At 34.6% G+C, this 71,210-nt stretch overlaps 6 protein-coding genes across 11 annotated transcripts; 3 read left to right on the top strand and 3 right to left on the bottom strand.

Moving 5' to 3' along the window:
- The first annotated feature begins 11,519 nt into the window (after window positions 1-11,519).
- On the top strand, window positions 11,520-17,528 carry LOC145632235 (uncharacterized). Of its 5 annotated transcripts, XM_081684557.1 has the most exons (8): window positions 11,530-11,738; window positions 12,251-12,308; window positions 13,547-13,680; window positions 13,798-13,994; window positions 14,130-14,228; window positions 14,345-15,852; window positions 16,755-16,827; window positions 17,077-17,528. In XM_081684557.1, the coding sequence occupies exons 3-8, from the start codon at window positions 13,587-13,589 to the stop codon at window positions 17,233-17,235; spliced, it is 2,130 nt and encodes a 709-aa protein (XP_081540683.1). In that variant the 5' UTR covers window positions 11,530-11,738; window positions 12,251-12,308; window positions 13,547-13,586; the 3' UTR covers window positions 17,236-17,528. The 5 variants fall into 5 exon arrangements, 4 of the variants coding, with proteins under 4 accessions (XP_081540683.1, XP_081540682.1, XP_081540684.1 ...); XR_014112534.1 differs by lacking the exon at window positions 12,251-12,308 and having other exon boundaries at window positions 11,520-11,738; window positions 16,403-16,827; window positions 17,077-17,152; XM_081684556.1 differs by lacking the exon at window positions 12,251-12,308 and having other exon boundaries at window positions 11,532-11,738.
- A 3,536-nt stretch (window positions 17,529-21,064) lies between these two features.
- Window positions 21,065-22,046, top strand: LOC145632234 (dehydration-responsive element-binding protein 2F-like). Its single transcript, XM_081684555.1, has one exon. The coding sequence runs from the start codon at window positions 21,099-21,101 to the stop codon at window positions 21,900-21,902; it is 804 nt and encodes a 267-aa protein (XP_081540681.1). The 5' UTR covers window positions 21,065-21,098; the 3' UTR covers window positions 21,903-22,046.
- Window positions 22,047-22,132: 86 nt separating this feature from the next.
- Window positions 22,133-30,583, bottom strand: LOC145632233 (uncharacterized). The gene is made up of 15 exons (XM_081684554.1): window positions 30,356-30,583; window positions 29,688-29,792; window positions 28,831-28,899; window positions 28,308-28,397; window positions 28,142-28,225; window positions 27,201-27,365; window positions 26,106-26,293; window positions 25,743-25,815; window positions 25,182-25,235; window positions 24,788-25,045; window positions 23,761-23,967; window positions 23,550-23,653; window positions 23,093-23,237; window positions 22,877-23,011; window positions 22,133-22,722 (listed from the first exon to the last, which is right to left on the bottom strand). The coding sequence occupies exons 1-15, from the start codon at window positions 30,440-30,442 to the stop codon at window positions 22,546-22,548; spliced, it is 1,941 nt and encodes a 646-aa protein (XP_081540680.1). The 5' UTR covers window positions 30,443-30,583; the 3' UTR covers window positions 22,133-22,545.
- A 2,830-nt stretch (window positions 30,584-33,413) lies between these two features.
- On the bottom strand, window positions 33,414-38,760 carry LOC145632232 (adenylosuccinate synthetase 2, chloroplastic-like). The gene is made up of 4 exons (XM_081684553.1): window positions 38,366-38,760; window positions 35,885-36,577; window positions 34,201-34,512; window positions 33,414-33,860 (listed from the first exon to the last, which is right to left on the bottom strand). The coding sequence occupies exons 1-4, from the start codon at window positions 38,693-38,695 to the stop codon at window positions 33,690-33,692; spliced, it is 1,506 nt and encodes a 501-aa protein (XP_081540679.1). The 5' UTR covers window positions 38,696-38,760; the 3' UTR covers window positions 33,414-33,689.
- Window positions 38,761-42,566: 3,806 nt separating this feature from the next.
- On the bottom strand, window positions 42,567-54,737 carry LOC145630983 (uncharacterized). Of its 2 annotated transcripts, XM_081683095.1 has the most exons (15): window positions 53,715-54,737; window positions 53,385-53,478; window positions 52,998-53,184; window positions 52,657-52,903; window positions 51,845-52,060; window positions 51,688-51,774; window positions 51,463-51,597; window positions 50,594-50,671; window positions 47,146-47,259; window positions 46,769-47,016; window positions 46,526-46,606; window positions 46,140-46,371; window positions 44,969-45,067; window positions 44,684-44,869; window positions 42,567-43,328 (listed from the first exon to the last, which is right to left on the bottom strand). In XM_081683095.1, exons 1-15 carry the CDS (start codon window positions 54,057-54,059, stop codon window positions 43,230-43,232), a joined length of 2,448 nt encoding a protein of 815 aa, XP_081539221.1. In that variant the 5' UTR covers window positions 54,060-54,737; the 3' UTR covers window positions 42,567-43,229. The 2 variants fall into 2 exon arrangements, with proteins under 2 accessions (XP_081539221.1, XP_081539222.1); XM_081683096.1 differs by lacking the exon at window positions 50,594-50,671 and having other exon boundaries at window positions 53,715-54,726.
- A 2,999-nt stretch (window positions 54,738-57,736) lies between these two features.
- LOC145632231 (1-acyl-sn-glycerol-3-phosphate acyltransferase 2-like) lies at window positions 57,737-70,037 on the top strand. The gene is made up of 11 exons (XM_081684552.1): window positions 57,737-58,036; window positions 58,697-58,819; window positions 62,165-62,204; window positions 64,225-64,298; window positions 64,477-64,536; window positions 67,380-67,457; window positions 67,556-67,714; window positions 68,253-68,378; window positions 69,183-69,275; window positions 69,398-69,484; window positions 69,575-70,037. The coding sequence occupies exons 1-11, from the start codon at window positions 57,956-57,958 to the stop codon at window positions 69,761-69,763; spliced, it is 1,110 nt and encodes a 369-aa protein (XP_081540678.1). The 5' UTR covers window positions 57,737-57,955; the 3' UTR covers window positions 69,764-70,037.
- Window positions 70,038-71,210: the final 1,173 nt, after the last annotated feature.

Raw genomic sequence — 71,210 nt, 5'->3', positions numbered from 1 at the left:
TTGTTGTTCATGTTGTTGCTCTTCTTGTGGTTGTTGCTGCTGTTGTGGTTTTTGTTGTTGTTTGTTCCTGATGCTGCTGTTGTTGTTGCTGCTTCTGCTGTTGTTGTAGCTGCTGTTGTTGCTGTTGCTGTTGTTGTTGTTGATGTCCTTCAACATCTTCAATGGCTAAGACTTGGCTAATTTCTGGGGCTTTGATTCTATCCAAAACTGTGCCAATCCCAAAGCCATTTGTTACCTCAAGATTAACCCTTTCCTTGATCATATCACCATTCCACTCTTTGACAAGAGGAATTTCTCTTGGAAAGCTTGATGTACCCCGTTTAAGGCGGTCAAAGTAGGAAATCTACATAATTAAAGAATGAAACAAATGATAATCTACAAATACATTCATAATAATTAAAAAGAACATCAAATTAAAAAGAACATCCACAATTTATAAAAAGAACATCCAAATATATAAAAAGAACATCCATAATGAAAGTTAAAAAGAACATCAATCTAAAAAAGAACATCCATAATGAGAGTTAAAAAGAACATCAAACTAAAAACGATCATCCAAAATATATATAAAGAACATCCATAATGAAAGTTAAAAAGAACATCAAACTAAAAAAGAACATCTAGAATGTGAGTTAAAAAGAACATCCATAATGAGAACATCTATAATGAGAGTTAAAAAGAACATCCATAACGAGAGTTAAAAAGAACATTAAACTAAAAAAGAACATCCAGAATTTATAAAAAGAACATTCAGAATATATAAAAAGAACATCCAGAATGAGAGTTAAAAAGAACATCTAAAATATATAAAAAGAACATTTAAAATATAACTTAAAAAGATCATCAAACTAAAAAGAACATCAAGAAAATATAAAAAGGAACATCCAACATTTATTAAAAGAACATCTAGTACATAAATAATGAAATAAATGATAAACTACAAACTTATTATAAATAATAAAAAGTACATATGAAAGTACAAAAAAGTACATATGTACATTAAGAATATTTACCGTAACAAATGGCAATGGTCCAGGAAAGAATCTTTTTCTATCTCCCTTCCAATAAATAGTCATCTCCTTCAAGCTCTCTACTGTATAGGAAGACCAGTCAAATTTTGATATTTTGTTGGTGTCAGCTGCTGTGTACATGAACCTATCATAAAAAAGCAACAACTAATAAGATAAAGAACATGATTGTATAAAAAGAACACAAACTTTATAGAAAAAGAACATAAACATTAGAGAAAAAGAACACTAACATTAGAGAAAAGAACACTATATTTTTACCTATAAAAAGGCTGTGTGTTAGACACAGACTTGATGCAGGAATTCACTACAATAAGTAAGAAACTCCTCTTCCAATTATCATCAACGGGAGTGTCTGGATTACCTAACTTTCCAGCTAAATCTGTTAAGTTTGGAATACTCCCATCACTATATGCTTTCACTTCTTTCATCACCTCAAGTAAAACTTCATCCTCAAGGGCAGCATCTTGTATCTCTTCACCTCCAATTGGTAAACCATATACCAGGTGGGCATCAATGGGTTGTATATCAATTTTCTTATTTTTATCACATAAGAAATAGAGACCATCAACTTCCAAGTTCTCCACAAGTGTGGCTGAATACTTAGGGGTGCCCTTTGGCATATCAAGATGCAAGAAACCGCCAAACCCCATATTTTCAATGGCTTGCAACTTGTCCTCCTGTTTTGTGCTCTGCAAAGTTTTTACCAAATTTTGTAAAGGCTTAACAGTGTGCCTTTGCTTCAACTCTAAATCCTTTATTTGTACTATAGCCACTTTTTGTTCATCTTCTTTATCATCCTTTGTTTTCATTCTCTTGTTTTTTGGTTTTGGCACATTTACTATTGTAGATTCAGCCTTTGATTGTGAAATTGGTTGTGAAACACCAACTTCATGTTTCTCCATAACTAGGAACATAGGCTCTCCCAATGGTGCCCTCCTTTTCCTTAATACAATTTTTCTTCCACCACCTTCCTCCACTATACCTTCTTCTACAACTTTATCAGTAGCTGGTTTCCTAGCTGGTTTAGCTGGTGCAGTCTTCCTGATATTTTTTATACAAAAAAACAAAACATTTAATATAAATTATTAAGAACATTTACCACAATCAAAATGAACATGCTTACTGAAAAGTTTAATAATACTATTAAAAAGATCATCCCACTTAAAAGTTTATTTATAACATGGACACTGAAAAAACATTCATGATACATATCTAAAGAACATTTATAACATTGAAAAGAACAACAACTAAAAAGAACATCCATAATACATAAAAAGAACATTTCACTAAAAAGAACATCCATAATATATAAAAGAACATGCACACTGAAAAAGAACATTCTTGATACATAAAAAGAACATTTCACTAAAAAAATCATCTATGATATGTAAAAGAACATGCAAACTAAAAAAGAACATTCATGAAACATAAAAAGAACATGCACACTGAAAAAGAACATTTCATAATACATAAAAAGAACATTTCACTAAAAAGATCATCCATAATATATAAAAGAACATGCAAACTACAAAAGAACATTCATGAAACATAAAAAGAACATGCACACTGAAAAAGAACACCAATACTTTTTCTTGGTAGCAATTTGTTTGAAACGATAATCTTTCTTCTTTTTTCCTTTGCCTTTCAATTCTTGGGGTTGTGAAGGATCTTCAGTCTTGACTTCTTTTGGTTCTTCTTCTTCATCCCTTCATTTATTTTTTCAAATTATGTATTAATTTAAATAATAAAAGAACAAGAACATACCCAAATCTTAAAAAGAACATTATTGACATTATGTTAACCAAAAAGAACATCAAAATATATATAATTTTAGTGACCCTACCAACCAGATCTACAATTTATAATAAAGTTTAAATGCCATTGAATTCTTCAATAACCAAAAAAGGACCAGAACAACATGAATATTCTAGATAATGATACTTTAACTTACTTGGGAATATCCTGTACCATAGTTTCTATGGATCTTAGGATTTGGGGGTCCACAATTGGTTCCATATCATCATGTTTCTTTTTACTCACATTTCCTTTTACATTAAAAAATTCACAAAGAGGTAGAGATTCCTCATCCTGTTCTTGTAATTTACTGTAAAATAATTACAAAACAACAACATGAAACCAACTAAAAATTCAATAATTTCAAAACCAATATAAAAATCGAAAAATTGACAAGTTAAAAAATAACCTTTCTTGGTTTTCCTCCATTTGTTGTTCTTCTTTCTCCTCCAATTGTTGTTCTTCTTTCTCCTCCAATTGTTCTTTTGGAACATCTTGTACTTCTTTGCTTTAATAATTTTAAAAAAAAAAAACCCCAAAATGAACAAAATTAAACCTTTTAAACACCAAATTATTGACGAAAAACTGATTGCATGTACAAAATTATTACTTACACTTCACTAGAATCCACCATTTGTTCAAATTTGAAAGTTTAATTGTTGAAATTAGAACAATTAATCCTAGATTTTCACTTTGAATATGACGGTTTTACGGTTTTAATTTGAAAAATTTTGAAAAATAGAAAAAAGATAGAGAGAAAAGATCTAGAGAGAAAGAGAGAGAGAAAATATCTAGAGAGAGAAAATATTACTTGTGAAATGATTTTTACTCACAATAATTACCAAAAAAGGTGGGCCATGTGTCAGTTATTTTCCGAAAAAAAAGTAACCCACCTTTCCATTTCTCGCGTTCTTTTTAACCAACTCTTTATGTTCTTTTATTAACCCATGTTCTTTACAATCCTTCTTAATGTTCTTTCCGCCTTTTTAACTTCGCTAGGGGTCTGCGTTTTATGTTTTAGCGTATGTCGTTTTGATCGGGTGCACCATGCGCATGGTGCACCCGGGTGCACCAACCAATAATTATTAAACAATAGATAAGTTGAATTCTAATTTGATTTGTTGATTAAATATGTATTTTTAAGAGTGCTATTGTGTATGGGTAAATATGGAACGCATGATAAAGCGTTTTCTTTCTCATGATATATATAACTACTTAATGGCTTTTAAGTGTACTAATTAATACTCTCTCTCTCTCTCTCTCTCTCTCTCTCTCTCTCTCTCTCTCTCTCTCTCTCTCTCTCTCTCTCTTTTAATTTATCTCCTTTGACTTTATCTCCTCGTTCCTTTTTTTAATAGCTTGAAATCATGCGTTCACTTGCTCACATTTCACTCATCCTTTTGTTTATTAGCTCAAATTATCTCTTATCTCTCTCTCTTTCTTCTGCCCTAATCCTTCTTGTCCTTGTTCCATTCCTTAAAAAATGCTTTTAAAACTATAGGTTGTACTTTATCGCTCTCCTCCCCCCAACATCTATCTTTCTTTTGCTCTCCCTTGAGCCTCCCCCCCCCCCTCTCTCTCTCTCTCTCTCTCTCTCTCTCTCTCTCTCTCTTTCACATCCCCCTATCTCTATTTAGTGCTCTAGCTTTATTCGATATTTCGACCTCCTCTATCTCTCTCGGCCCTCGTTCTCTCTCTATCTAACTTTAATTTTCCTAACCCCTCTTTCTTATTCTCTCTCTTCACCAAGATCCTTTTTCCCGTCTCCTGGCTCCTCTCTCCCAGCCCTTCTTTATCTATCCCTCGGCATGCCCTTTACTCTTAGCTTATGGCCTGCCTTTTCTCTTTCTTTTTTGAAGTACCTTTTCTCTATTTCATAGCACCTTTCTCTTTCACCCCCTCTTTCCTCGCGACCTTGTCTTCTTTCTCTTTCCTAGCACCTTCATCTCTCAACCCCCCTCCCTCCCTCCCCCCCTCTCTCTCTCTCTCTCTCTCTCGGCATTGACTTCTCTTTTTATCTATCTATCCATTCTTTCTCTTTAACCTGGCCTCTTTTTCTCTCCCGACCCTTCTCTCTCTCTCTTCTACCCCTTTTCATTCTTGGCTCACTCTGTCTTTTTCTCTCGACCCTTCTCTTTCTTTCCCATCCCCCCTCTTTTTTTTTCTCTCCCTCTCTTCCTATTTCTTCCTCTCTATCTCTCTTTCTCTCCTCTCTCGAGTCTCTCCCACTGAATTTTGTAGTCATAAATTTGTGACTTTATTCTTGTCAATTGTCCCGGTAAGATTTTTCAAATTGTATGGTTGTTTAGTATATGTGAAACTCTGTAAAAAAAAAAAGAAAAAAAAAAGAAATTAAAGTATATGTGAATCGAATTCATTAAAATTGTGGGGAATGGGGATTAATCGGTGCAATTATACATGTATTAAGTAATAAAAACGTTTTTGATACATGTTTATTACATTTTAATTAATAAATTTATGATAATTATAAGTTATGTTCACTTAATATTTATGCTCAAGATTTTTTCCTAAGTAACATTAATAAGTTGTTTTTGTATAGTTTTACAAAAGAGCTTCTATAGGTTTGAATAGTAGAGTATTGACTTTGAATATAGTTAGTTAATTAAACATGTAACTAACTCTAAAAGTACTAAAATTAAACAAAGCATGTTTGAGTTTTTTTCACAAGCATTAAGTAGATTATAGATTCCTTAAAATTAACTATTGAGGGTACATATGTGTAATGTGGAGTTATAGACAGAAAAATTAGTTGAGAATTATTATAGAGAGGGAGGGAGAAACTATTGGGATTGATGTCAAAAAGCATCATTAGTACAAAAAAAGAAAAAAAAAAAGATGACTACTCATAAAAAGGGGTAATATTGTCAAAAGTATTTAAATAAGCTTTTAATTTTTACTTACCTATAAATGAATGCAAACTTTGTAATATGAGACATTGAGGCTATCGGAGCAATACCTAAACTTGTGCTTAAGTAAATAAGTATAGCTGAGCCAATATTGAGTGATTCCAAAATTCATCCGATTGTAATGACGACATTAGTAATTAGTTGATGATTACAAAATTAACACTCCTATTTATAATAACTTTGAATATGGGGTATATTTCAACCCCGTTGGACATTTTATTTTGTTCAATTACTCTAAGAAACTGATCTTTCCTGTTTGCTTTTCTTTTATGTATCTCTTCCTTCATTAAATTTTCGGCCTTTTGCAAAATCTGAATTATAGTATGAAATTGACATAAATAAATGTTAATTGAAATTGATCAAAGAAATGAATCTGAATACATCATAGTTACATTAAAAATCTACAAAGATTCACAATGGAAACCATGGATCATTAAGATTTGTTTTAACAACAATATGTAGGTGACAGCTGACATGTAATGGAAGTTCTCCAATTGCAGAATAGATGGTTGCAAATTCTGCCTCTGAATCATCAATAGCCAGTTGTAGCTGAGCTCTAGAGTGGTTAGCCACATCAACTTTTCTCATGTATATACTTCTATGCATTCTTGTTCAAGCTCTAGCTCAAGTAAAATCTTGGCTCAAGTAACATCCTGTTCAGCCTTTCCCACCTTATCCCAAATTATCTGAATAAAACAGTAGAATAAATAAAAAAAATAGAGCTAATCACGGATGAAAACACAATAAACTATTAGCTTGTATTATACCTAAAGTTCATACAAAAGAGACCTACAAGTAGTTGAGCATTCTGAAAGTCACCCATATTTAGAGATATTTGTAACCACGAAATTATTAACCTGCAGATATATTAGTTACAAAGATGAGCAAACAAAAAGAACAAATGTATTAACTTGCGGACATAAATTTAAGAAATCTAAATGATGATGAAGGCATATGCAAAAACTGATACTTTACATTCAAGATACTTAATTAATTCTACTATTCTAGCTTCCTTAACAACTTATACACTTAATCTGCTATAGAGCGCTGCGGAAAAGCATGGCCTAGACTTATATACACAAGGCACAATATAATGAAAAAAAAAAAAACACTAACCTACATACACATAAGAAAACAAAGCAAAGAAATAAACCAAAACTGATATAACATAGACTCGGCCTTTCTGATGTTTATGTGTGTAGCTTAAGCTAATTCACAAAGTCTATCCCATAACTTCCTGGCTTGCGCTTGTGAGTAGCTTGGTGTATCATGTCAGAAAAATGAACCCCTTTAATTACCCTCCCCTTTTTTATAATCAAAAGAGAGAATGCAATACATATCTATTGCCTTTATTATCTCCCTAGGCTCTTCCCTCTAACTCATCAACCCAAACACAAAGCAAAAGGGATCTGAAGCCTTATGTATCAAGTTAGTAGGATGTATGCAAATATTTAAACTAAGCATATAAAATTTCATCGCCTATAAAATTTATGGAGGTTGGTTTGCTTAGTTTAAAGTATTCTATAGCAAATTTGATAGCTCATACATTAAGTTATTCAAAGCTCATTCAAGCAGATTATCTAGCTGCTCATCTACTCTAGGCACATTATTTGTTTCCTGCTTCTTTAAGAAGTGCAGACAGAACATACAATCAATACAAGTATTTGACAACAAAAGTAAGAATATAATCCCACAACTAACCTAACTCTTTCTTTGCTTGCTCAGCTTTCCCTTGTTCTTGCAGCTTCATGTATCTCTCATGACCCCTCTCCGTTTTTCTAACTCCTCCCTAAAAATTGTTTTAGCAGAGTCCTGCAAGATATTTAATGCTTAAATCTCAGACAATAATCCTGGTTCTGAGAAACATCCATTGCAATATGATGGTTGAAAGGATAGACATTAGAGAAGGAGTCAAGGCTAAGCTACTGGTGTTTTTAATGAGAATTAAATGCTAGGTTTATGTAAAAGTAATGGAGAAAAGCTACCCTCTTTGACACGCTCCTGGAATCCACATAAAAGTTGTAAAAGGGGCACACACAGCAACCAAGAAGCCATCATATTAAAAAAAAAAAAAAAAAAAAAAAAAACCAAAAATAATCAAATCATAATCTAAAAAATTGGATTTTAAATGAGAATTAAATGCAACCCTCTTAATCCATATTTTTTTTTTCTGAAAATGAATACATTACTTAACAATCCCCAATTTCCACAATTGACAAAGCATACTTACAAAATATATAAACCCCAAAAAAAAATGCAAAAAAATGCCAATCTTTTGAGCTACCTTAACAGATTTAATAACATTCACAACACTAAAAATTCACTTATTAAAGTTCATAAAATACAATTACGGAGTATCAACCATGTTATCGATCAGCATGTACATAAATTCTCAATTCAAGGTAAAGCTAATTTTAGTAACCGATTGTTAATGTATGAGTAACAGTTTCCCCAAATCTCACTAATACTCGCATCAAAATAGAGAAACTCAAATCAAAATAAACATGGATAATTGAGAAATCAAAGGGGAACCAGATTTAACTATGAGTATAATGACCACTTTAGGATCAAATTGCACAAATAAATTCAATTTTTTCCCTCTAAACAGAAATCCAACAATACCCATAAAATAAATAAAACCCAAATCCTAGAATTCAAATCCATCAAAATAAACACCCAAAAAAACCTAAGAAATGGACTAAACATAAATGGACAAAGAAAGATATCTGCCAAAGAATTAAAGGATACTGAAAAGTGAAAACTGAAGGCATTGGAGGATTGATCAAAAACTAACCATGCATACAAGCCAATATCTTTCCAAGATCAATGGTGGGAGTGACAAAAACATGAACGCCTTTTCCAGCTTTAGTCAGAATTCCGACAGTATTCTCCGGATTAGACTGCAAGAAATCATATCAATTAAATCAAACCCATCAAATACTATCAACAACAAACTAACAAATTAATGAAACCAACACCATAAGTAAGAGAAGTTTATTTCAAAGTCAATTCTCAACTACATTACAACAGTAGTTGCAGGTCACCAACCTTTTTTGAGTGGATTTCATCTTGACTGAATTCAAAAGGAGAGGAGCAGATCAGATGTGTTGTATAAGATCTTTGTTCTAGCAGACACTAAGGATTAAGCAATAACATCAGGATTAAGAAATAACTATTTAAGATTGCAGCATTAATCAATTTTGGACAGACATATCATTACTAAATTTTATAAATCAGCTGAATAAATCTTGGAAACAAGCACAGTAATTGATTTAAACAAATAGACTCCCATCACAAAATTTGAACCAATCCAAAACCTACAAGAGCAACCAATCAATAGTAATCTGAAATTGAACAATACAAAAACAAATTCCACAAATTGATTATTATTGATTGTGATAAACAAACACACAAAACCCACCTCCAAAAATCACTCATAATTTCATAACTCAACACCAAAAAACAAAAAAAACTCAAAAAAGTACTCATAATCTCCCTTCATCATCAAGAAGACTCTAGATTCACTAACAGATGCAGTAGGAGTGAGATGAAAGAGTACGAGGTTGGTGTTGGTAAAAGAGATTTTCTTATGGTATTGATTGAAGTATTCACTAACCTGCGAATATCTTAAGCAACAACTTCAAGCTCGGGGTGTTGATGAAAGAGTACGAGGTTGGTGAGCAAGGGACATCATCGGCAATTCCGAGTAATTGGAATTGGTGTGGTTGTTGTTCCACTGTCATGTACACAGACTTCCAGAATTTGTTATTTTTTGCAATTGCTTGAAATTGGAGGGCGGTATAAAGTCGAGTAAAAAAATAAAAATACACCCTAATTTGTTCAAAATTTCAAACAAACTTGATAATTATTTTCAAATCCAAGTACAATAACAACCTAATTCGATTAACAATGAAATGCTAGATTGAGAAAAGATTTTGATGATTAAAAAACAAACATCTAAATTAAAGAATCTGGGCAAAAGCCCAAGAAAAAAATTACAGCCTAATTTTCCAGAAATGAGCAATTTTTACATATTTCTATATAACCACATCAAATTGAAGGAGAGAAAAGACCTTACAAGTTTCTGAGTTTCATCAAATTGATGGCAGAAACTTCCCCAACACCATTACCTCCGGCGCCGTTCATCGCAGTTTCTCTCCTCTTTTTCCCTTTCTTAGGTTAAGATCAAAAAGGCGAAAATCCTTGAGAGTTTCATCACCACTCCTTCATTTAAAAATAGTTCAAGTTATTAATCGAAATTGAGAAAATTAATTAAGAAGCTTAACGAAGAAACGTAGCACAAAAAAGGATTACTGTTAAAAGATTATCAAAATTGATATTAGATGATTATAAAAAGGATAGAGATCCTACCTCAAGAAGCTGCTTTAATTGAGGAAATTAAAACACAATCTCAGACCGAAACTGGAGGAATCGAATTCACAAGAGAGGAGCGGTAATTGATCAGCTAATCTATACTTAGTATTTAAAAAAGAAAACCAAAAAAGACATATGTCATCATTCTAATTACACTTCCCTATCTTCCTTTTCAACTCAATGTGCCACATGTCGTTTTACATTTTTTATTTTTAATTATACAATTTTTCTTAACTCTTTCATTAAACACTTCATCTTCATCTCCCCTCTTTAATTCAACCTTTTTATTTTCTCTCTTTGATTTTAGTCCTTCCAACTTCTTTCTATTAAGTTTCATTTCAAATTAAAGTCCCAAAATTTTTATTTCTTTAATTATGTTTTCATTTACATATTACACTCACAATTATTTATTGGTATTTCCTCACTCATCTCTCAATGCAATTTTCTATTAACAAGCCGTGCATTGCACGGGTCAGAAGGCTAGTTCAAAGAAAAAAACTAACCTCAGAAACTGCTCCAATGGAAATTATGAGCTCATCGCCATCGTTGTTGAAGGAAAACATATTTTCTCTCTCTAGCTTTCTCTCTCCTAGCTTGTTTCCATTAAAACTCTGAGCTTTTTTCTGATATGAGAAGAAAGAGAGCTAAGGAAGTAGGTAAGGGAAGTCGGTGAGAAAGCACTCAAGCTGTCAAGCATGAAGCATCAACCAATTAGAATAAAGGGCAATTTCGGAATTTCATTAATTTCGGGGGTGTTAATGTAATAACTCCACAAGTTACTGTTACTAAGTTTACATATTTATATGGGTTATAGATAAAATTATCAGTATCCATACCTATATACGAAGTATTTGTGTTTGTATACTATATTTAATCAGCTGTTGGTTATATATGTGACTATTATATAGTATATAGTTTTTGGCACAATGGTTAACTTAGGAAAATATATGTTCTGGTAGGTCAAATATAAGGTTATTATTGTGTTTATAGATTTAATGAGTGCAACGGGTAAATAAAACATGTATATATTAGATTGATTGTAGCTACTGATGCGGATGGTATGATAAGAAAATTATAGTTTTTTCTCAACAGGAGATATAAATAAATTAGTCCACTTCTTATATAGCTATGTGGAGTATTATTCAATTATTTTTCAATTAATAGAATAACATTATAAAAAATTAAAAGAAATTCAAATAACATAAAATACTATTCAAATAACGTTCCTTTAATTTTTTTTTTATTGACCATTAGTAACCAAGTCCTTTAATAGTAAATGAATTACCTCTGTTTTTATTTTTATTTTTCCTACGGGTTTAATAATTTGATTTATAAACCGTGCATCGCACGGGCACTATGCTAGTTATTTATGAAAATCGCTCATAATAATAGAATAAAAAGAGTGAAATACCATTTTCCAAAATAAAAAGACCGAAAAAATGACTCTTGCTATTTCACGTTCAACAGCCCTCTTTTTTCAGTTTATTTCAATTCAATTCGATTCATTTCGTTCTCAATTTCTACCTCTTGAATCCCTAATCCCTCAAAATACTTCAATCTGAGCCCTAGAGACGAAGAAATTGTTTACCATTCATAAATCATCCGGTCTAAGGTTTGGTTTTTTGTTTAATTTATTGATAAATTGTTGTATAAATGGTTATAAGTTGATTTTGAAAAAATTTCGATCGTGCAATTGTGCCCAAATTGACGAAGCTTGTGACTATTCTTTGTGAGTTGTAATTTTTCATATGAAGTGGCTTGATTTTTTATTTTCATTTGGGTATTAGTAAAATCATTAATATTGGAAGAACCCAATTGAAATTAGTTTAATAGATTGAAATTTATTGAAAGAATTGGGGAATTTTGGATTGTAAAGTATAAGAATTTTGCCCAGATTATTATAAGATGAATATGCATTGTAGCTTGGACCCTTTGTGTTGATAATTCAATAATGATTAGAATTTTAGATGTTGAACTTGAGTGGGGTGAGGTTTACTCTGATTGCAGCAAGCTTTACCCCTACTTACAGCAGAGGAAATGTGAAATTTCAGCGTTAGGTGTTATTGTTACTTTGTTAGTGATATTCTTCTCTTGGCTAGTTATTGTTCTACTCTCTTTACACAGGTTGGCAGAGAGGGCAATTGTGCCGCTCGTTTATTAGCTAGAGGTAGCAGAGATTATGGTGAGATGAGAGTGTGGTTAGAAGAAGTGTCACATTGTGCTTGTAATGCTGCTAGATTTAACTAGCTTGGAGTAATAAGTAGGGTTTATAGCATTATGTGAAATTGGTTTTAGGTTGTGTGATTTTTTCAAATTTTTTTAATCCTGTTTTTATTTTTCTTCTTTAACAATTTTCTGCTCAACACTTTCCAATTCATTCGTTTTTAATTCATGTTTGATGCTTAATAGTACAGATTTAATTTAGTAATTGATGTTAAAGAATTTTTTTTTTGGTTAAATATTATACATAGTATCATATGGCTCAAATTGGTACTTAGTGAGAAGTAGAAGAGATGAAACATTATTTGTGTCATAATTATTATGATTAGAGGTTTGTTCATTTTTTTTTCACTTATTTTCAGATAAGTTCAATTAAAAAAAAATAAGTTTTTGATAAGGGTTAATGGGTTATCAAGTTCAAATTACAACTTTTTTTTTTATAGATATGTTCAGATAAAATAAGATAAGTTCACATAAGTGAAAATTAAGTGAATAGAACATAACCCAAGTGTTGTTTTGCTACATTTGTTTTTATAGGACAAATACTTGTGTTAGTTGTATTTGTATATAGGACAAATACAAAGAGGTGATACTTTGGACTTGAAGTAAATGAAGTTGGTATTTGAATGGGTTAAGTAAGATGTTGAATTTCCTTTATTTTCTTATTTCTTAGAAAAGATATACAAGTATATTTTTTGAAAATAAAATTAAATTACATGTTTCGTATTCGTAGGACTTATATTGTTTGTACAACATCATATTATGAACCAAATCTTTACCTTCAATGGTTATTGACTTAAGTCTTGTACCTCCATTCCAATACTTCAAAAGCTAATGCTTATGTAAAACCTATCCCTTTGTATTATTCTTGACTTGTTCTGTTGAAGTCATCTTAGGCTTTTCTTTTGCTGCTTCTAAAACCACCCAATATCCTAACTCTTTAGTCTTTACCTTCCTTGCTGGCGTGTCTTTTGGTTGCTGTCTCACGTGCTCAAACCAACATAGCTGGTTCTCCCTTACCTTATCATCAACATCTGCAACTTATATTCCTCCGAGCATCTTCTTTCCTTGATCCTTATGATTTGACAGCTGTAAATTGTTTGTGATGGTTGCAGATTTAGCATTATAGGCGAAAAACACTGCATTATGTTATGCACTATATTGTAACTAATTCTAATTAGTGATTGTTTTCATTTTCAGCAAATAATCTTTTTTACGGGAAACTACAACCCTTGATTGCATGGAAGAAGAGGACTCTGCTTCTACGCTTGCGTGGAGTTGGGTTATTGAAGCCTTAGCAAAGTCTCAGCTTGTGGATGCCACTCTTTTATATGGTAACATGCTAACTCCATAATCCCCCCTATCCCCCCCCCCCCCCCCCAATCTCCCCTCCAATTCAGCTTTCAAAGTCTGTTGAGATGTATGTAAGATTCATTTTTTGGTCTTTTCAGAGTTGGTTTCAAAGACACCACCATTATTGGGTGAGTCAGGGAGAAAAGCAAGGGAAGCTACTGCCTTGAGATGTTTAGAGGGACTCTTCAGCCCTTCTAATGTGTCAAGTAAAAATCATGTTGCGTCTGACTGGTCAAAATTTGGATTTGATCCAGCAGAAAGCTGCGAAGCTGCAATTCAGTGCCTTTTACGTGAGGTGACTAGCTTTGTCTTGTATTTGAATAGTTCTTTGTTGATTAGGTATTAAGAAGTTGAAAGTTTACTAGAGAAAAGATTACAAACTTGGGGTGATCATTCTCTTGGTTGGCTGCTAACTTTTGTCTTCATACAGACTTCAGGTTTTAAGGGCGTATCGGACGAGTTGAATTGCAATACTGATTCTTTCTTAAAGCACAAGAAAGCAAGTTTGCCGAAATCTACTTTGGAACTGGTACATGGTGCTTTTCATTGTTTTTTTTCCTTGTGGGAAGTGGTTCTATCTTGCTTAGGATTTTTGGTCTTAATTTTTAGTTTTTTGTTTTTTGTTTTTTTTTTTGTGACGAGCAGTTAAAGGACATGATTGTAGAAGATACACATCCACTGGCAGCATCTTTGAAGGAGGTTAGTGGACTCGCTGTTGGAGATCAATGTGTGTTAGATATTCCCTTTGACGGTGGTGATCCTACATCTCCTCCATTAAGGAGCGATGAAGATGATCATGTTGAAAAAACCATGCTAGCAGAAGAAAATGGGTGTTCTCCAATATCTGGTATTGACAATCAGCTTAGACAAGCCTACCTTGCAAATGGAAAAACATCTTCTAGGGGTGGCGTAAGTAGTAACCACACTTATAATCATATGCAAGAGCTGGAGGCTGCCTCACATGACATGGACAATCTATGCCCCCCTGGAAAGAAGCTTAAATTGGACAAGGAGTATGGCATGCAGTCTAAGCATCAGCATTCAGCTCCTGTTGACAGCAATCAAATGTGTAACAATGCAGAAGATGGACAATATCATGAAGTCATAAGAGTTAATGCAATTTACGATAGTAAAACGTATGCGGAAAATCATGATCAGCAACAAATTTCACCTAATAATGGTAATGCAGAAGCTGTACAATATCATGAAGTCATAAAGGTCAATGCACAACATGATGGGAAATCTTATGGGATAGATGATGAGCAGCCTAAAACGTCTGTGGAAAATCATGATCAGCAACAAATTTCACATAATAATGATGACCATTTCCGCAAAGAGATCAATCTTGCCATGAAAAACCATAACTTCCCGAGTTCACAATGTGTATTAACTGGAGACTCCCTTGAAATGACAGAGACACAGACAAATCTTTGTATGAAGTGCAATAAAGATGGCCAATTGTTATCTTGCAGTGCTAGCAGCTGCCCCTTATTGTTTCATGAGAGCTGCTTGGGTTGCTCAGCTAGCTTTGATGATCTGGGAAACTTTTACTGTCCGTTTTGTGCATATTCTCGTGCAATGTCAGAGTATGTTAGAGCCAAAGAAAAAGTTTCTTTAGCAAGGAAAGAGCTCTCCCTATTTATTGGAGGGAGGACTAGGGATTTTCCAGAACGTGATGGTGATTCATCATCAGGGGATGATGTTAACCTGGGCAAACATAAGAATGTTGATAAGACAGCTGAAGTGAAGAAAGCTGCTACTTTTGTAAATCAAGCTGCTAAGTCTCATCAGACAAGTTTGAAAGGTAAACAATTAGAGCTAACACACTCTTCTGCCTACATGAATGTTAATCGATTTGTAATGGCTACACAACAGCATATTTCTTTTCAAGACAGACAAGGTGCTGAAATAATTATCCAACTTTCAAGAAACCCATCTCAAATATGGAATAAGGAACAGGATGATCATCGTTGTGATGGTGTCAAGTTGTCTGGTGATAATAATGAGCTAAAACTTCAAGGAAAACTCACTAGGTGTAAAATTACTGAGTTTCGTGAAGATGCTTCCTCTGAATCAATTAGTGATTCAGATGGACCACAACAAGATAAGGGGAATGATGGTACCTGTTCCTTGGCATGCCCTAGACCGTTAAGGTGAGAAGCAACGACAGAATACTTTCTGTTGCAGTTGCTAATAATTCCCTAGCCTTTAATATGTGTTAGTGTTGGCTGTTGTGTTAATATTAATCTGTTTTTTGTTTGTTCCATGCTATTATTTGGTGGATTTATACTCAATTATCTGCCATACTTATTTGATTAGCAATCAACTTGATGACTGCTTCAATTATTCCTACCTTGTTATGAGTGGTTATGCTGTATCAATTGTGAGTTCTGTCTATTTATGCTTTTTTGATTCGGAGCTAAGGAGTTCATCTGGAACGTGTCTTTTCATCATAGCTCTGATTGGGTCGTCTGTCTTCTTTTTGTTAGTAATCTTCTTTAAGAAATCTAATGTTGGTATACTAATTTGTACAGCAAATTATTGGGTGTTCCTTGCACTTTAGCATATGATTAGGTCTTGTATATTGTACTTCGTATCTTTTGTCCTCGATGAGTGATGGATTCTAAAATGCTCTTTACTGTGTTGTTGGCTGCTTGTTTCATTCTTTACTGTAGCCTTGATGGATTTTTGCCTTATTGCTAGGGTTGCATATATTCTGGCCTCCCTGGATCCTACTGACGATGAAATCCTCCTTTCACATTGGGTAGTGGGCTGTTAGTAGTGTTGCTGAGGAACTTGTAGCCGTTAAGTCTGGGATGTGGCGAGAATGACCTATTTAGTTTCTTGCATTCTTTTGCCGCTATGTTGATTTTGTAGCTTATGGTTTTGTTTTATTTGTTATTGGTTTTGTTTTGTTTTGTTTGTAACTTGCAGCAGTATTGTTTTTAAAGCAGCTTCCAGCTATTGCTGTGTCCCTAGATGTTGTAGGTGTGCTATGAATTTGGAGTTCTCTCTGGTTGGCTTAGAATTGACTGAACTTATGTTTAATTTGCAGGGCAATTCCAGGATCTCCAGTAGGTAGACGTAAAAAGGTTCGTTGGACAGCAGAGGAGGAAGAAACGTTAAAGGTACCTACTCCCTTATGATTTTCAACAAAAAAAATTAAATAGCTATCTTCTGGAAGAAGAAGTAATTTAAGAAATATGAAGTATTAACTAAGCTTAGCAACTGTTTTTATTGTTATTAACTTATAATATAAGATCAGTTGAGCTTCCAAATTTTGTTGGAAGCTTTAAGTCACTTGTTAGTTGAATTATTGTTGAAAAAACTTCATATTTTCACACCTTAATTATCATTTATCATTGCTCTCTTTGCAGAAAGGGGTAGAAATATATGATCAAGGGAATGGTCGAACCATTCCGTGGAAAAGTATTTTGGAATATGGAGATTCTGTGTTCCGAAAGGGTCGAACTGCTGTAGACCTGAAGGATAAATGGAGAAATATTACTCGTGGGACAAGTCCTAAAGTAAATTGAGGTTTATCTTCTTTGATCCGGTTTTGTAGGTAGCTCCTTTTGTAGCAATGCTTTAGGGCCTTTCTTGGTATATAGTTTCTTTTGTAGCAGGACATAGAACATTTTGTGGATGTAGATAACCAAGGTTTTCCCGTGCAGACGCGCAGACGGGTCTCTTTTGTATATTAACCAAGACCTTTAGTAGGATTAGTGCAGTTATTCTCCGCATTATGAAGTTGTGACTTGTGAGTAATGAAGCTGTCTTTTTTGTATTCTTAAGTGTGTGTCATTTATCAGAAGCTGCGATTGGCTTTTGTGATTATCTTCAACATGTTATGGATGCACAGATAAACTGTTGCTATTGTACTACTCCATAAGTTCATACTTCATAGTACTTGGAGAGTTGGATGTGAATAGTTTTGTGCCCTATGCTCTTAACCATATTTGTAGAGTTTATATAATCTTATAAAATAAAATTTATTCTTATTGATTCTTTATTATATTTAATCTTTCTAGTTACTTAGTTTACTACTATTCAAAACAAAAATTTTACTAAATTAAAATTAATTTTGCTGAATTTGACTTATTTTTTGAATATCATTTTGAATAAGATGAGGGCCTTGGTCTTCAAAATATAAAGTATATAGAAATGAATTTAATAAAGTCGCATGTGTTATTTTTTCTTTACATTCATATTAGTGCTTGTATTAGTTGTATATACAATATAAAGTTTGATCACCACACGAATAATGAACACAAGTAGATTAAAAAAAACAGAGAAAGTATAAAACTCGTTAGTTGTAAAACTACGTGGGTAAATTCTCAGTTAAATCTAGGATCCAACTCTTCCAAGATTGTTTATGTATAGCCAAAGAAATCAAAATGAAATGGTTTGAGAATATTAAGAGACTAATAGAGTGAAGAAAGGACAAAGGGAGGCTCCCATAAACTTGGGTAATAAATGGGTGTAGAAGGCGGTGGGTTTGCAGCAGGAGCCCTGTGATTCCAGTCCTTGGCAAATTCTATGCGCCACTTGTGCATTTATTTATTTAACTCAGTAAAATTTCGATATTTTAACCTCTTTTAACCATCATATATAATATTCTTTCAAAAAAAAAAAACATCATATATGCTTCCTCTATTCTTTTTTACTTGACCTGTTTCTTTTATCACGCTTGCCAATGCAAAACTTTAACGATCAATAACTTAAATTCTCCATAAGTAAAAATTATAAAAGTTATATATTATGATAGTATTTATTGAGACGAATCCAAAAAGATCATACATGAATATATTTTTCCTTACATATTATTCACAAAATACGGTCAAAGAAGGGTGGTGAATAGTGTAAAAGTCAAAGCGGGTCAAGTAATAAAGAACAGAGGAAGTAATATAATTATGGTTTCAAAAATAAAAAATAAAATAAAAAAAACCATTTTGTATTAATTCTACAGTATATAATAGAGATTGTGGAGTTTGTTATATACACCCGGATGCATCGTACGTCCGTACACCCATAAGTATTTTGTTCTCATTTTAATGATTATTTTTCATTTAATCATCAAATAAAGAGTAAAAACTAAATTAGATCAGTTGTGTACGGTATACTCGGAAGTATATAACAGAGAGTATGGAATGATGGAATAAAGGTGAGTAGCTAAGAAATGGGAGGGACCCGAGAATCAGGAGGCAAAATGGTAGGAAAACATGTGAATTTCAACTCGTGATAGTTTACGATGTTGGTTATATACTCGGTATTTGACTAGTAAACTTGAACTGTAGCACTATATGAGAATCCTAGGAATGTTTTTAACTTTTGTAATTTTTGTCATTTTCTTTTTTTTTGATTGGTTGATCGATAGGATAATATGATTTGAGAGTTGTGATTTTGTGAAATTTAGTGTGTATTCTTGTCACCTTCTAAGATTTAAATTTATTAGACCTGATTAAAACAACATTTTAAAATAGTACGGAGTAGGTAACTTATGAAAAAGAATTGTGTACTAGGATTTCAATCATAGCCTTTGGTACTTGTCTAAATATGACTACTCAATTCGAGTCTAAGTGGAAATATAGTTGGACTTGAGTTAATTTATTGATGCTATTTATTTACTGATCATATAATAAGCCAAATGATGATAATCCTAATTGTGAATCAATCCAAACACACGATTTGATTTAAGCCACCTTAATTACTTTTCACTTAAATCAATTTATTTTAAGGGCCTATTCTCATTTACTAAACTGAACTAAACTAAACGGAATTGAATGGAACTGAACTGAACTGAAATTAAGCTGAAGAGAACATACCCTAAATCTAAAGTTTATCAAAATATAAATTGATTAAGGCCCCTTTCACATCACCTTATTTTGGCTAAATTGAAATTATTTTAACTGAATTGAAATTATTTTAATTGAACTAAAATTAATTTTGCTGAACTGGAATTATTTATGCTGAACTGAAATTATTTTTACTGAATTCCTATTATATTCCTTCTTTAAAGTTACTGGTTTTTACTGAATTAAAATTATTTTTACTAAACTGAAATTAATTTTAATGAATTGAAATTATTTTTATCGAACTGAAATTATTTTTATCGAACTGAAATTATTTTTATTGAACAGAACTTATTTTAACTGAATTGAAATTATTTTTACTGAATATTTTTTTTTTAAGGTGAGGGGAGGAGGGCCTAAGACAAAAATGAATGTACTGGTGGTAGGGAAACCAAATACAGAAAAACTAGAGTATATACTTCAGTCTTACTTTTCTTTCTATTTTTAAGAATTTTTTTATCAGTTGCAAATCTATAATTTTTGTATATAATTTATATATAAGCTTTGAGTATATATTTAACAACACCAATATGTATATAAAAAAAGGCTATTATCTAAATTGTAATTATGATATTCTGTAACATATACAATATTTATTAGTTTCTCTCACCTAGTGGACCCAACATACATTCTCTCTCCTCCGATTCTCTCCATTACTTTTGCTTTTTATTCCCTTTGTTTTTAAATACTTGTTCCATTTCTCCATGCGCGGAGTTTTAGGAGAAATTGGAGAAAGTAATAAAATATGGAGGTAGTGGGGTTGGTGGAAGAATAAAAAATTATAAAAAGCAAAAGTAGTGGAGAGAATTGGAAGAGAGAGAATATATTTGGGTCCACTAGGTGTGAAAAATAAATTAAATATTATAAAAACTTTTTCAAATAAGGAAATGGAGCAAGTATTTAAAAATGGCTGCAAATGAAAAGTGGAGCAAGTATTTAAAAACGGAGGGAATACAATTTTTTATTTTCCACCAACCCCACTACCTCCATATCTTATTATTTTCTCCAATTTCTCCTAAAACTCCGCATATGGAGAAATAGAGCAGGTATTTAAAAACGGATGGTGTACACAGTAGGAATCGTAGGTTGAAATTATAATATAAAGTATAGTTATTACAGAGTAGTTTAAGAGAGAAATACTCCGTAATAAAAGAGTAGTATAAGTAGAGTTAGTATAAGAGGAAAATAATAAATATTTGTGCAATTGGAGTTAGTAGCTAGGAAAGAAAAATAATAAAATAGTATAGGAAGCATTGTAATTATTATGAAACGGATAAAAAAGAAAAATATTGCAATTATTACAATACGGACTGAGTACTATTTAGCGAAATCTTTTATCCCGTGGAAAAAGTAGAAAATGGATCATCTACAACAAGACCAAAGATATGTAACGGTCACATGGGCTTTGAACTCGAATTCTTCTCTAAACGTGAATGCATTTAAATTTCCAACCTTTTTCAATCTCTACTTATACCCGCGCCTTTTTACGCTCAACATTCACACCAAACACTCCACTCCACTTCACTTCACTTACTAAGAATCCAAGAATGGATAACTTGAAGAAATCATCACTATCGAAACCATGGAAGAAAGGCCCTGCTCGCGGCAAAGGAGGGCCTCAAAACGCGACATGCACGTACCGAGGAGTAAGGCAGAGAACATGGGGGAAATGGGTAGCTGAGATCAGAGAGCCTAAGAAGAGAACTCGGCTTTGGTTGGGTTCTTTTGCTACTGCTGAAGAAGCTGCCTTGGCTTATGATGAAGCTGCAAGGCGGCTTTATGGGCCGGATGCTTATCTTAATCTTCCGCATCTGCGTTGTAGCTTTAACCCTTTGAACAAATCGCAAAGGTTTCGTTGGTTTCCCTCCAAGAATTTCATCTCCATGTTCCCTGCTTCCAGTGGGACAACACCGTCTTTACTCAATGTAAATGTGCAGCCGAGTGTTCATGTTATTCATCAGAGACTCCAGGAGTTCAAGAATTTCAGGCCGTCTTTAAGTGATCATAATAATAAGTCTGAACCCAAGAATGTGAAGAGGGATAATAAAGAAGTTGAAATTGATAATGACAAACAGAAGTGGGAGAAGCCTCAGATTGATTTGCACGAGTTTTTGGAGCAGATGGGAGTTTTAAAGGAAGGAGAAGCAGCTTACGATAACAAAGCTGATGCAAACAATGGCGAGAATGATGAGTTGCACGAGAATAACATGGAGGAGATGAATTCCGAGTGGGATGAATTAGTTGAAATCTTGAGAGGGGAAGATTATCAACAACCTGAATCAAGCAGTTATGGAGACTATAATATGCAGCAAGAGCTAATAACTTTCCCACCTGGTATCTGGGACTTTTGAAGAGCTTCATTTGATTTCCCAAATTTAGTTAATGTCAGTCGTTAGAGAGTATTTAGATACATGTAACCTGATTTAATGTCCTATAAGATTTGTATGAGATGTAGTTATGACTAATTGGTCTCTTTTGGGAATAAAATACGCTAGTTAGATGGGTTTTGGTATAAAAAGAAGCTAAGAAAGTAACGCCTTTGTGCGTTCCAAGTTTAAATCATTGACTAAGACCTGCAAAATCTAAGAATGAACAAATTTGTGATACCTTCCAAGATTCAAATGACAGAACACAGAAACTGATGCAAATTTCCAGATATGAAGTCTGTTTCAAATTTAAATTTCAACATGAAAAGCTCAACAAAAGTCAGCCTAAGATTCAAAGGTTACTGAAACCGAGCTGTTAACTTTTGTTGATGAAGGGTATAGAACTGTTTTAAAGGCAACTTTCTGCTTCCCTAAACTCTAAAGTCTAGAACACTCTATTTGTGTTTTCCCTTTTTACAGCAGTAGAAAGGCTATCAGATCTGACAATGCATCTGTTATTCTCTTCGATCTTCACTGTTGTATCAATGCTATTCCTGTCCCCAATTATCCTTTCAAGGAGCAAATAATATCGCCCAAGCAGTAAAAAATTTCACGTTTTATATCAGATTTACTCATTTCCATACTCTGAAGCACTCAGATACTCACCATGCTCCTCAAAATATTCAATCAAACGCTTCAAAAATTGGTCGCTACTCACAGTTTCAGTGTCACAAATCACGCAACATTGCCTCCTCGCACGAGTCACTGCCACATTCATTCTTCTACGGTCACAAAGAAAGCCAACCTGTACAATTAACATGAAATTTTCAAGTAACTGTAAAGTCAATTTAACCCATTTGAAGAATTTATATAAAACCCTTGTATTCAATATTCATATTCCTTTTGGTAATAAAACATAATAGTAATTGCCAAAGAAGAGAGTATTAAACATTACACACCTCTTTCTTTGAGTTTGATCTAACCATTGAAATAATTATAGCTTCTTTCTCCCGGCCTTGGAAACCATCAACTGTTGATATTTCCATATCCTTTAACTTAGCGTCGTTACTTTTTAACATCCTCAATGCCACAACCTATCACAAGAGTATTGTGTATTAGGAGTACTGGTAACTTCATGAGATTATTATGCATTAAGAAGCTACTTATTGCCATACCTGTGCACGGTAAGGTGTAATTATACCAATATCAGAAGCCTGGACCCCACTATCAATGAGTCTTTTGGCATGAGCTATTGCAACCTCAGCTTCACCATCATTTAGGGTGCTGTCTTCTTCATCTTTTTTTTCTTCCATATCACAACTGAAAGTATAAGACAAATTACATGGAGAAACTAGCATGACAAAACTCCAGCTGTTTCATTCAAGACATAAATTGTTGTACAACACAATGATAGGTGCAGGAATATCCGCAAAGAGTGACCAAGAAGATATTATAGAATATAGACCTTTTAGTGGAATACCAGTATGTAACTATTCCTGTATCTTTTAATTCTCATCAAATATGCATAAGTAACCACATGGTAGATCACTACTCTATACATCACTATTTGACAAATGTCACGTAACTATTGCACGAGGGAAATTAATGCGCAAATGCGAACAAAATTTATACCCTGCTGTGTCAATGAGCAAAATAGTGGCTTCAGTTGCAGTGGTTTTCTTCACACCTTCCAAATCATAAAGCATATGTGCAGCAACACATGAGTGGGCTTCTATCTACAATAATGAATATCAAACATCAAGCAAATCTAATTATTGTTTTCCACCATATGGCTGCAGTTTAAATCATTTGCTAAACAATCTTGTGTAGAGTACATAAGCACCTTACTATCATACAGCTCTTTAGATGACCAATCCATAATAAGTTTGTGCATGCGATATTGAACAGTGAGCATTGACATTATATCATCCCCATACAAGTCTGCAAGACGTTCAAATAAGGTTCTTCCTAGGCCTTTCTTTTCAGCTTCAACACTCTGGATAGTGGGTGGAAGCTGAAGATGATCTCCGGCAAGAATACATCTTGAACCCTGAAATGGAAAATAACAACTTCAAGAGTTTCTCAGCTAAAAACTCTCCCCCTTTAAAGCATGGGGGGGGAAAAAAAAAAGATGTATATAACAAGTGTGAAAATTGATACATTTTCCGGGCACTAAACCATTTTGACATTAGTTGGTTTTTTTAAAAAAAAAACCTCCTTTGATGAGTAACAAGGCAAAAGACATTATCAATATTCAGTAAATTGTTTACATGGCTAAATCTGTTACATTCAAGTTTTGACAATCATTTTTCCACCTCCTTCCCAATTAAAGTTTGTGATTACTATTTGGGATTTCCAAAAAATATCAAGAGTTTTATCTGAAATTATGAAGTGTGCACCTTCAATGAGGTGATTTGGATTCGACATGGGCAAAGGTGCAAAAGAATTTGTGTACTGGTCACATAGAAATCTTTAATATCATTTCAAATAGTGATAGAAAACTTCATTTTGGGAAAAGAGTATAATAGCAGCAAACCGAAGGCACCAAATCCCCAATATGTTGTCATTTCTGCATAAGTGCTCACTGTTAAGATTCAAGAGCAAAAGTAGCTTGTTATATCATGATACCCTTGATTTTATTTTGGCAAGTGAAAAGACAAAAGATTACATAGTATTAAAGGAGATTTTTTTTCCCACGTCACACCCCCTTTTGATGCTTAAGTAGGGCGCGAAAGGTGTTCATCTTTTAGTTAATATCAGCATTCAGCAGGAGTCTTTTTTCAAGAAGCAGGAACATGTACACATAGCAAGGGATTCTAAACCAAATATCTAAAGCTCATATGAACGGTATCACTGCCTTCAAGAGTTACCTTCAAAAGAGCTATCCAGCATGCAACTTCAAGTGCTTGTGCAGCTTCATCAATAATCACCAGGTCAAAAGTAGATCTATCCAGTTTTTTAGTCAATGCTCCAGTTAAAGTAGTCAATATGACATCTGCATTTTTCAAAACATCAGTCACAGCTAGCTGTTGTCGTTTGCGCTCTTCCTTAGAAAGAGTACGTAGCTCTTTCATAATTTCTCTCTTGGTATTTTTGTCTTTAGCCTTCAGCAGCTTTGTATTTAGTGCCTGAAATTTACATCTGATCCATTAACTAGAAAAAATATTGATAAGCCCATATAAATGAAGAATATTCACATTTAAAATAAGGTACTGGAATTTCAACGAGAGAAGCAGAGAACCAAACAATTTTCCAAAAGTTTACCTTTATTTCTTTGCGAATGTCTTTTGCTAGAGAATTGTTGTCGCCCCGTAGCACCTACATATATGCAAATAACCTCTGAGGCAAAGGTGGAGGAAGGGAATTAAAAGTGCCATAGTTGCTTAAATTGTATACTAATATTGTCACAATGTAGAATTGTAGATGTTTCCAACCAAAAGAAATTAAGACATCAATGTGAGTATATTTCAAAACTCGATTCAGCACAAAATTTGACTGACTTTTATTTACATTTTTTATAAAGGACTCCAAGATCTAAATTTAAGTTGATATTAGAAAAGGAAAAGGTGCTAGAAATGCAGGAGGGCAAGTGCAAGCCATTTTCTTCTAAATAGTGGACATCAGAGTAGGTGAAATGGTGCTAGAATGAGATTTCTAGCCTAACATTGTTCATTAATTATCATCAATAGGAAAATTTATAGGTGTCCATCAATCTTATTGCAAAATATGATAGAAAAAGAGAAATAGAAACTACTTCATTGTTTTAACAACGGAAACCATAAAAAATAATCAATGAACAAGGGGTAGTAGCACATCATGACCCACCTGTGCATCTAAGGCACTATCTAATACTTGAGGCAGCAAACGTGCAGGATGACCCACTCTCACAAGCTTGACCCTAAAGAAATTAAATCAATGGAAATAACAATATGATATACAGTAGGAAGATAAAACACAAATCCAAACAAAACCTGAAGACTACAATCTATAATTTTATGAAGAATGCTAAATTAACTCCTTGTTCATTGCATGCAATGAAAGCAGAAACATGATTATCAGACTTGATCATTATCAGCTAACAAAATCTTTTCACACTTCATTACTCATCTAGTCTACTCTTTTCATCATTTCATACACATAAGCATCAATGCATTTCCAATGAAATCACCCTGCTAGATTAGAAATTACCTGTGAGGAACAAGACGTTCAACTATATTGTCCACGGCAATATTTGATGCAGCACATGCAAGTATTTTTGATCCACGTTTTACTTCCTGTAAGATAATTTCTACAACAGTTGTGGTCTTCCCAGTACCAGGAGGTCCATGCAGCAAAAATACATTGTTGGATGACATGGCTTTAGAAATTGCAGCTTTCTTCACAGAAAAAGACAGCCAGTTCCAGTTCAGTTAGAATTGATTAAATCAACAGAAAAAATTGTATAGGTAGCAACATGAATATGTAAATCCCCCCCACCCCCCCACCCTCTCCTCATCCAAATATAAAAAAAAAAAAAAAAAAAAAAAGAAAGAAAAAGGAAAAATCTTCTAGTTCTTAATTTCTATTGTCTTCTTCCAAAGTTGGTATTAATATTCAAGTCAATAGAAAGGCAGGAAAATGCAAGAACTGAAAGTAGTAAGTTCAAGTATACAGAGCTAACAAAGAATCTTCAGAATCCTTATATCACATTAGGGGAGCAAAGTACGAATTATACGCTATGGTTACAAAATTCCAATGCAAGTCAGATGAGGAGATACAATCCCAATTTAAAAAAGGAGCAGAATACATGCATATAATCATTTTAACCTTAGGTGGAATAGAGGGGGGAGGAAAGAACAGAAGGGCAAGAGCCATGTTTATGAAGGTAGAAAAGAATATGGTTCCTTGGGAACAAAATACATCATTGTTGCATTTAATATCCTTCCCGATAATTTCAAGATATTAACTGGTTTTAGGATCGGTTTTATGTTATCTATTAAATTAAGGAATAACCACATGGTATTAAGATTTTAGGTATAAACGATGATTACCCAAGATAATTTCTTGCCAAAAAAAATTGCATCCACAGAAGCAACTTGGGGGGGGGGGGGGGGGGGGGGGATGAGTGAGGAATAAAGAATCATTAAAGCATCTATAATGTAACTTGTATCATGTAGGAAGCATTGCAACAAGACTATAAGCATACTGATTGGATTAAGAGAATCAAAACAGTATACTGGAGTAGACAGTACACTCAAGTAAAGACTGCCGCCAAATGAACAAAAAAAGTACAGTAATAATTACCTGAGAATGATCAAGATTCTTGTTGAATGGAGAAAAATCAAAATCTTTCTTTGACCTAGAAGGGGGATTCTCTCCAAATAGTACAGGAACTAGGTCAGAAGAAGGACCTTTCTGCACACCTTTACTCAGCTCTACCAGGGTATCCTTCATCCTACGATACGTCACCTAGCAACCAATGCAACTTTAGATAGAAGACCTACCAGGGTTACACTGATTGCTACAATTCAACTTTTGATAGAAGACCTAATGTAACCAATTCAATACGATTAAAATTATCTAATTGCTTAATACACACTAATTCCATTGACTAAAGGAACTTGAGAGAAAATCCATTGTTTTACAGTAAAGACTACCTTATTTAAAACCATGTGAATGTATTCACATACCCAAGACATCTATTCGAGGCCTCCATACCAAGAAGCAACTTGTTACCTAAATATATTTTCTAATAACATAAAATAGATTATAATTAGCAAAATCCCATAAAATAAAAACTAGAGATATGTGTAAATGATGTATTGCATTCAGATAGTACTACAGAAAAACAGAGGTGTGGACCGGATGCGGTAAATCCCATTTATCCCACGAGAAGGTAGAAACTAATTAACAGTGAACTTGAAGGTCACATGAGAATTCCGGAAAAAAAAAAAAAAAAAAAAAAAAAAAAAAAAAAAAAAAAACCCCTCTCCAATCAGCCCTCTGGACTCGTGCACTTGGCAATAAGACAGAGGAACCGGTGTAGTGTTGCGAATCACATAATTGATGGTTAGAGGACACATTGACATAACACATAAGTATTCTACAGGAGAACTCTTGATGCATGTTCTCTTTGATTCAAACATAGAGCAATAAAGAGGCTAACCTAAATGGTCAAATTTGTGATCAAATTATAAACGCGTGCAATAAAGAAATTACACAGAAATTCTTATAAGAAAACCTACCTCATTTGCCACTTTCTCAAGTCGCAATGAAGTATTTAGGCCATCCTCTGGAATATCATCAAATGCAACAGTGATAGATGATTCCTAGTCAATAAAATAAGCAAATTTGACTTCAGATCTGTACAATGTAATTCTCAGACTCACTTAAGACTTTACAGACATTTACCTTCAAACGATAAACTACCCCCTGTCCTAGGGAAGGAGACCCGGCATCAGCCTTGTTCAACTTTAAAACCACAACATCGTGAGTCCCAAACTGCATCATAAAAGCAATACTGAGTATTATAGGCTCAGAATGAAATGGAAACAGGTACAAAAGTAAAGTAGTTGAGAAGCAAGGAGATAGCAGGAGTAGAATATGTGAGACTGAACGATTCTACTTTCGGTCTTTTGTCCATCTTTTTTTATAGGGGGGAGGGGGGTATTTTTGTCACATACTCAGATCATGTGACATCCATTGTTCTTGAGAGTTACTTCATTTTCCTTTTTCTGTGGGAAAACCAAGTATTTTGCCACTTATAATAGATAACTTTTTAACAAGAACAGTTTTGGCAAGAGGGAGTCAATACATGATTGTAAATGCTAAATGCAGAATAAGTATAATAGTCTTTTCTCATAGACTGTCAATATGCCACAAACATGTAATATTCAAGCACTTGTCATACATAAACTAAAGGTATAACACTCACCTTGTGAGGGGGAAGAACTTCTCCTTTTGTAGATTGAAATTCAAGAAGACTCTTTCCCATCAATCCTGCCTGTCATGGATGAAGAAACACCAATTTGGCAACAAAAATCCATCAGAATGCAAGATAATTAAGTAGATATATCAAGGAAAATTAATCAATCACTGTTTTAATATGTTCTCATACAACAGGCACGATTGTTGCAATTTTGGGAGGAATGCATAAGAAGTTATTATAATCAATCTCTTGCACTTTTAATCATCTTTTATAAAGAAATGGGTATAAGGGGATTAGAAGTATATAGCCTAGCTTAAAGTGATTGTCTTCATTAGAACCTTCAAAGCAAATACATTTGACTGACCTACTCCTCAATGATACGAATCAAAAGAGCATAACAGGAAATTTAAATTACTCCTTTTCTTTACTAGAATTGAAATATTGCTAATTAGCTATTCCTATCCTCGAATTAACATATTACAGATTTTACACATAACATTCAAACCTAGTACAACACTATAGTGATACTATTACTACAATTTTTTTTACAGAAGTTATCTCAAACTTCATGAATTAATGATTGATATATTAAATCATAAAATATAATTGTATGAATAGTTAATAAATCCTATCTTAAAAAAATATATACTTCAGGCTCTTTTCAATGATACAAGGGAGTCCAATCAATTCCAATCAATCATATTAGCTTCTGAATGCCCTTAACAAATTATGATTCCAAAGAAATTATCCTCCCTTTTCACACACCCGTTTGCAATAAACTTGAGAAATAAGAAGCATAAAACATCAAAGCAACTAATGTATGGGACTTTAAATTAACACTAACGATAAAAAAGAGGGATTACCTGAACATCAACACACTTCAGGTTAAGAATAATAGAACCATTTTTTTGAGCCGATTCGACGCTCCTGGTCGAACTAGTTGTGATAGAAGCAGATATCTCAGCCTCCTAAACATAAACACATTTTAATCTCAAGTTTAAATTCACATTTTAACTATCACAACTGATTAATTTTTCCATTAACAATGAAATCAATCACACAATGTTGGGAGAAAGAAATGAAATATGAGCATTTTAAACCATTTGCCATAGTTAGCAAAATCAATAGAATCACGAAAACAAACAATGTGATATGTAATTGTTGAATTATTCAGCTGCCCAACAACGATCAATTTTAATTAGAAAACTAGAAAAATTATTCACAAAACCCATATTACAAACCACCAAAAAGCATTCCAATTTCAAAATGAAATTAATCCCACATTGTGAATTCACAAGCAATTTTAATTTAAGATTCTCTAGAATAAACAAAAGAACATGAAAGAAAAAATGATAACTTTATTTTTGGTGATATACCCAATTTCCCAATAACAACATTAAATTAATAATGGAGAAATACCCATTAAATTCAATTCAAAAATAAAGAACACCCACAATTTTACATTAATTAAACAACAAAACATTAATTACAAGACAATCAAATGATGAACAGGGGAAGAGAAAGAAATGACCTTTTCGATGTCGATTAAAGGAGCCATGGTGGAAACAAACTGTTCACGAGACATGGGAGAAGATTTCTTGGTTTTTCCCCCATTCATGGCTAAAATTTTTGGGGTTTTGGAGGAGAGAGAATCAGTTGCAGTGCACCAGAAGTAGTCTAAACTGAGCACTGAGTCCTGGTTCTCTGCCTGGTGGTATGGCACTACTTTTACTTTTTAAACTCCGGCAAGCTTCTCAGTTTTATCTCCCTTGATTAGATTATGATTTTTTACAATAATTGCTCATATTTTACACTTAATTGGTGTGGGTTTTGATAATCACTACTGAAATTGAGTTTTCAAATCGGGTTTTAGATTGGGCCTTTTCAGAGTAGGTTCGAACTTTAGGCTAAGAACTCATTTGTTGTGTTATTCAAATCGGTTTTTTTTAAGGTCGGATTATTGATGATCAAATGATCAATTCTATTTTATGATTATATTTAGCAAGATAATTTCGTGCAATAATGGGATACTTTTAAAATCAATTGTGCTATTGGTAGTATGGAGATTTTTTTTTTTTTTTTTTTTTTTTTTTTTGAGGAAGTGTGGAGAATTTTTTAAAAGGTGAGAATAGTGGATTTTCTTGTTATTATTTCTTGAGGATTTTAATTGTTAATTATTCCTAAAAACACATGGAGAACTAGGGATTTTATGCTTTACCAAAAAAAAAAATGCTATTGAAGGTAAATTGGAAATTTTCTTTCAAAGGGTCGTAATTGAGAAATTTTGCTATAGAGGCCAAGAGGGGCGTAGTATTTATTCTAGTATTTCCGGTGACAATTGGTTCATAAAAACTACTCCTATTTTTCTATACAGTAAAAACAATACGAAGTAAAATACTCTTTTCTCTTTGACCTTTCATAATAATATTAGTTTTTTCTAGGTTAAAAAAAAGAAAAAAAAAAAAAAAAAAAAAAAAAAAAAAAAAAGAGAAATAAGAATTTAAAGGAAAATTTGTCATTAATAAATAAAACTAACCTAGTGATTTATCATAAAGATAGAGGGGCGCCTCAAGAAACATCAAGTATTAACGATTATGAATAATGATTAATAATCACAACTTTCACTAGTCTTGCATATTTAGACTTCAAAATTTTGTACAGAAGAGTTAGAAGACTACTTGAACAATCTTAGTTTTCAGCCAGCAGTGAGATGAAATTAATGTTGACACATGTCATTCACTAGTTAAAAATTTTCCCTCCAATTTTTCTTTCCTTTTTTTTTTTATGTCTGTTTTTATTTCGTCAATTATCCGTGAAAGGTATTTATAGCCTGTAATATTCTCTTAATGAAATATTCTTATATGTATATATTTTATTTTATATTAAGTAATTTTTGCAATATTATTCACCAATATTTCTATAATATTCTCGTGCTAATATTATTATTTGGAAAAACCTTAATAATTCACGCTAATATATATTTTTTAAAATAGTATTTGATGTTTCATTATTTTCCTCAGTTTACTTATATATTATAATAAAAACCTATGACTAGCTCACTTTTTTTAAAAAAGAATTGATTTTTATATATAGAAAAATAAAGTTGAAGTTAATTAAATTTGTACAAACAAATGTGTATGTCAAAATTGTATCAACAAAATAGGGACATTATAAGGTATATATATATATAAGGCTCTCATGAGAATTTTTTTTTTGTGAGAACACTTTTTATGTTCTAAATTTTTACTCATATGTTCTAAATTTTAAATCTGATGTTCTAAACTTTTTCCCAGGTATTCTAAATTAGTATTCACATGTTCTAAACCATAAATTAGTTAAGTTAGATGTTATAAATTTTGAATGACTTATTCCGAAATTTTAACTTATATGTTCTAAATTTTAAAACGTGCTTGTGTTCTAAATTCGAAAGCATATGTTCCAATTTTTACTCACATGTTCTATATTTTTACTTATATGTTCAATATTTTTACTCTCATTTTCTATATTTTATACCAAGTGTTCTAAATTTTTTATACACATGTTCTAAATTTTAAATCAGGTGTTCTAAATTTTAATCATATGTTCTAAATTTCATAAAGCAAAATTTTTAAATTTTTACTCATATGTTCTAATTCTTGAATCAGATGTTCTAAATTATTGCTCACACACATGTTCAAAATTATTAGTCATATGTTCTAAATTATTAGTCATATGTTCTAAATTTAAATTTGAGTCGGATGTTCTAAATTTTTACTCGTATGTTCTAAATTTTTACTCACATGTTCTAAATTATAGATCAGTTATCATATAAATATGAATTCTCATATATATAATAAGTAAAACAATTTTTTTTTTTTAGTTTATAAATGTATTTCTTTGTTAATGTATAATTGTTAAAATAATGTTATAGTTCGTTAAATAATATTATAAAACCCGTGCATGGCACAAGACTTTAACTAGCTGAGGGGCATAGTATTTCCAGTGACAATTGGTTCATAAAAACTACTACAGTTTTTTCTATACAGTAAAAACAATAAAATACTCTTTTCTCCTTGACCTTTCACAATAATATTAGTTTTTTCTATGTTAAAATTAAAATTTTTTTAAAAAAAAAAAGAAGAAGAAGAAGAAGAAGAATTTAAAGGAAAAATTGCCATTAATAAATAAAACTAACCTAGTGATTTACCGTAAAGATAGACAGGGGCGCCTCAAGAAACATAAAGTGTCAACGATTATGAATAATAATCACAACTTTCACTAGTCTTGGGTCTTTATAGTAGGCTTATCATCTTGTACAGAAGAGTTAAAAGACTACTTGAACAATCTCAGGTCTCAGCTAGCAGTGAGATGAAATTGGGTTGTGAATAATCTGACAGCAACTTATTAATCCCGTATCAGGCAGTTTATATAATACCAATATACCATCATATCATGAACTGTTTTGTAGATGCTAATGCTATATGAAAATATGGAAAATCACTAAAAAAAGAAGGAAAAAAAAAAAAAAGAGTTGATGCTCAACAAAGATCACCTTTTGCAGTTGTACATTACCCTGTTATTGGGAAAGAGACTAATGGAAAGGCAGATCATTGGATCATACAAACATAACTCAGAATATTTGAAATCATTAACACCTAGAGAGAAAACTACAAAAATATTTGGCAGCTAAAATCACTGCAGCATCAGTTTTGTATCAGATTAGGGGTATACAGTATGCTGCAGATAAATGCATGTCAACAAATAATAGATTTGATTGCTTGCAGCTATCTCTCAGAAGTTAAAAGGGTATAACTGGGTCAAACTGTCTCCTCCTACCACTCCCACAGGATAAAAGACAGTCGAACATCCGATCTTATCTAAACACACTACTTGTAAATGAGAGCATCCCGGCCTGGACCTACACCGATGTAATGGACTGGCACGCCAACTATCTCTTCTACCCGCTCAACATAGCGACGGGCTGCCAATGGAAGGTCAGCGTAGTTTCTAACTGATGATATATCAGTCTTCCACCCGGGTAGAACCTCATATTCAACCTGAACAAATGGCAAATTACGCAACGTTAGGAATTATATTGAAATCCTAAAATGCCATCAGCTATGCAACAAAAGATGATATGATCAAACATAAGTAGAAGGGACAAACATACGGAGTAACCAATACATTTTCCAAAACTTTTGTTTTAGTAGTGCTAAATAAAATTCAAGACAGGGGAGTTTGAAATGGGGGTAGCTCCAAGCATGAATTTTTTTCATCTCAAAATCTTCCACCATAAATGTTTATGGACTATCGAGTTAAATAAAATATAGTTGTACTGCAGGACAATTATTCAACTAAGCACAATTCTACAGCAGCTGTTCAAGAAAATCCACTCACCTTCAACCGTTCAAGGATACGTAGATCACCAGGGAAAGATTTGATCGGAGTATCATCAACATCCTTGTATGCAACACCCAATTGGATCTCGGGAAGATCAGATAGAACATCCAGTTTTGTCAGGTTCAAAGAAGAGAAGCCATTAATATCGCAACTAAATTTCAATGCAACCAAATCAAGCCAACCACAGCGACGAGGACGACCAGTTGTTGTCCCGAATTCCTGACCAGCAAACCTCAGCAGATCCCCACCCTGACCCAATATCTCTGTAGGGAAGGGACCAGAGCCAACACGTGTGGTGTATGCTTTTACCTGAAATCAAAACTGTTATTAGAAACCTCTGCAGGTATATATAAACAGGTTGAAAGTCTTGAAACTGCTGATGCAAAAGAAATAACAGGGTAAGTAAGAAGAAAGCAATCAAGCATTAACAAATTAAACCTCTGCGTTGGGACATGGGAGAGCGGTGGTTTGGGGGGGGGGGGGGGGGGGGTCTTTCAGTGTGCATATTACTCAGCTGAATTTGACTAGTCTAAACTTATCAAATATTATTTTTTTCTGAACATATTAGAGTTTTTCAGAAAGAATTTGGCCATAACTTGTCTTAATTTACTGGAATTTCTTTTGACTAAACTTATCTGAACTTATTGGATCCTATTTTACCTGAATTTAATTATATCTAAATCTTATACGGAGTATTATCTTTTCTGAACTTATTTTTTCTGAAGCAAGCCAGCATAAATCGAACTAAATCAATCAATCTTATGCCACACATGTCCCAACATCAGCAAAGTTAACCTCAGAAGTAATTACAAAATTCACGTATAGAGAATTACTAAACTTCTTGCCCACCCGCTCCACCCCCTTAGCCTCCACCACCCTCACCCCCCTTCCCCTTTTTCCTATAATCTCCTTCACTAACTCCATGGCTCCATACCTATTATTTCTTCTTGCAGACCTTTGCTTCTGATTGGGATACTCTGCATCTGTGAGCCTATCAATAAGTATGTGGGCACTAAGAGAAATCCATTACCTTGAATCTCTTCCCAAACACCCAAGGATCTTGTAGCTCTGTAAGCTAGCTGAAGGTAGATACACCCCAGTTCCAGTCTAGGAAGCTCCTTGATGGAATTAGGGTAGCATCCCCAAAGGCATATGATACATCAGCTTCTTAGCTGGATTAAGTTTGAAATAATTTCTAACCCTGCCAACCCCCCATCACCACCCCGCCTCTTTTGCTCCTCACCACATTCACCACTAGCAAACATACCTATTCCCTTCCAGTATTATACTTGTGTATAATACCATCAGAAGAAGAGGGAAAAAAAAAGAGAGAGGGAGAGGGAGTAAGAACTGACAAAGCTGCTACCCCACCCGGCCACCCCCCTCTCCCTGCAGATTCCAGAGAGAATCTGGAGGAAAGGTGGTTTCCATGAAGAGAAAAGTGGATGACAAATGGATGAAAGAGGACATGTTGAAAGAAAGGAAAAAATGGGCAGTGAAGATGAATAAGAGGAGGACAGGAATAGAGCAGCACACTCCAAATAGCTTTCACCCATGAGAAAATTTGTTGACATGTTTCCATCCTATGTGAGCAAATAATTGTACATGTATATAAAATTACAAAGAATAAAAGAATATAAAAGAACAAACCAATAAAACTATAATGACAAATATAACTTACTACTCCAATAAGATCACCAACGGCTCGGGGAGCAATACCAAGACCAGTACAAATTCCACCAGCTGATGGGCTAGAGGAAGTTACGAAAGGATAGGTTCCAAAGTCAATGTCCAGCATAGTAGCCTGACCACCTTCAACCAGAACCTTCTTTTTCTGTGAGATTGATTCATTCATGACCAAAACAGTATCAGCAATGAAAGGCTCCAATCTCTCAGCAAACCTTTTGTACTTTTCTACTTCTTTCTTCAACATTTCTGGCTCATATTTAAAATCTTTAAATCTGGCTGCTGCATCCAACAGTAAGATTTCAAGCTTTTGAGGAAACGTATCCATGTGCCTAAGGTCACCAACTCGTATGCCATTCCTTATCACCTTGCTTGAATAAGCAGGACCAATGCCTCTCTTTGTTGTGCCAATGAAGGATTTAGCTAGCTCAGCTTCTCGAAGACCATCCACTTCTTGATGGAAGTCAAACAACAAGTGAGCACGATCAGAAACTAATATACGTCCGTTGCAAGATACTCCATTAGACTCAAGACCGTCAATTTCACCAAAAAGTCCAGGCAGATGCACCACGACTCCATTTCCAATAACACATAAAGTTTCCTCATTAAGAATACCAGAAGGAACTAAATGAAGAGCAAATTTTTTTCCTTCTGAGTTGTAGATGGTATGCCCAGCATTAGCTCCACCCTAACAACAAATTAAAAGAAGAAATGTGTTTTAAAATGTTAGTGTGTTAGACATGAAGACATCACATCAAGAGGCTGCCATAGAAATCAATGAAATACGCAACTATCTAATACAATATTAAAACAAATAAACAACCAAAAATAAAATAACAAATAGAAATACAAAATAGAAGAAAGAAACCAAATTACTGAGATGGATCAGAATATTAGGTTACTATAGCAATCTCAACTACTTAAGTTGAAGTTATAAAGTAAATAATTAATTAAAAAAATGAAAATTAAAGTATTGTCAATTGGAAAGATGCAGCAGACTAAGTCAAGATACAAAACAAAACAAAAGTCTTATGAAGTATATAAATAAGCAATTAAGAATAGCACACAAAAGGCCTTTACAGGTGGCATACAATGCATCACCAATCAATAACATTAGAATTCCTTAAAAGTTAAACAATCCAATAGGATTAGTAAACCCTAGTTGGGTAAGGACCAAGCATTTGTGAAGTTGATGGATTTGTGCTTCATTTAATTTTAGATTAATGGGGTATGTGAACCGCAACGTAATGGGAAATGCAAGAAATAACATAAAACTATAAGAGTAAGTCATGTGTAATCAGGGGGTTGTAAATAATCACAGTTTTAAGTGATTATGGCTGCCAACATTGACTTCAAGAACTTAGTTGTTAAAAGTTAAACCCAAATATATTGGCTTCCCATGGCACCAAAGGTTATATCGATTATCTTCCTGAAACCCATGGCACTATCACAGATGTCATTGCCATCAAAATTCAAACACCAACAGGTAAACAATACCCCATACGATAACAAGACTTCTCGAAAATCTCAAATATTGTTATTTTCTCCCTAAAAAACTAATCATTTATAGTCAATAAAATAAGGAAATGATTTATACGTGTTTGGTGAATAGCTTAAAAGCTAAAGCTGATTATGTTAGCTGATTTTCACTAGCTGATTGTATTAACTGATTTGACCAACTTATTTTATTAGCTAATTGTATAAAAGTGTTTGGTAAATAGCTTATAGCTTAAAGTTAAAATTGTTTGAGTATGTGAAATGACCAATAAGGTAATTGTGGGATAGGTAGGTTAGGAAGGATTTTAAATTAAATGGGGGTATAAGTGTCATTTCACCATATATTAATGAATAACCTAATTGAAAAGGCTCCTAATTAGAAAGAGCTTATTTAGTGGAATAAGCTCATTAAATAAGCTTTCCATCAAATACGAATTAGCTTATTTAATAGTCAATAAGCTAATGTTGGTCAAATAAGCTGTTTACCAAACACAGCCACATTCTATCCATTCCCTTAGCTTCATTCCTACCCAACTTTCATTTACATAAGACAATTAATTCGAAACGAATCGACAAAGTGCTACGGAGTAATTCACAACAAATAAGAAACTCAAACAATCCAACAAGCCACACTAATTCAATCCAAATTCCACCCCCACTACCCTTGTAAGAAAACCTCCACCTCCCAATTTCCATGCATACAAGACTACTATCGAAACCTAAATTAAAATGAGCTAATCAATTAAGCTAATGATTTATAAATGTCTATAACAATGTGAATCAGAATCAATCAAATTGAAGAAAAAAACCAATCATTTATAACTCAAATTTAATCATCATTAAAATGTCAATAATAATTATAAAAAAAAAATTAAAAAAATCACTTTCAGATATCATCACCCATTCAATCAGAAATACTATTATACTAATAAACAAACAATAAAATAAAATAAAGAAAAGAAAAAGTAAAAATTGAAACCTGACAACGAGCAACAACATCAAAATGCTGAGCCAGAATATCAACAAGCTTGCCTTTACCCTCATCACCCCATTGACAACCCAAGACGCCGGAAACCTGACTCAACCCATCGATTCGACTCACTGCCTCACGAGTTGGCTCAGTTACGGCGGTTTTCAGGGAAGAGCATCGGACGACGGCGGCGGCGGCGGCGGCGGAGGAGGAGGGTTTCTGGAAGGTTCTAGAAAGACGAGAAGGTCGAGAAAGAGAAGGGGTTTTGTAGAGGTTGTAGTGAGTTGAGCCGGTGAAGGAGACCGGGTTATGGTCGAGTCGGAGGGCGGAAGTGTTCATTTTTTGGGGGAGAGAGAAACAAGGAAGGTGGGCTGGCTGGGGTGGGGAGTGAAGGGTTTTAGAAAGGAATCAGGTAATCGAATGTGTTTATATTGTGTGACGTGGAAATGTTGATTTTTTTAGTAACGAATAAATACTTGACCAAGTACTACGTAATTTATTTATTTAAGAAGGAAAACAAATGGACACTTAGGATGTCCCAAGTATTAGTATTACACTATTACTACATGAACCGGTTATAAAATTGGTCTATTCGACATTATCATCATGTACTTGTACTTAAAACCGACTTTTTTTAATCAATTTGAAAAGGAATTGAACTGTTAAAAATCTATTTTTAGGAAAATTAAAAACTGATCCGATCTAATTTTTTCTAACCCGAAATTGAATTAAACTGAATTTGTGTGAACCATTACTAACCCGACCCATTATTAAGCCAAATCGTTACAACCCGAACTAATTACGTCTAAACTCGATAGTAACTCGACACATTTTAAACAGAAAAATGTTTAAACCCAGCAAAAAACCGATAAATTTGAACCGGTTCAACCAATAACCCGCTGTGACCGAACCACTTATAACCCGTAACTCGTTGTGACCAAACTATTTCCAACCTGTAACTTGTTCAGACCGAACCGTTTACGACCTGTAACCTGTTGAGATCGAACCGCTTACTACCGGTGACCTGTTATGACTGTGACATTTACAACCAGTACGCCAATATGTTTATGATCTTATCCTTTTCAACCCACTACTCGATAAACCGAACTTAATTATGACTTAACTTGATTATAACATGATCCTTTCCTACCCTTTATTTGAATAAGGCCCCGTTCTCTTCACCTTAATTTTGCTAAACTGAAATTATTTTTACTGAACTGAAATTATTTTTGCTGAACTTAAATTATTTTTACTGAACTTAAATTAATTTTACTGAACTGAAATTATTTTTGCTGAACTAAAATTATTTTTACTGATTTTCTATTATAATTCTTCTTTAATAAAACTGAATTTTGCTGAACTGAACTTATTTTTACTGAACTGAAATTATTTTTACTGAACTGAAATTAATTTTACTGAACTGAAATTATTTTTACTGAACTGAAATTATTTTTACTTAATATTATTTTTTTAAGGTGAAGAGAACAGGGCCTAACTCGATTCCATAATGACCCGACTCGATTTAACCAATATGATTTGGACTGAAACTCGCTTTAAATTGGGTAAACCCGTTTGCAAACCGACAAGTTCAATCCAAACCGATTATGACTAGAACCAATAATGACTGGACCCGATTTCACCCGATCTGTTTTGAACCGAAACCCATTTTCTAACCGACCCAGTTTAGCCCAAACTGATTATGACCCAAACCAATTACAACCCGACCCGATTAGGACCCGAACTGTTTTGAACCGATACCCGCTTTGAACTTGCTAAACCCATTTTTCAAATCGACTTGGTTCAACCTAAATTGATTATGACCCGTAACCACTACAACCCGACCCAAATAGAAATCGCAAAAAAAAAAAAAAAAAAAAAAAAACAAACAAACAAATTCACCCGATGATTTTCAAAAACAACCTGCTAATTAGTTTCAATCTATTATAAACCGACTCGTTATAACCCGAAAATGATAAAACCAATTATAATCCGAACTATTTACCCGAATTGACGTGCCCTACTTGTACTCTATGTTTTTTTTAGTACTTCTTGTTTTTAGAGTAGTTTTTTTTTTTAAGGGGGGGAGATTAAAGTTCATTAATAATAAGCCATACGGCACTTACATAAGAAATCGTAATCGAACAATGCAAAGACAAAAGAACCAATTACTAGTTCGAAATAAAGGAAACTACAATTGCACGCGCAAAATGACTTTCTGAAATACCCTTGGCTCATATAACGCTGTCCTATGCAGCCTCTTGCAAGGGGGTCTGGCAATATGTTGTAGTTTCTGACGAGAACCTTCATTGGCTCAGAATCCTGTACACCTCGACCTGAAATCAAAATTGGTGTCGTACACTTCACCATTGACAAGACAATCTCCGATTTAAACACGGATATCGGCATGGAAGCATAACCCTTTAGCCCGAACCAACAGAAGATCAAACCAAAGCCCCATAGCCAACAAACCCGGCTCAAATCCTGCACCAAAAGATCGGTACACCGATTTGCACACCCCATAGCACACCAACACACCACACAAAAAGAAAAAATAACAAACCCAAATAACACACAAAGACGGAAACAGGAAACCCAAACACTACACACACCACTAATAGAAAAAACAGGAAGAAACTTAAAAACAAGAACTACGAACGGAACCCTAACAACCCACCCCGCCGCCACTCCGAGCACAACCACCAAAGCTCCGAGGTTCACCAACTAACCCAACCCACATGCCGCCTGACAGTAAAACCCGGACCGCCAATACCCGCCCGAGAAACCCAAACCCCACACACCCCTGAACCGCGGCAACGACGGCTGGAGACACCAGACTAAGAACGGCCCTACGCGAGGGACTCAGAGGGAGAAAACTCACCCTCCTCGTTCTCGAAAACAACATCGCGATGACGGACAAAACGGAGGGGCCTAGGCACGGCGGGGAAGCGGAGACGAAAACCGGCGGCAAGCCGGCAGCAAGGCCGGTGAGGAACTGACGCAGCCGAAAAGGGGAGGCGGTGCACGTTGCAAGGCCGGAAATACAAAAAAACCAAAGCGAAAACGAAAACAAAAACAAGAAAGGAAAAAAACAACCTAAGGGAGTAGATCGGAGGCTCGCCGACGCCGTGGCATGGGCGGTGAGCCGCACGCCCGCCGGCGAGCCTCATGGCCGGAGCAGTTTTTGGGAAAGCGGTAGGGTTTGGGAGAGAGAGAGAGAGAGCACTAGGTTGGTTTAAAAATTAACCGTTGTTTTTAGAGTAGTTCAAGCAAAACTTTGTATGTTATTATATATTATGTGCAACTTTTGGGCATTATTTGTGAGATAAAATATTTAAAGTTGCACATAATATGTAACAGATGTAGTAGTTAGGTAAGAATTCACCTTGTAACCTTGAAGTCACTAGGTCAAATTATCCCAACATTACTTACAACTAACAACTCAAAATATTACTGAATACGAGTACTTGGTTAGAACTTCAATTAGCAAAATTATAAATATTTGATGTTTAAAAAATAGGTGTTGACAAACGTGTCTAAATGAAATATATGCGTTAACAAATTTGATGCTCAACACAAAATTATAAAAGTTTGATGTTTAAAAAATAGGTGTTGAGACGAATCTAACACATCACTATACTTTTTCTCAATACAAAATCACAAAACGAAATCAAAACAAGTTATATGAATAGTGTATAAAGTCAAACCGTGTCATCTAATTTGAAATTGGAGTAAGTATATAATTAAATATAAAAAAACAAATACAAATATATTGAAAGGTTGTATTTCGATTTTATATTAATAACATGATAAACTTTGTTAAAATTATGTTAATAAGAAAAACAATAGTTAAAGTTAATACTATGTATATGAATACGAACTAAAAAAATAAAATAAAATGTCAAACGTGACAATTATTCTGAAATGAGTAGGTACCATAAATGTGATGTCTGGTAATCTGTACTTCATGTTTCACCATACTTGCTATATAGAGAAAGGGCACGTAATAAAGTTATACAGAAAGAGCAAGGAATCACCTTTAGCAAATCAGTTCCCTGAAATAGGTTCATTTTTTTTTTTTGACCTTATGATTTGCATTTCATAAGTTCATATGATTGATTGGTTATGTGCTCAAAGATTTAGGGGATCATGATCTCAACTTATGCATAGATGTTTAGATATTCTAAGCATTGAAAAGAGCCCATCATTCATGTATACCAAAACCCACCCAAACATTCTAAGGAGTATATCCAAAACTTACATTAGTCATATGTAACACAACCAAACCAAAACAAAAAGAAAATGAAAGACAGGAAGATAGAGGCTAGTTTACCACACTACAAAAATATTCAAGTAGTGTTTGACTTTAGCAAACCACTGCCTCTACCTCAAGCGCTAGCGTCGAATAGGCCCTTTGTATAATTGAAATTCCGAATAGGCTCCAAAAGTCACAAGTTTCTATTTCAAGTGAATTATTGCCAGGATCAATGCCTCACACGAATAAACTCTGAGTAGGATTGTCAACAAAAGAATTGAGATACCAATAAAAACTAGTAACTGTACACATTTGCTGATGCGCTTCCTATATTTTACAGCTCTGGCTACTTATACAAGTGTATATATACCCCCTCTTTCTCTGTTTTTGTGTGTATATATGATATATCTTCCCCTTCCTCCCATTCTCTGTTTTTGTCTTGCTTTCCTCTCAACCTCATCAATATCATGCTGCATCGAAGTTGTGGGAGATTCCAAGCAACAAACAAGTAGTGGTTGTATTAAATTTTCATTTTTTATTTTTTATTTTTTTTTATTATGCAGCAATATCGGCTGTTAACCATTCAGTATGGCGTGCAGGTCCAGTTCAAGCAGACCTCAGCTAGCTATTTATCAAGCATTCATTTGGTAGACCAGAGTCCCTCCTTTTTTGAGGAACTTGTTTCCTCCAAGGGTCATTGTGCAGCTTATAATGCAAAACCTAAGTAGAACAAATAAGAAAGCTAAGGTCAGTGTATACAGTACAAAACTATAAATTTGCCTAAATCATACACAGTCTAAAATAAATCTCTACTCATAAAGTAACTTGTTACTGCTGGACTGCTTTGATACTCCAGGCATGGAGTGTCATATACAAGAGTTAGACAAACCAAATTCCAAATTCCAAATTTAAAGACACGTAGACGCAGTCCTTGTATGGTAAAAAGGTATTGATGAAACATATCCCTGGATCTAAGAATTTTGAATGTCTTATGTCTATTCACATTCAAACTTTTGATACAAATGCACAAGAAATAGATTATTGGTAACTTATTGTAAGGTTTTCTGCTTTAAACTTTATCTCAAGCCCATCTTCAAGCACATATTGAATGGCTCTCTTTGTTATCCCTCTAATTTAAAGGTTTTTTTTTTTTTTTTTTTTTTTTTTTTTCTATAAACGTGGATCAAGATGATTGAGGTGTCAAGGTGAAAATCGTAGTGTCAGGTAAGGATTACATAACCTTGTCAAAATGTCAAATGTCTAAGACAAAAAATGAGGTTCTATATTAAAAAATAAAAATCAAAAATTAAAAAAAAAAATTGTGAGAATGAGAGAGAAGATAGATAGAAGCGGTGAGATTAAGATAGGAGAGAGTAAAAAAAAAAAAAAAAACTGACTGGAAATAATGTTTCTAGACTTTTCTGCTAATGGAATACAAGTGTACAACTGGAGCATCATTATACGTAGATAGAGGTGTCATTCGGATGTTCGGATTGGATTTGGTGAGGTTGGGTTGGGTCGGGTCAACTTTTAAAGTTGAGTCATGCTATTTTTTTGTGTGTATGAGACTCGAAATCTAAATCGGATTTTTTCAGGTCGGGTCGAGTGTGGTTTTGACACCTCTAATGTAGAAGTTTTTAGTAAAAAGTACTGAAACTAGAATCAAACTCCAGACCTCTGCCCATTTGCTTTACCACGGAACCAAAGAAACTTGTTTTTATGTTACGCCTAAAAAGCATTTTATATATTTAGGGGCCCTGTGCGGTTGCACTGCCCCAGTGTCGGCCTTGACCACATGGACCAAATGTCTTTCCTATGAGTTGTTTCTGCTCACCCCTATCGAAAGAAATATGTTTAGAGAGATCCAATTGTTTCATGAACTATTTTTGTAATTAAGCTCATTTCTTTTCAAATTTTCAAAAGCCTCCATTCAACAAACTAAAATATTATGCCTAAATTTAAAAAATCTATAATCCAGTAGTTTGGAATCCAATGCAATTGATGTGGATGAAAAGAGAAAGTAGATGAGACGATCATTCAACATGGTGAGACACACAGTAGAGAACATATCAAACCTGTATAAGTGTGGCAAAGGCATCATCTTCAGTAAATTGTAACATCTCTGCAGCCCAATCATCAACACGATTGAAGGTAGATTTCTGCCTCTCAGCCTCAAGCAAGGCAGAATCACGATACAAGAACCGCTGCCAGATTCTCTGTACATTAGCCAACTTAAACTCTATCTCTGTCTCATTAAACCCCTACAATAATACAGGCCCACAAGTTAGCCCAAGACTTAATATAACGCACAACTGAGAAATATTTACAGAAACACACACAGGAACAGGACAGACAATTACCCTGAGAATCTTTATCAAATTTGGAATATCATCCTCAGCAATCCGAACAGCAAAACTTTCATAGTTGAGAACGTTCTCATATGGAAGAAAGATGCCATCCTAAATCATCAAGAACCAATACAACTTGGAGTTAGTGGGTTCAGATAGCCCAGTTTGTAAATTGAATAAGTTTCAAATGATTGGAAGTGCAAGTGCCAAGTAGAGCATATGCTCCCTTCATTCTAGAATAATTGACAATACTTTGACTTTTCCCACTATTCATATATTAACTTTGACTAAAAAAAATTTACTAACGTATTAAAAGCAATTTCAAATGCGGCACGCTCATGTCATGCCGAGTAGCCCAATGAAGGCACGGACATGCCGTCTGAAGCCCCATATGTCTAGAGGTGACAAGCATATGCCTCAACCTTGCATGGGCATGCCTTGACAAGCGCTACTGTGCGCTACAGAGGGAGACACGGCCATGCCATATGGAGCACGTCCGTGCCTCACTGAGGAAGTTTTATCCTGAAAGCTACTGGTTCCAGATTTGAAGAGGGCATGGATGTGCCTCTAAGAAGCATAAAAATTAGCGTTGTTATCATCCCTTTGTTTCTTTCACAACGGAAGTTGGGTTTTAACGGGACTTGGTTACTTCAAATTTTCTTAAGGGCTTGAAGTTCTTCGTGGAAATAGTCAAACGAATAATTAGGAAGTCAAGTACGAAGTATTGAGTTTAATTTCCCTTGTTTGATCTATTCCATGGAAGTAGGCTTGATAGTTAATCTGGGAAGCAATTGATAACTCAGAAGAGACTTGTATTATTTAGGGATTACTTTTCCTCTAATCAATTCAATTATGTAATAGGAATAGAACTGCTATTACATTGATTAAATTCATGGTGAACCTAGACCTTAGATGTTTTTATTATCAAATTTTCTTCCTATTTAAATTAATTGCGTTGTTTACTATAGAATTCTTAATACTGATTTGGTTACTTGCTTAATATTAGCTTCAGTCAATTTAATTAATTAATCCTTAGTCTCTTGGGATCCGACTCTTACTTACCCGTCTATATAGTGGTCGGAATAAATAGGTTATTTTTACTAGGTACGCAACACGCCTATCAATTGTAAACCATTAGAAAATCAAACAAAATTATCATAAGATGACAAGAACCCAAAACTACCTGAATTATCACAGGAATGCAACCTTGGAGAATGCTATCTTCCATTCTGCCACTCCAACCATCTCCAGGGAAGACCCCACAGAAAACAGAACTAGCCAATTCTTCATGATATTTTTCAGAGCGTAAAGGTGTCACAAGTACATCATTCTGGTGCTGCCTACCTAGCTTCCCATCTTTATCAACAATTGAACCAAATTCTTTTGCTAACTTTTGTCTAATACCCATGCTATATCTGAATTTTACCAAAAAAAAAAAAAAAAAAAAAAAAAAAAAACACTATTTCAGCAACCTGATTGATTGGAATTATTGTAAAATTACCAAAAGAAGTGAATAACTGCTAAATACAGCCTTATGGATAACAAAGTTGGTCAGTATAGAGAGCTTACGTAGCTTCCGGTCTGCCATTTTCATAGGCAGACCCCAGATTCCCATTAAAGTAAAAAAGTGTCATCCTCTGGGCACGAGGCCTGCAGCAGAAAGCACTCATGAATCAATATATTGATAATGCACATGCATTAAAACAAGAAAAAACATAATCGTGATTTGCTTTAGCATGGTACTAACATACAATAAAAATTAAACAAGCATAAAGAGCATAGCATGATTCAATTCTCTACTAAGAAGAGCACCTTGCCCAAAGTTTAGCCCTAAAGGAGTTCCCATCAGGCCGTTTCCAAGCAGGAAGAACAAGATCTTTGCTAGGGTCAAAACAGGGATGATTGCCTCTTCTAGCAATGGAAATGTCATCCCAGTTGTCAGCCCAGTAGGCAGTGGTTGAATGATTATGCTTCGAATTAGTATTCCCCCAGTGAACCAACATCATGCTGTTCCATATCTCCTTGGGGGCATAGCACGCACCTTCATCCCATGAGAAACTCTGGCATCAGAAACATAAAAGACATCATAATCAGCCATCGTTAACATAAGCACAACAATAAGAGTTCAAATTCTAGTACCTCTCATTTTTTTTCAAATATAAAAGTAGAAGTTCTTATGTGCACCATACCCAAATATGATCCTTTCCAGATGAACGTTCCCAATAAGGATAATTGTGTACGATATGATCATATGCCCTTTTATAGAAATCCAAAGTGAAGGAGCTCCTAATGCCCCTATATTCCTGAGAAAAAACATACAAGTGTTACAGAAAATATGGATAAAATAGCAAAAACCACAATGGTTGTTTGAAAGTGAAAAATTGCATGAGCATTCCAGTCAAATCCACAAATTCTACTTCATTAGTTCATTGAACACCGGTAATATAAAGCTTTTTTTAGTACAAAGGTCAAAGGATCAAAAGTGAACAAGAAATACTATGAACAAGCAGAACGCTTGGATAGAAAGTTGATATGTGGAGCACCAAATTGGCAGAAGTCTTTACATTTCATTTTTGACCTTGTCATGGTTTGCTTTATTTCCTTGAATGAGAAATTTTCCATTTTGGTTGCTTAAGGTGTTGCAGATTCCACTTTAGTGCTATTCTTGCTATTTCCACTTCAGTGACCTATATGATTGTGATTTACACTTCAATGAATTCAAGTTTCACAATCCTTAACACTTGGCTTACCTAAAAGATAGTAGCTTTAATCTCTCATAATTATTTAAATCGCAATTCAATTAGAATCTTATGATTTTTACTACTCATGTATGGCCATACGATCATATTTCTGTAAACTAGCAAAAACCTCATAAATTTAAAAATGCCTATATTGTCAATTATTGACTGCTTAGTGGGTAAACAACTATTTCCTACCAATAATTAGGTTTTTAAATTATCATATTAACACATGCAATGAAATTTGAGTATGACATCTTGGTTATGCGTGTTCGATTCTACAATTCAATTCTAGATATCCTTTTACAATTCAAAATAAAATTACGATTTTGATAACCTAGTACTCTCTAGTAGCCCAGCTAGAAAAAAAAAAAAAAATCTCAACTTATTCTCCCGCCAAACCTAGTTATCAATCATCAATAATCCCTCCAATTGGAGTATTTAACAAATAATTTTGAAGTTCCAAAAATATTTTGATTTTCAGAGTAGTTGGAATAAAAACCTGAAAACTTCTTACAATTGAAAAAAAAAAAATTTAAATGACCAATTCTGAAAAAATTTAGTAAAAGGCAAGAAATCCCAAATGTCAAAGATTTTAAAAATCCTACCAACATGTAGACACCTAAAAATGTCTCCCTGAAACCAAACCCTCAAACAGTTCTACCTTTCACGCCTTGGTTTAAGGACAGAACCCGTAAAGTACGGACTCCTTGGAGTGCTTAAAGGAAGTATTTTTGAAGAATAAGGTAGGCTAGTGTTTAGGCTAGGGCATTAAAGAGAGAAGAGAGAATTAATTGATGCCCCAAACTGCAGAAATGAAGGGGGTATATAAAGGGAAAATAAGTAGATGGAACACACGGAACCCTAAATAGATAACCCTAAAATTAAATGTCATGACACGTCATCATATTGCCGCGACATGGCAAAATATGTCGTGACACGAGATAACTTGGGGTGACACGGGAAAGAAACAGACCTAAAAGATAAAACGCGTGAAGTCTGACACACGGGACCATCCCGTGTCACGGCATGAGCATTATGACACAGTAAAATATGTCGCGACGCAGCAAATTTCACCGTGGCGCGGCACATGATGTCGTGATGCGGTGGACTTTGTTTCCATTTTTACATCCAGATTCATTTTAACCCTAATTACGCTCAGCTTTCTATGCTTGAAGAAATCCAACGGATGATGTTTGTTGAGATACCTTCCATGCTTAAGGAAAGTCGACGGATGAATTTGGCAGTTTTCTATGCTCGAAGAAATGCGCCGGATGATGTTTGTTGAGATACTTTCCATGATTGAGGAAAGCTGACAGATGATAATGTTTATTGAGATACTTTCCATGCCTAAGGAAAGTCAACAAATGAATTTGGCAGTTTTCTCGAAGAAATCCACCAGATGATACTTTCCATGCTTGAGGAAAGTTGATAGATGATATAATCGCTGACTTCTTCGCCTTGAGAGGTAGCAACGACCGAAAATTTTCCATGCTTGAGGAAAAACTTGTCTAATGATGAGATTGCATGTCTCTCTGTATCGAAAACCTTGTGCCGTGAATCATCTACGTTGGGGAGATGATCACTAAAATGATGATGGTTCAATTGTCCCCGAACGTGGACTGTAGTTGGTTTGATTGTCCCCGAACATGGGTTGTAAATGGTTCACTTGTCCCCGAACGTGGGTTGTAAATGGTTCGTTTGTCCCCGAACGTGGGTAGTAGGTTGTTCGCTTGTCCCCGAACGTGGGCTGTAGATGGTTAGACCTTCAAGTCAATTATCCGACCATATTAGGTGCTTAGAAAATCAAAAATGTGATTTTGACGCTTGCTAGGGGTAAAATGCTAATTTTGGTACCATTTAAATGTCAGTTTAGAATTTCCCGCGAGTTTTCGATGAAGAAATAACTGTCAAAAAGTGGCGGAAAATAATCCAAACTCAGTGAAAGATGCCAGGAATATTTGCTGAAAGTATGCAGGTCACGCGCATACGCCATGCCACGTGTACGATTGTCGTGTCACTGCAATATTTTCCGTCACGCGTCCTTTTTTTTTCCCATGATTTTCCATCAGCAATATGATCCTCAACCATGCCAATCTTTATTATGATCCTCAAGAATACTTCCTTATTCTTCAAAAATACTTCCTTTAAGCACTCCAAGGAGTCCGTACTTTACCCGAGATTCTGTCCTTAAACTAAGGCGTGAAAGTAGAACTGTTTGAGGGTTTGGTTTCGGGGAGACATTTTTAGGTGTCAACACAAAAAAAAAAAAAAAAAGGAAATTAAGAAATAAGCTAAATTCCAAATCTCATGAAACTCCTAAGCTTTTCCAAACTGCTAATTTTGAAATAGGAAAATATTGAAAAATACCTGCTAAATAAGATGAGATACTACCACATATAAGGCAATTATACTCATTCTGGCATTCTAGATCCACATATGAAGAACATAATAAAAAACACTAGAAAAATTTTTAATCGGTATAGAAGAAGCACACATAACCTAAAATGGGATTAAAAATAATGGTACAGTCGAATATTTAAAAACTTGAGACACAGAAGAAGGAAGCACATAAGAAGAAAGTTGACAATGGCGATATCAAGAAAGATTAGCCACAGAAAATTGAGGAACCAAAGTGGAAACACCAACAAGGTACAAAAGAATTTCCTAACCAGAGGTAGACAAAATGAAAATTAAGTTCCACGCTTATTGTAGAGAGAATAAGTCAAAACAATGAGCTGAATTTGATATTTTGCAATCAGAACTTAAAGAGACACATCATAAATCTATTGGAGACTTAATAGAAGTATCCAAAATAAAACTATTTTTGAAACTTGTGGTGAGTCATGTCTAAAGTGGAATGATAATCAGAGGTCAACAAGGTGGAATATTGGCATACCTCAGGTACAAAAATGGATAACGTCCATCTTTTACATCCATATATTACCCTAAGAAGCCACCAGGTAATGTCTTGCATCTAGAAGTTGCAAAAAGTGAGGGCCAAGATCATCAAAACTAGAGAAAGCAGAACACGAAGAACTGATGTTATTGACTGGTAACCCATGCTTTGATTCAACAATCATAAAGCTAACCTAAAATTCTGCCAAGATAAAACCTGGGATTTTAAGAAGATTTTGAATTAAAATTAAATACTCCGTAGTGTATTTCTGTACACAGCTAATCCAGGGGAGCCATTTTTGGTTTGACATTCCAAGACATATAGATAACCTTTACAAACAATAAAAACTTTCCAGAATCCACAAAAAATGAAATATTTTATTGAAAAATGGGCCAAGATGCACCATAATAAATTAATAAGTATGTTTTAGCATGTAGAGATCAAATGCAGAAAAGGATATTCTGTACTTAAGTAAGTGCAATAGACAGTTTAAAAAGTACATCAGCATGGTTTGATAAGTTAAAACACGTGACTCAATATGCAAAAGAATCAGTCATCAGACTGCCTGCACCATAACTACTCTGACTTATTCATCAGAGGAACCTCACCAGATTTTGAAGGTTGTCGGGAGAAATTCTGGCTCAATGCTCAAACGTAAAACCATTGGAAGACACAGGCTAGGTTGTCAAGAGAACTTCTGGCTCAATGCTCAAACGTAAAAACATTGGAAGACACAGGCTAATACTTGCTAAAGGCTAAAGCTGGGAAAGGCAAGCAAAGGCAACATTCTAACAGATAAAACAGATCCAAAGATCTCATACGAATAAATAGACATTAAGGAAGAGTCACAATCACTGTAGTTAACATACCTGCAAATTAATATGGGGAGCGTCATCAGAACGAGTAATGATACATGAATCAAGAATCGGCACAAAGAAAAAATCTGCTTCTTCACCATTTAAAGTTCTATACGGACTAGCTAAAAAGCTTTCATAGATTGCCATCTGCAAGGAAAAATTGTATATATTAATATATTATATATAGCATCTATTATCATCAAAATAATGTATAGAATTTGAAGAGAAACAAAATACCTGTGCACCATAAAGCTGTTCTGTCCAGACAGTAGCATTCCCTTCACCATAGAGTCTGTTTACACACTCAAACTTGAAATGGCGTCCCTGTAAACAGCATAAAGCTTAAGAAAGTTTGCATCAACAAGGTATTGCACAAAACACTGACCTCACCCACCTCAAGGAGAAGACTATTGAATTCTGGAGGCAAATCATAGACATATATCAGAGGCCTTTTCTTTGTAACTGCAGCGCCAAGACCCTTCATACTTTCTACAGCATGTGCATAACCAGGCATATCAATCTTAGATGGACGTAGCCACTGAGGCCACTCTCTTAAGGATGAGAAAACTGAAGGGATACTACAATCAGCTCCGTACCAGCCTTCATGACACTGATAACAAAGCCAGAATTTAGAAGTTGCCAAGTCAAGAAACACTATGAACTTGTGAAGCATGTAGCTACTTTCTATAAGGACACATAAACAGTGAACCAGCTATATTCAGGAAGCCAGTACAGCAATTTTACACTACAGTAGATATGCTTATTCAGAGGAACTCAAAAGGAAAGATAAACAACAAAGATGATATTAGAGACTTCACTGGTGTGGGGTTTTGAGGAAGCAGCAGAAACCCTTAAAATATGAAATAATTATATTCTTTGGCCATTCCAGTAGATTACAGAGGCAAACTTAAGATCTTCAATAGGAAATAGTCTTCTTCATTTATGAATTTTCATAGATGAACTGCTAAGCTGCCACTGGCTTCCTGATCTCTGGTTCACTCTCAAACAGTATTTCAGTCAAAGACTTCTACAATCTTATTCTTCAAAAAGTATGAAATTTTCTTTCAGTCCTTGCTTGGTTATATCACTTTCATACAAGCTTCCCCAGTATTGGAGTGGCGACAAGGACTCACAATAGGCCATTGTCAATTACGGAAACATTTACAAATCAAGGACCATTTTAATTAGACAAGGAATTCAAGATACCTGACAAAATCCACCACGGCAATAGCCATGGCTGGAACACTGATTAATGCAGGTGGATATAACTGGATATTCACAAAATTTCCCAATGCGACCATCATATTTGCAATGACATTCCTCTTTAAATTTAGCCTTTCCAGCATATGCTTCTTCTGGGTCCACATTACACCACCCTACCATGCTATTATTTGTTGTGAATACATCCAGATCAGGTTTTCCCCAGTCAGTTGATGGAGGTGTAGCACTTGCACTAGAAAGATGAAATGAGACAACTTAAACCATTGTATCAGGCTGGAATGCTGGATAAGTAAGGCATCGCATATAGCTTGTTTATGTTTGCTTACTTGATCTTAAATCCACAATGCTCAGCCACAGGACGATATGGATACTTTGTACCTTCTCCACAAAAGCACATAGCTCTTGTTGTATCACACTTACTCGGGCATATAGAAACGACCCATCGACCATAGGGTAGATCAGGAGTTACTGGATAGTTGCAAGCTAAATACAGTGTCTCTGAACACTGTTCCCCTATGCCATGAAAACAACCATCATTATTGGGTATGTATAAAAAAAATTCTGCTGCAACAAAAATACCTGAAATTATATTTACTGACCACATTGAGATTTTATGCTAGCTTAAGTAAATTTCATTTAATTGAGTCAATCAACAAATCTTAAAATGGAATAAAGTGCACATTGAGACCTTATAAGGAATTAAAAACACTAACCACTGTATCCATGAAAACATCGACACTGTCCAAGTTCATGATTGCAAACCCCTTGACCGTTGCAATCATTTTTGCAGACCTTCCCACCAATAATCTGCAACAAGATTGTCAAAATAGCACCCACTTAGCACAACTATCATAGTATCATAAACTATCTCACACCAAATATCTTGCATACAGAATTACAGATATGAATTGAACCACAAACGAAACATGATACACTTGCATTGAAAATAAATACCATCACAATATACAATAGTCAACAATACTTCAAAGTTTAAACCGACTAAATCTTCCAATTCAGGAAGATACTATTGTAAGGAATAATACCTCAGTGACATTTATTGCCTTAACAACCGAATCACAACCGGAAAGCCACTGCCCAACCTCGGCCTTCCACGGAGCACCACGGTAAACAACTGCCTTATGCAAATCAGCCGGAAATCGACAGGCCAAGTCGAGACCCGTTAGGAAAGCTCCAGCATTATGCTGAGTGTCATTTTTGGTTGATATATTTGATGAAATACATGTAGTTTGAGCTTGTTTTATACTAAAATAATCTAGTGTAGGTTTGTAAGGTAACCAAAAGAATTGAACTAGAAAGACTAACAATATTACTAACCCAATAACAGCAATAAGTGACCAAGAACAATTCTTTTTTTGCATCACCAACATTTTCCAAAACACTAATTTCTCAATAAAACTACTATATTCTTCTCATAATAATATAATTGACCAAATCACTGTATCAGTAATCAAATTGTAAAACCATTTATTATGTATATTCAAATTTTTAGCATATTAAAAAAAAAAAAATTAAAAAAAAAATTAAGAATATGCTCCTCCTGGAAAATGTAAGTTGATTAAAGGGTATCTCCAAATTATCTTAATTACAGGAAAATAACATAAATTTCCCAAAAAAAAATTGAAGTTAATTACAATTGGCCAATTAGAAAAACAGGGGTAAGCGCAAAATTAAAGAAATTTGAATAAAAAAATTAGCAAGAGACTAACCTGAAGATCTGAAAATGGTTAATGGGTAGAATGTATATGAGGGTAAATATGAAATTTTAGAGGAATCTTATAAATTAAGAAAAGAGCAAAATTTAATCAAGTTTTCTAAAAATGAATTGAATACTTGGTATGAACTATTTGCACCTAACCCCAAAAATGTCCCAGAAAAAATCGCAATGATCTGAAGGTAGCAAAATGGTGTTTGAAGTGGGATGCTACTAGTGACTAGTGTCAGCTGTGAATCGCAATTGAATAATTGATTGATGATTGCATAATTTTTTTTTTCCTTGTAGTTTTTTTTATATTTGGAATCTTGCTAGTTGCGATTCTCTCACCAATCGGATCGTTCAGGTTAGATCAAGCTCGGCCTCGGTTATGAATTGGCTTGTTTTTTATTTCGGGTCAACTGATAATCGGATTGGGTCAGATACCTAGTCTATACTTTGGGTCAAGTCAGGTTCTAGTAAGGTTACTTTAGGTTAGGTCACTTCAAATCAGGTTAATTTCATGTGAGGTCAATTTCGAGTCGGGTCAATTTCGAGTCATTTTAGGACTTTGGTGAATATTGAATCAAGTACTGTATTTTTTTTTCTTTTTTTTTTGGTGGAAATGTAATTGTTAATGTTAATACGAAGTATTATTTGTAAGAAATATGCCTTGAATCTGATTTTGGGTCTTAGAGTAACGAGCTATAAACTCACTAGGTAACTTTTAGTAGTTTGCAAGCAAGTTGAAGGGTTGCGATGAATTTGGATAGCTCCTATGTGAGTGAGCTAGAGCTCACATAAGACAGGCTTACGACTAGGTCGAGCGAGAGCTCCGTCGCTCGCAAGAGTGAAACAAATTTGGAAGTTGTGCGCGATAAGGTGCGTGCAACTCTCAAAGTTACGAGCGTCATTTAACACTAAGGAGGTCAGCGTGCTTTCGTGTCTTTTGTGTATGTAGAACAATTCATATATATTTACACTAGACTATTAGAGTACTATATATTTTTACCTAGGGTTGTATGTAGAACAGTTCATATAGATCCAACCATTCAAAAGGTACTTCAATTATCTCTCTTTAAATGTCACTGTCATGAGTTTTTGCAGTTGAACTTGATCTTTGATTGTTGAATTTTGTGTGATTACTTTTATTCTTTTAGAGTTATTTCACCAAAATGAAGCCAAAGGAAGAATTGGAGGAGAGAGAAGACATGGGAGGAAGAGTTATGGCTAAAAGGAGTTAAGATTGGAGAAAATACAACTTTATAACCTTAAAGTTCATGTTTATCGAGGAATATTTATGTAATTGACACATAAGATATAACGTTTGGTAACTGCCGTTAGTACCTTTACTTTCCCTCACTCCCCTTGGTTTTCTCTCCCCTCCTTCAGCCTTCAATTTCAATGGAGGAAAGTACACCACTTCACTATAACATCTATCGAACAAGATGAATTAAATGGAGGAAGGAAAAATTTACTTACCTTTTAAACCATACCCTTCATTCGCCCTTTGTTATTCAGTTCGCTATAGGAAATGGTAGTGCTAAGAAAAAATAAATGGAGGTTGAAATATTCACTTACCCTTTAGAACTAACCATGCCCTTTATTTTACTCTTTGTTATTTGGGTTTTCATTTATAAAAAATTGGTTAAGAAGAGGGTGTAGATTGAAGAAAGAAGATAAAGGCGGGTCAGAGGAAGAAAAAAATGAGCAAAAGGAAGAAGGAGGAAAAAAGAAGACGAACTAGAAGGTGGGAGAATGAAGATGATGAATGAGAGTTAATGACATTAATCCCAAAACTACTATCCACCTTGTCACAATGGCCCGCAAAAACTAATACTACTTTGTAGTAATAAATATTTCTTTTTTTGAAGAAAGCTCCTAAGAGCACTAACTTGCATTCATAGGGAGATAAAGTTTCAAAGAACGAGCAATACAAGAAGGAAAATCCGACACCCACACTACTTCCTTCACTCCATGGCAAACAATGAACAAACACATGAGCTACTTTATTCTCCTCCCTACGAACAAAAGACCAACAAACCGACTCTAAGAGGCTACTAACATGATAAATATCTTCCAAAATCAAATTAAAGTCACTCCTTCCCGATTCTTGTGATGAAATTGCATTAATAAGGCTTAAGCAATCACTCTCAACCACGACCCTTCGAAAACCATAGTTCACAGCAGTCTGCAACCCAAAAAAGAGAGCCTTAGCTTCAGCAATATTTGGCTGCCACCTATCTACAGACATATGAACAGCAACAAGTTGCACCTCACCACTACTGTTTATGACCACCACACCAGCACAAGACCCAAACCCTTCACACACCCCTCCATCCACATTGAGCTTCATCTATCCTTCCATAGGGGGCTGCCAGCATACCTTCAGCTTTCCACCCCCACTGCCAAGCTTCTATCCTCTTGCTTCAACTCACCCAACAAATTTGAGATATACTCCATCGAGTTCCACGGATTGCAAGGCATCCCTTCGAAGATCCACTTATTTATAGCATCCCATATTACCCAACAAATAGTCATAAATAAACCATGCTCTTTCTAGGGAACACGCTCAAAACAAGCAGAGGCAAAGTCAAGAAACGTGTTGAAACACCCCTGCACATCGCCCCCCAGGCCACTCACATCCCACATAAGTCGAGCAATCACACAATTCTTCAAACAATGGACCTCCGATTCAGCCTCCACCCCACATAATGAACATAAAGCAGCAGACGTCTACTGAGCCCTAACAAGGTAGGTAAAGCCCCCCTACACGCCCGCCAAAAAAATACTTTAACTTGAGGAAGAGTTGAGGCATTCCATATCTTACTCCATAAATTTGTAGAGTATGAAGACGATGCCACTAAGTCAGCTTCACACTCACCATAAATATTTCTAATCAACAAGCACAAATTTCAATGCAACTTAAATGCCATTTAATAAACTAAATCCGTTTATCTCTATGATAAAGTGGGTCTTGCTAATTGAGATTGCTTAGTCATATATTTTGTATTGATAAGTAAGAGTCATGGCCCCATGGAAGGTACATTGTTGTTAATATAGTGATTGGACTACCGTTGAGTTCAGTCTTACAACTCGCTATATCATTTTTGTTTTTACCATCTTTTGTAATTTATATATGCTGAAAAATATATTCTCATAAATTTTTACCAGAGTCATTTTAACAAACATGTTTATCTAATCCAATAACTCGTATATGACAAGATTACCGTCCTATTATTAAGGGGAATGGAGGGAGCAACAAGAGTTGGTGACCATCCATCTCCCACCGTATTGTCATTTACTCACAAATTCTGTTACACACTTACACAGTTACACCTTACACCTTCCCAAGTTCATTAAATTTTGGCAACCATATCATATTCATACCGTACCATTACCATACCAGTTTTTTATCAGCCTCAATCAATTATCATTATTTACTCGCAAACTACTCACATATATTCTCTCTCCTCCTCAAATCGCATTGCTCTTCTTCTACCTCCCTCCTTCTTCCTCTTCTTCGTGCAAATCTACTGAGTATTGGCGGTTTTCTTCGAACGAGGTCCGCCAATGGCGATTCCAGCTGTGGCTGTGATGGTACCTATGGGCCTACTCTTCTTCATTTCTGGCTTCATCGTTAATGTTATTCAGGTACTTCATTTTCTCGATCTATCGGATTTTTTTTCCCCCAATTTTTTCTGTTTTATTTGGTGAATTTTCGACGTTCGTTTTTTTTTTTTTTTTTCGTTTTGTTTGAGCTCAGTTACTACTCTGTGGCGTCTGTGCTACTATTATTGTAATTTGTTTTTTTTTGGTTAATTTTTGTTTTGTTGTAGTTTGATTTTTGAATTTTTAGGTTTTTTGAGTTGAGCTTTGGAATAATCGCCTAATTTGAATAAGTGAAATTTGAAGAATTTGAGTTTTTTTTTGCTTCAATTTAGGGTTTCTGTAATCTAATGAGGTTTTAAATTAGTTGTAATTTCTACTGATTTGTATAAATAAGAAACATTAATTGTTTAATGGTTTGTTTAATCAAATTTGGGTTTGAGATGCGAGTATATGATGTAAAGATCTATTTATTAGTTATTTTAATCTTCATTGGATGAAAATGTTACCGTTTAATCAATACGATGGTTATTACAAATTTTCTCAAGAATTTTGCGTAGTTTGTAGCGTTATTAGAAATATCCGGTAAATTAGTAAGGGTATGATCTGTTTTATGTTAATCAGTAGTAGTAAATATATTGATAGTGTGGCAGCAGATTATTTCCGGAACAATGGGTCCTATATAAGTGTTATGTTTTCTTTCAGGCAACTTGCTTTATTTTTGTGCGGCCACTGTCAAAGAATACATACAGAAGGATCAACAGATTTGTTGCGGAATTGTTGTGGCTTGAGCTTGTGTGGATCGTTGATTGGTGGGCTGGGGTTCAGGTGATTCTTATGATGATGTGATATCTTGCACTTGCTAAAAATGTATTGATAGTTAATGGCTTCAGCTTGTGTGGATCATCTCTATTTTTTTTTTTTTTTTTGATAGAAAACTGATGCTTTCTACTGTAGTAGGTTAGTAAACGAACTAGTGAAAGACACTCAAATCTCAGCCTATTTGAGTCTTCAGTGTTATACACTTATACATGTTCAGCTAAAAATATTTATATATGGTAGAGTAAATAAATTGATTGAATCATATGTCAATACACAACAATATTTTGTGCTAAACGTTCTTTTGAGAATAATCAGTATTGAAAGTGGTGGCTAGAGTTGAAGGTGTTTAAATTTAGAAAAACACACCCTGGTCTTCTCAATGAGCATGTAAGAATGGCCATTTTTGAGGGTAAAGTGTTGAACTAGTCGGTTATTCAGTCATATATGCGTGTATATGTTGGAGGAGCAAAGTGCTTTTTTATGTTTTTTTTGAAGCTAAATGTAGAAATAACAATGTTTCTTAGGTCAGCTGCTCAGTGGTATTGTTTAGGCAAGTCCTTATTTCTCAACATGAACTAGTACGACATACTCCCTCTGATCCCTTTTTTTTTTTTGCAACTCCCCCCCCCCCCCCCCCCCCCCCCCTCCCCCCCTTTTTTTTATTTATTTATTAAGAGCTAGCTGAAAGAAAAAGAAAGGGACTATTACTTTTATTAACAAAGTTGGAAGGAGAGAGAACTGGTCTAATCAAAAGGCGAACCAACCATCCCCAAACCTTCCAGCCTCCATCCATCACCACCATTAAAAAAAGCCTTCTTTCTTCTGCCCACCATCAAACTTCAGCAACCATTGTCACCCATCCCACCATGAAAACCAAAGCCACAAGCAACAATTACTTTCTGGTTATTATAGTTATCACAACCACAATTTGTAATTTTTTTTATAAAATTTCTATAGATCTAGAAATGTTGGTGGTGAGGGGGGTGGTAGGACAAATTTAGGTGAATGGAAGAGAGAAATTTGAGTGAAGGACAGAAAGTGACAACAGAGGGAGTGAAACGTGACAGTGGTGGTGAGGAGAGAGAAAGTGGTGGTGGTGGTGGATGGGTCTGTAGCTTAAATTATTTTTAAAAGAGGGTGGTGGATACGATGGGGCATAAGGGTGATGGTGGTGAATTTGGTGGGCCGATGGGTGAATCTGGTTGGCTGCTGGGGGTAGTAAATCTGGTGGGCAGGTAGGGGTGGATGTAGAACTGTAGGAGTGGTGAAATTGGTGTTTCGGTGGGGGTGGAGGTAGAGGTGGTGGAGAAGGTGGGAGTGGATGTGTTGAACCAGGTAGCCGTGAGGGTGGAAAGAGAATAGGTTAGAGTGTTTTTTTTTTGAAAAAAGAATAGGTTAGAGTTTTGATAATGGTGAGCTGTCTAAATTAGAGAGTGTGATTCAATAATAAAACATATTAAAGCTCACTTATGTAGTGGGGACCATGACCTAAAATAGAATGGAGCAATCTACAAGGGACGAACCAGAATGACATATGGGGCAAACAAATAGGGACAGAGGGAGTAGTGCTCTATGATGGGAAGATTTTATGGATGAGTTCAGAGTTTGTCATTTTAAACAGAAGTAGTGTGTGTGTGTGTTAATGCTATTAATGGCAAGGAGCTGGAGCTGGAGTGCTGGACAGTACTACAAATTTGAGATGTCGGGAATTGGGTTGTGGAGATTGAGACATGTAAATATTCAACAGAGAGATCGTAGATAGGTGGTCTTGACAGTATGTTTCATGTTGACATGATGCTGATAGCTATGATTTATATCCAAGGGGTAAGGAAATTTATGGTTGAATTTTCTTCTGGTTTTTAGCAGTTAATTAATACAAGGTGAAAAGGACAAATTGCCTTTCTGGATATATATCCTTTTAACAACATTGAATACTTGAATTTGAACATTGTAGTGAGAGTTTAGAGCCGAAGTTTTCCCGTCTTAGGCTCTGTTGTGTTCAACTGTGTAGAAACAAGAATCAGCAAATATAGATTCATTTTGAAATTTACTCAAGTTCTTATGTTAATTTGAATAATGTATATTATGTTGTGTAACCTCTGTTATTCCATCTAACCAAATCGGTCCTTCTAAACATACAACAACGTGCTTAAAATGTTGCTTCTGTCAAACTTTATGTGCAACAATCCACTAGTCGCAGAGGAAAAGAAGAGGGGGGGGGGGGGGGTTGACTCTTGTTTACTAGTATTATCATTACTAATTTACTATAGAGTATAATCTGTTCAGTTTATACATTTTCACTAATATAATCATTACTATATGATATAATCTATTCAGTTGGAGTGTTGGACACACCTTGATATACTAGTAAGGAGTAAGAGGTTGCCCCCGTGGTTCCATACAAATTTTCTCATGAAATAGTTGAAAGAAAGTGAGAGGTTGGAGAGATGTGAAGTAGGAAATTTTACATGACAGAAAAGGACTCATGTTATCAATTTGAGAATAATCTAATGGGATCCTATATGACAATGTTTTTATCTGTTATGTAAATTAAAATTTTATGGTCCATTGAAAGGTTTTTTATTCCTATATTGGTTACATGGGAGCTGATATGGGGTTTATATAGGACTATGGGCTTTTGTCCCCTTGGCTAGCTTTTGGGGATGTTTATCTTGTGTCCTGCAGTAATGGTATCATAGCCGACCACCATTACTTTGCGTCCATGTGCGACTGATGTAAGTGACTCTGATGCTTCTCTGATACTAGGAACCCTCTCTATACCTTCTTTCTTCTGCGTAGCACAAAGCCTTACTGTAAACAGGGGTGTTATGCTATGGACCATTGCAAGGTTATGAGACTCAAGTCCCACACTGGTCATATCGCGGAGGAAGGGGGTGACATGGTTTACATAAGGACTGTGGGCTCTCCTTCCCTTGAGCTTGTTTTTGGGGATGGTTATTCTGTGATCCCAAAATCAGGTCAAAGTTTACAAGATAGATTCTGACCACATCAGATCATATGAACTTTAGATCAATACCTGCAAAGACCTCAACCTTGGCTCATCAAAAGTAAATCTGATTCACCTACGGTTTGCAAATATAAATTCACTTTTATTATATTCAAGTTACTTCCTTAAATAATAAACTATATATTCAGAAACTTAATGATATTTGTATTTGCTTGGCCTCCTGTTACATTGTTTCTTAGACAGTAAACCTTGATTTTATGGGATTTCTGCTACTTTGTTTTCTTAAGTAATTCAGCGTCGTACTATATGGCTATGCGCAAAGCATTGATTGCTATGATATATGACAGTGATTAAAATTTAATACATTGGCTTCTGTTATGCAGATCAAAGTTTTCACAGATCCTGCAACATTTCAGCAAATGGGTATGTGCGAAATCATTTAGAACTCTTGTTTACTTATTATTAAGACAATTAAGTTATTATATATGTTACAAGGATTCATGTGAGAATCACTGCTAGGAGTAAGATTCATTGTTGGAACATAAATATTTTCTCTGTGTACCATTGAACATTGCATAGGTGGTCAATTTTAGTTTCTTGAAATTCATCACAGTCTTCAAAAAGCTCTAAGCTGTCAATTGGTTCGTGACTCTTCAACCTTTGTCTGAATTGACCATTACCTAGTATTCAATAAGGCCATTACTCTACTTATCCAAGTGCAAAGAATCAACAAGCTCATTACACATGCTAGAAAGAAGGGGAAGAACAATATGGTGATTGGTAAATAGAATTATGGACACCTAAGAGTTTGTTACTGGAATGTAAAGGGAAGCGAAGGAAATATTCCATGAGTTTTTATACAGGAGTAGATAACTATAATGAGGGAAATGATGTTATAAGAAACTTTAGCAGGTTATGAACGAGTACAAAGATAACCCTAGAAGAAATGACAGTAGAGGTGAAGTCAAACAGCAGTTGGACAGAAGCTCACTAACCTCAAGTGCACCTTTTGTGCTCAAGTTGCTTATACCTCCAGAACCTCTTTTGCAGCCATTGTTGATCACTTATTTTTTTTTATGCTTCTATTGTTCTTTGCAAAAATTTAGGGCAGACCAACTTTGAATTTATGATAATTTTGGCGTCATGTGTAGATGAACCATAGGTTTAAAATATTCAGGAATCTAGAAAGTCACAAAAAGTGAGACCCTGAAGGAAAGTATAGCTGGACAGGAATTCATCAACTATATCTTCAGGTTCATATATTAGGACGCCTTGAGTTGGCAACACTGACCCGACTACGCAATTGAGCACGGGTTTCTTAGATGACAAAGTTTTTTGATGCAAGTCTTAGGTGACAAAGTTACCAAGAGTAAAACCAAACTTTAAGAATCCATATAGCTAAATCTAATACTCCTGTTCCATTAAAAAATCGTATTCTCTTGGGCACTTAATTTTAGGAGAGTATTGGTGTTTGGGTTTTGTTTTGCATAAGTGAATTAAAAAGTAAGGTAGAGAGTTTACTATATTTCAATTGAGGAGAGATAAAGCGGGTACCATAATGATTTAATGTAGTAGATAGAAGATGTAAAAAATAAAGGAGGGAAAACAAATCAATTTTATAAGCAAAGCCAATTTAAGTGAGAAGAGCAACTTTTTTTTGTGGGACTAGCATTTAGAGAGAAGTGGGAAGTTTTTTGTAGGAAGGTGGGAGTACCTACTAATGATGGATCTTTGTTCCATTTTATAATGTTCTATTGATGATGTTCCATCATTTGAGGGTGAAGCCCAATTTTGATGAGGGAAGAATGATAAATTGTCTTATCTTGTAAATATCCAATTCCTAGCTCTTTTTGGCAATGGATCATGTGCATGAGGGTTTAATGAATCCTTAATCTTCTTTTTCAGTGTTCATATATGTGTAATTAGACTAAGAGTGGGCATTGGTATATACTATATAATATGTCATGATATTAGTTATTTTATATTATGAAGAAGTTGTATTCTCCAAGTTAAATTATTAGCGTATCAGTAGTGTTTGAATGTTTTTTATTTTTTTTTCTTGTGTCATGAGTAACCTGCTATTTAAATTAGGTATTTCTTTGGCAATATCTCTAACTTTATAAAGAGAACATTGGACTTTGAGAGACCGAGGGGTCGTAACTGTAAAGACTCCTCCCCTCCCCCCCCCCCCCCCCCCCCAAAATTAAAAAAACACGAATTTAGTCAAAACAACTAGGAAAAATGTGACAATATGAGTTTGAGATTGGATACTTGTGTTTGGGATTTTGAACGTTTAGTAAGCTAATCTCATCAATTCGTTAAATGATATTAAGTTTCTTTGATGTATATATACCGGAATCTTGGTTTTTGTGCTTTGTTTTTGATATGAACAATTAATCAGACTTTCTGCTCATTTACTCATTTGCTGTATGCAATTTCACAGGAAAGGAGCATGCACTAGTAGTGTCAAACCATAAGAGTGACATTGATTGGCTGGTGGGATGGGTGTTAGCTCAGGCAAGTATTTCTAATGCTGAATTTCAAGCATATATTGCTCCATAATCCAGATTTAGTCAACATAGACCTCCATTTTTGGATTCTTACTCATATGTTAATAGTTCAATGTTATAATTTAGGACATAAGAGTATGGTACATACTTTTTGCTCCTTAGCTGATCTTGCATACTTATGACAGCGAGCAGGTTGCCTTGGTAGCACATTAGCTGTTATGAAGAAATCATCAAAGTTGCTTCCGGTATGTAATCAAACATGCATTGCTTCTATGCTATGAATGCTAGATAACAAGTCATAAAACAGTTGCTATTTTTTCCTCGTGTTGTGATATCTATCATCTTGTCAGTATTATATGCAAGTTGATGCAAGTGAAAAACCAATAAGTTCGATGTGCATCATTCTGATAAATGCTTTTTTGTGTACTCATTTTGTATTGCCTTTTGCTGATTTGGTATGTCACCATTGTCACGTCATTATAGTTTGTTGATAAAGTGTGGGAGCAACATATGTTGCTCAGTCTTTCAAGTTTTGGATTTGTTGTGCTAATATGATTTGTGTGTTGTGTTAGATTGTTACTCAGTCTTTCAAGTTTTGGATATGTTGGGAGTGTCTTATATGAATTTGTTAAGCTTCTTGGTTTTTGTTATTTTTGGTAGATTATATAAATGTAATGAAGCATATCCTTTTAATCATGGCTACTTTAGTTATCATGGTTATTATAGTAATTAGACAGATTGGTAAAATCATAGAAAAAATTGCGGGATGCGGTCAAGATTGTGGTAACAGCCGCGTTGTCGCGAGAACGGCTTGTAACGGACAAATATAACGGATTGCGGAACCGCGGTGTGAATTTTTTGAATAAATTCACATTAATGGATTAAGTGCTGTTTATAGTCTTTAAGTTAAAAATGTTTTCTTTGAACATAAAATAACCGTATTTATCAAAATAAAAGCAGGTAACATATTTGGTGAATAAAAATTGCTAAATATCATGTTTTATAGACACTAATCAATTTCTAACACTACCTCCGTTAATTATTATGTGCAACTTTGGAATATTTTATATCTCACAAATAATACCCCAAAGTTGCACATAATAATTAACGGAGGTTGTATATTAAACGGATGTAACAGGCTAAAAAACGTTTCAACGCGGCGAGTCACCGTTACAGAACGGATGATGCGGGGGTGAAATATGTGATTTTTGTTGCGGCGTTATATAACGGGGTTTTGCGGAATGTCAAATCCAAAATCCGTTGCATAACGGCCGTTATATAACGGAACGGCTGAGTTTTAATTCCATATAAAACTGTTGAAGTATTAGATATGGACTGTATATCCAATTTCAACTGAAAATGCAGCCAGATGTTCGGAGGATTAAAAATTAGAAAAGCTGATTCAAGCTATTTTATGTACCTGCGGATAATTTTCCTAATCTGGCTTCTGGCATGATATTTGGACAGTGTTGTATTTGAGTCATAGTTTCTCAACTAAAGTTTCTTTTGGACAGGGAGGGTGGAAGTACACTTGCCAATTTATTTCATGGTCTTTGTTTTTTTGGGCTCACATAAATTCCTATGACTACTGAAAAATAAATAATGTTATTATCTTGATTTAGAACTCTGTATCTGTATTCTCCCTATATATACCCTACTAAATATATACTGTTGGATACATTTTTATGTGGCGCTTGTTGTGATATCCTCTAAGTCTAACTTCAATTCTTATATTATTTATCGACCCACTTTGTAACTTAAATGTCCCATATTTCATTTTTGCTTTATTATTTTCGATACCCCCTTTATTATCTTCAGCCCTTTGTTTGAACTCTGTTAGAAATAATACAAATTTGGAAAGCTAATGTCTTTTGATTTTCTTTTAAGCATTCCATTTGTGACAATGGCACAAAACAGGTAAGTGGTAAGTCCTATTGCCTGTTGGATCGCTATTTAAGGATTTCGAACAAAAGTTGACTTTCTAGCAGATATTTCCAAATATTGTAGTTCTATGGGCCATCTCAAATTCTAAATGATGTCTTTTTTGCTGACCAGATTCACACGTGTCTGTGATTGTGAACACTTCTTTTCAATTCATGTCAAAGTTGAAGATCATGCAATCTAAATCATGGATTTGTATAATTCTTTCGACTCAAATTAAATTTACGAATCCATGATGTAGATTGCATGATCTTCAACTTAGACATAAATTGAAAAGAAGTGTTCACAGTTCAGACACGTAAATCTGGATAAACAAAAAAGACACCATTGAGATGGCCTATAGAACTATAATATTGGGAAATATCTGCCAGAAAAGTCAACCTTTCGTTCTAAATCCTTAAATAACGACCCAACGGGTAATAAGACTTACATGTTTTGTGCCATCATCAGAAATGAAGAGCATTGGCTTTCCAAATTTGTATTATTTCTAACAAAGATATGAACTGTGCATAATATAGAGAGTATAAAAAAAATAAAGCAAAAAAGAAACATTGGGACATTAAATTTACAAGTGGGTTGATAAATCTATTATCCGAATTGAAGTTGTCTTAGGATATAGCAAAAAGCACCACATAAAGATGTATCCAACTGAAATTCTCGATCAGCATCATAATTTTTTCTCCTACATTCAGTGATGTTAACAATGTCGGCTCATCCAAATCTCGTTCCTCCTGAAAAATTAAATTTGGCTAAAAATAAAATAAAAGGGTAAGAACTACAAAGGGCTAGGGTGTGTAGCAATCTTCTTAAATAACTACCCTGCTGCCTCAGCATTATTCACACCACCCCTGGCGGCCAATTGTTGGGCTACGACAGCTAATTGCCTCAGTAGTTCACTCCTGCCATCCTAGTTCTCCTTAATTGGTATGAACACTGCCAATTTTGTAAGCCTATCCACAACCCAAATGGTGTCATTACCATTCTTTGACTTGGGTAGACTAGTAACAAAGTCCATCGAGATGCAATCCCATTTCCAGCTTGGGATCTCGAGTGATTTTACTGTCCCTTGATGTCTTTTATGTTCTTCTATATCTATATATATATTTATATGTTTTACGGAATGATGTTCATAAATTTCTGTATGCAGGTAATTGGTTGGTCTATGTGGTTCTCAGAGTATCTTTTCCTTGAGAGAAGCTGGGCCAAGGATGAAAGGACATTAAAGGTATTTTCATATATTGTTGTCTGTTAGAGTTTGCACGTACATTTTAAACTTATTCAAGCCCACTTTTATCTCACCTGACTCTTGTGGGTTGTCTGCAGCTAGGTCTTCAACGGCTAAAGGACTATCCTCTGCCTTTCTGGCTGGCTCTTTTTGTTGAGGGCACTCGATTTACACAAGCTAAACTTCTGGCTGCTCAAGAATATGCAGCTTCGACTGGACTCCCAGTTCCTAGAAATGTCTTGATTCCACGTACAAAGGTTTAACATCATTGCTTGATCTATTATAAGTGTAAATTTCATCCTGTAGGTCCTGTAAAGATACACTTGAACAAAATTTATAGACCACCACGGCACCACTCCCCTGTTAAAGTACTGTAGGTACATACCAGTGTCGACACACATGCATTCATGAATGTGTATGATTAGGTTCATGTAAATGTTTTAGCAACTCAAATGATGCTTAACAGTCTCCAAGGTTGACTCTTAGTGAACTACTTCTATCATTAGGCCCCTAGAGTGCTGTGTATGTTTTCAGTGACTGGGTAGTGGTTGTTTTTATGACTACCCTGTTTAGTTTAAAAATATTTCCTTTCACCCCCACTCGCTTTTGTAACCTTACTCCAAAGTTGGATGATGTGAGGGGACAACTTTGGTGAGGAAAAAAAGTATACAGTTTGTTGCCTTGTCCTGTACATTGTTTTTGTGGTCTTGTGTCTTGCTCTCTTCTCTTGCAGGCATTAAGCGTCATAATCAAAGAACCACCTTTGCTGATCATATTCTGTTACTCTTCGTGTAGGGATTTGTTACAGCAGTTAGTCATATGCGTTCCTTTGTCCCAGCAATTTATGATATGACAGTGGCTATTCCAAAAAGTTCACCTCCACCTACAATGCTGAGGCTATTCAAAGGACAGTCCTCTGTGGTAAGCAAAAGTACCTTCATTGCCAGGATTGGTTTTGCAAATATATCATGTTTCTGCTCTGTTAATTTTATGATGCCATAGCCTTGCATGAGTTGCATCTAGCTTTTCATTAGAATGTTTGTCAAATGGATAAGTGTTGTTAGCTGGCAGAGACTAGGTGTAGGTGTTTTGCATCCACATCAAGAAGTCGAGAGCCCTAGAACCTTGTTTTATCTCTGGCCATTTTATGTGGCACAGTTTGAGGCTCAGTTGCAGCTTGGAAGGCTTTAATTTAGGCTTGTTTAGGTGGATGGAAAAGAAAGTAAGGGAAAGGAATTGAGTGAGTTTCCATCTTTATCGAATTTGGTAGGAAAAGAAAAGAAGCTTATAAAGTTTCCTCTTTCCTATCCTTCTAGTATTGGGGAAATACTAAGAGATTTATTTTTTCCCCTAAGATGTGAACCTAATTTTCCCTTCCCTTTTTAATTGTTTTCCCATCACTTCCTTTCCTTCACTAAAAGAGTAAAATAGTGGCACCACATGTTTTGATTAAAGTAATGAGAATAGTGGGACCACATGTTTTTGAATTTTGATTGGGGAGTTAAGTAATAAGACCATATGTCCTCAATGGAATGGAGCAGTTTTTGGGGACTTTTCAAAAAGGAATAGAGTGCATTGTAAGAGAAGGGAGTATATACTAATTGTTCTGCTCAACACATTGAACTTACTAACCACCATAAGCTGTATGTTTTTTTTGCTATGGCTTTGGGTTAGAGTGTTTGCTGATTGTACTTCAAAGTTTATTATTGTCTTTGATTAACACAGGTTCATGTGCATATCAAGCGGCATAATATGCAAGATCTGCCTGAAACAGATGATGATGTTGCACAGTGGTGTAAAGATGCTTTTGTAGCCAAGGTATGAAATGCTGGGTACTAATTATTCTACTTGTGTGTGCTGAATATTCATGGCCTTTTATTTCGCTTGCATTATTTTTGTTGAAGAATTGAGTTGCTTCATTGGCTTAATTATTTGAACAGGATGCGTTGTTGGATAAACATAAAGCTGATGATACTTTTGGAGATCAACACCTTCAAGATAGTGGGCGACCATTGAAGTCTCTTGTGGTATGTAGTTAAAGTTTAAAGCCTTCCTCTGACTGTGTCTGCTGATTATTAAAAGTGGTGATGACTCCTCTCTTTTTGGTGAATTTGCAGGTGGTTACTATTTGGGCAATTACCATTATTTTGGGATCGATAAAATTTCTACAGTGGTCATCTCTCCTGTCCACATGGAAAGGGATTGCCTTCTCAGCTGTAGGATTGGGAATTATTACTATTCTCATGCAAATATTGATACAATTCAGTCAGTCAGAGCGTTCAACTCCAGCAAGGCAGCAAAGGTAGTCCCGGCAAAGGCAAAAACCACTGGAGACTCATCTTCTGACTCAAAACGAGATAAGCATCACTGAAAGATTAGCTTTGTTCATTCGATAATCACTTATTATTTGATTTTTCTAAAACACAAGTGATGATATATGCTAGTACATGTATCTTACTCATTATAGCTTGGGTTCAGATCTGTTCATGGCTTCATGCTCTCATTTATCTGTTCAAAATATGTATTCTACACTTATAAATATTGTTATTTTTTTACGGTCATCAATCATTTTTAGGATGATATGGTAATGGTAGGCCCATGAAAAAAATTGGATACTGATTTTAGCACTTAAATTTGACGGCATTGGTTTAGTGCTCCTTATTCCCTTTAGCCCTTTTGCCCCTTTGCTTTATTTTGTAATACGTACTATTTTTTGGGTGAGAGCATACGAGGCCTGAAGGTGTAATGTACTCTATAAATCAATGATGTTTATACCTTTTAATATGGTCTACTCATGTGGGCAAAAGAGCGATGCTCGTCCCAGGCTTGGAAAGGTTGAGGTTGCACTTAGACATGGTTTGGAGCTAACGCAGCCTTGACTTTGTACTTGGCTATGGCTTGGTCACTTGATGTTAGGCTTGAGGTTTGGCATGAACATAGATTTAATTTTTGTTATAGCTGTTTTTTCCTTGTTTTTCTCAATTTAAATTATTTTATTTGATACGTGTGTTTTTCTGTAGTCTTTTATGTCAAAATTTGTATGGAATAGATCATTACGAGTATAATAGAAAAATTAATTCTGCACATTACTTTTTGTTTATTTCAGATTTTTTTTTTAAAAAAAATTATACTCTGTGAATTGGCGTAACAAATACCCAGTACAAAATAAAGTCAGGGCGGTTTCAATATACACCGTATTAATAATTTTTTTTGGTGTTTAGAGAGCCACAAGGACGGGGGTGAGAATCGATCTCAGGATCTCCTGGAATCGGGAGGGAAGCTCTAACCACTTGAGCTATCCATCACTCTCACACCGTATTAATAATTACTTGTATTAGATACTTCTTGTATGATATTTTATTTTTTCGGTTTTTGCTTATTGATTCACTTTATTTTATCCGCCTCTCAATATTCTTTTCATAGATTTTTTGTATTTATTTCTGTAATTTACATCTAATTGATTGGAGTTGGTTAGATAAAATTTGTAGAATATTAGATATTTTATTTATGTATTTATTTATTATTTTTCTTCCTTCAATTGATGGGATTATGCCTATCAAAATTTGTTTGATAAGATGAAATCTGTAGAATATTCTTTTTAGGTCTCTGACTCCTTGCTCCCTAAGTCATCGTATGTAGTAGGAGTGTTAGAATCAAGTCAAGATAAAAATTTCATCTCTGAGGCTCCAAATCAATTCTATTAATTCCAAAGAAAATAATGAAAAAACCTACAGGTGAAGGCCAAAGTCGAAG

Source organism: Chenopodium album, chromosome 5 (genome assembly GCF_948465745.1).
Source record: "Chenopodium album chromosome 5, dcCheAlbu1.1, whole genome shotgun sequence".
Lineage (NCBI taxonomy): Eukaryota > Viridiplantae > Streptophyta > Magnoliopsida > Caryophyllales > Amaranthaceae > Chenopodium > Chenopodium album.
This window is presented reverse-complemented; position numbering and strand designations above follow the sequence as displayed.

Coding starts and splice junctions, on each gene's coding strand:
- LOC145632233 (XM_081684554.1), bottom strand. CDS start 30,442: ATGAATGGGGGAAAAACCAAGAAATCTTCTCCCATGTCTCGTGAACAG. Junction 26,294..27,200: donor AGAATCTTGATCATTCTCAG/GTAATTATTACT, acceptor TTTTCTGTGAAG/AAAGCTGCAATTTCTAAAGC. Junction 23,968..24,787: donor GCTGGATAGCTCTTTTGAAG/GTAACTCTTGAA, acceptor TTTCCATTTCAG/GGTTCAAGATGTATTCTTGC.
- LOC145632234 (XM_081684555.1), top strand. CDS start 21,099: ATGGATAACTTGAAGAAATCATCACTATCGAAACCATGGAAGAAAGGC.
- LOC145632235 (XM_081684557.1), top strand. CDS start 13,587: ATGGAAGAAGAGGACTCTGCTTCTACGCTTGCGTGGAGTTGGGTTATT. Junction 14,229..14,344: donor CGAAATCTACTTTGGAACTG/GTACATGGTGCT, acceptor TGTGACGAGCAG/TTAAAGGACATGATTGTAGA. Junction 16,828..17,076: donor AGGAGGAAGAAACGTTAAAG/GTACCTACTCCC, acceptor CTCTCTTTGCAG/AAAGGGGTAGAAATATATGA.
- LOC145632232 (XM_081684553.1), bottom strand. CDS start 38,695: ATGAACACTTCCGCCCTCCGACTCGACCATAACCCGGTCTCCTTCACC. Junction 36,578..38,365: donor ATGTTGTTGCTCGTTGTCAG/GTTTCAATTTTT, acceptor ATTTGTTGTTAG/GGTGGAGCTAATGCTGGGCA. Junction 33,861..34,200: donor GTATCCTTGAACGGTTGAAG/GTGAGTGGATTT, acceptor CCATTTGTTCAG/GTTGAATATGAGGTTCTACC.
- LOC145632231 (XM_081684552.1), top strand. CDS start 57,956: ATGGCGATTCCAGCTGTGGCTGTGATGGTACCTATGGGCCTACTCTTC. Junction 62,205..64,224: donor TGCAACATTTCAGCAAATGG/GTATGTGCGAAA, acceptor GCAATTTCACAG/GAAAGGAGCATGCACTAGTA. Junction 68,379..69,182: donor TCAAAGGACAGTCCTCTGTG/GTAAGCAAAAGT, acceptor TGATTAACACAG/GTTCATGTGCATATCAAGCG.
- LOC145630983 (XM_081683095.1), bottom strand. CDS start 54,059: ATGTTGGTGATGCAAAAAAAGAATTGTTCTTGGTCACTTATTGCTGTT. Junction 53,185..53,384: donor ATGTTTTCATGGATACAGTG/GTTAGTGTTTTT, acceptor TTCATGGCATAG/GGGAACAGTGTTCAGAGACA. Junction 47,260..50,593: donor TATCCATTTTTGTACCTGAG/GTATGCCAATAT, acceptor GTTTTTTCTCAG/GAATATAGGGGCATTAGGAG.